The 57158-nt window shown below is 40.4% G+C and overlaps 1 protein-coding gene across 2 annotated transcripts; it reads right to left on the bottom strand.

Annotated features, from left to right (window-relative positions):
• Positions 1-4376: 4376 nt before the first annotated feature.
• On the bottom strand, positions 4377-52821 carry TGFBR1 (transforming growth factor beta receptor 1). Of its 2 annotated transcripts, none has more exons than XM_059657470.1 (9): positions 52637-52821; positions 27916-28161; positions 25002-25232; positions 19973-20203; positions 16103-16270; positions 15343-15499; positions 13598-13722; positions 11878-12008; positions 4377-8429 (listed from the first exon to the last, which is right to left on the bottom strand). In XM_059657470.1, the coding sequence occupies exons 1-9, from the start codon at positions 52725-52727 to the stop codon at positions 8271-8273; spliced, it is 1539 nt and encodes a 512-aa protein (XP_059513453.1). In that variant the 5' UTR covers positions 52728-52821; the 3' UTR covers positions 4377-8270. The 2 variants fall into 2 exon arrangements, with proteins under 2 accessions (XP_059513453.1, XP_059513455.1); XM_059657472.1 differs by having other exon boundaries at positions 8280-8837; positions 52637-52819.
• Between the last annotated feature and the right edge of the window lie 4337 nt (positions 52822-57158).

The raw sequence follows: 57158 nt of genomic DNA, 5'->3' as shown, positions 1-57158 counted from the left end.
ACAGGTCAGCTACAAAGGAGTGAGAATGTGACTGAAATGACTTCCCAGCAGAAATACTTTTAAACTATGTCTTTAAAATCCCAACCATCTATTCTGGAATAGAAATTTGAGCCTAAATTATATTCCCGGCCAAACCATCCATCAGTAAGTGTTGGGGGAGGGATATTTTCAGCTGTGCAGAGAAAGCAGTGCACTCAAATTCACACATGTACTTGAGCAAAGCAAAAGGAATCTAAGAATGAGATTTCAAGGAACATGAGGTTAAAACAAATGAAAAGTTGTGATTGCTGGGAAAGTGAGGAAAATAAAAATGAAATTAAAAGACAGCTTTGAACCTTGACAATTGTGGGGTAGGGGTTAAGCACATGGAATTAGCTTTCTTTCTCTACTAGAGGCCTGATGCACGAAATTCCTGCAAGGGGCTTGGCCCCTGCCGCGGCAGCGGCTGTCTCTGCCTCGGTCCCTGAGGCTTCGTTCAGAAGGACGTCCGGTCTAGTTAGCATATTATGCTTTTATTATTATAGATAGATCTGACCACGTTTTGTTCTACAGTGATTGGTATTTACACAACCACGATATGGGAAATGCTATTTTTATTAGGTTTAAGTATTCAGAAGTTCACCTAGATGACTTGATTATAGTTCTGGAGCAGCATGTAGACATTATAAATTGTGAAAGTTGTGAAGGATGGAGACCACAGCTGTTTATGTGGAGGAATGAGCATGATGGAAAGAGGCACAGAGAAGCTGCAGAATAAACTGAATTATATGACCCCGTTTATATGTTATATGTCTATTTTATATGCATAGTAAAACAGCTGGAAAACTTACAATCACGTTTACTTTCTACACTTCCACATATTTTAAATTTTTACAAGCATAACTTTGACAATTAAAAAACTTTAACTAGAATACTAAAGATATATTTATTTTATTAGCTTGCGAGGGCACTTAGGGTTTTTGGTAAGGCCCTGAGCAACAAAGACTGTGTAAAATGAACTGCATTTTGTGAAACGCACAATCTAAAGCTAAACAGAAGCCTGCAGTTCTAAACAAAACAACACCCCCACCACCATCACCACAAAAAAAAAAAAAAAAAAGCTCAACACTGCCATCTACTGAGGATTTCTTGGAGAATCTGAGTTAGGAAGGCTTTTTGTTTTGTTTTATAAGTAACACTAGAGGTCTGGTGCACAGATTCATGGGGTCCCTCGGCCTGGCCTGCAGGGATCGGGCTGAAACCGGCTCGCCAACATCCCCTGAGGGGTCCTGGATTGTGAGAGCGCACAGGGCAGGCTGAGGGAACCCACCAGTGCACAATTGGGACTGTGGAGGGACTGCAGGAGGGCTCCAGGGTGTGTCTGGCCCATCTCACCCAGGCCCAATAGGCCAGATCCCAGCCACAAGCAAACCTACCAGTTGGAGCATATGCCCCCTGGTGGTCAGTGCGTATCACAGCTACTGGTCGAATGGTCAAACGGTCACTTAGGCTTTTATATATATACTAGTAGCCCTGCACACGAATCCGTGCACCAGTAGCTCACTGCTGCCCTCCTGTAGCTCTCTGCCTGCTGCACTGCCCCATCCTGTAGCTCTCCACCACCCGCTTGTAGCTCACTGCCCCACCCTCCTGCTGATTCATGATCCGGTCATTACGCGGTCGGTCGTTACATAACGACCATTTGCATATTACATCTTTATTATATAGGATAGATTGCCTTTTGACACTTGCACAAACTTGAAATCTGGCTTGTCTTCTACCAGCAGCAGGGATTACTAGCGACATATGTACAAAATCAGGATGGTATGGAGAGATACTTGGGAAAGTCTGGGCAACAGTTTAAGACATGGAGTTTGTTCACCTCAGCAAAGAACTGACCCAAGGATATGGCCTCATTTCTGACACAGATGAAGGGTACGGGACCAGTGAAGAGTAGGGATAGGGTACCAGAAAGAACCTTTAATAAGTCTTGCTTTCCAAAAATAACTTGTCCAGTGAAACAGTGAATGCATCCCTGGTCTCTGGAAATGGGAGAACAGGGAGAGCCTGTCCTGGAGCTACAGAAAGAATGCTGGTGTTCCTGAGCTCGATGACATGGCCAAGGCATTCAGCGCATGTTTTGGAATGACTCGAATATACCAAGGAGCCGGAGTCTAAGAGGAACCAAGCTGCATCTGATTAGCCATCTTGCCACACCCAACCTGTTAGCAGGCACTGGATTTGCATATCTCACTTACCCACCCTTAGGACACGTTCCCTAAAAACTGAGGCCCTGAAATCTAATAAACCAAACTCTTGTTCCTTTTTAAAGTAAAGGTTGAAAATATCAACATACCAATAAGATCAAAGCAACCTTCAACCCAACTTATGGGTTTAAAAAAGGAACACAAAACAAAACAAACAAGTAAAAAACGCCACCGTATTAGAATTACAAATGTAGTGGAACTGAAAAGACTTCCAAAATCATCTGGTTCACTAAGCTCAGACACTGGGCTGCTGTAAATAAGAATTCTCAGTGTGGTTGTGTTTGTTTTTTGTTTGTTTGTTTTTGGAAGGCTAGTACAAAAACTAGGAAGAGGGGGATATGTACAGGATGTTATCTAGTCAATGCTCAATAAATATATATTGAGAATGTAAAAATGTTCTTTCACATTAATTTCAATCGAGCTCCAAACTTCCACTTTATTAAAAGTTGCTCTCTAAGGAGAGCCCATTGTTTTAAAGAAAACGACATAAAGTATGAGAAAAGTACAGACTAATAAGACAATAGAAGTAGAGCCCTTGCTGGTTTGGCTCTGTGGATACAGCATTGGCCAGTGGACTGAAGGGCCCCAGGTTCGATTCCGGTCAAGGGCACGTTCCTCAGTTGCAGGCCAGATCCCTGGCCCTGGTCGGGGCATGTATGGGAGGCAACCAATCGATGTGTCTCTCACATCGATGTTTCTCTCCGTCTCTCCCCTTCCCTTCTACTCTAACAACCAATGAAAAAATATCCTCGAGAGAGGATTGATTAACCAAAAAAAGAAAAAGAAAAAGAAAAAGAGGGAAGCCAGGCCCTGCACTTGGAGAGCCCCAGCGTGAAAGACTTGCTCCTTTAAAGTGAACATCCAGCTCCACAGCTGCGCTCAGATCGATTCATGCTCACTTGGGATTCCTTTAGCAGGATGACCGTTCGTTCAGACTCTCCTTGCTCTGATCCAAACCCTGGGCTAGGCAATAGGTTCCCAGAAATGAGTGACTCTTGGAGTCTTCATTTCCAGCTGCAGAGGCAGGCCTCAGAACCATTCAAGGACACAGAATTTGCATAAGGGCTTAACGGGAAGCATGTATACAGTATGACATGGCTTTACAGAGCTACACAGAGAAGATTCCACTAAGATGAGGCACTGTGCTCCTTGACAGGGCACCCCAGACATCCCTGGGTCCCTGGAAGACAAAGGCCCCAGCCTTTGTAACATCAAGTTTTCTACTCATTTCTCAGAATAGCCCCATTTTGTAAATCCTTGATTAGGAAGCTAAAAAAGTGCAGTTGCCAGATATGTCTAGCAGGCCATATATGTAAAAACACCTTTTCCAAATCAGGAAAGACCAGAGGCAGAAGAGGCCTATATAAAGCTAGTCAAGCTGTTTTTCTGAATCTATAATGTTTTAAAGAAAATGTCAGTTTTTCCAATGAAAGCTCTACAGAGGTGTCTTATTATGAAGAAAGAAAAAAACCCCTAAGTCCAGTCTTTGAGTTGAAGTGACTAGTCTCTGCTTTGAGGGCAATCTAACCTGCAACCCCTATGTCCCAGCCAGTCAGGGGTTTGAGCACATCTCCTCCAGCAGTTCTTTAAGAATCAAAATAATAATATGGCTCTAACACAAACTTAGCAACTTGCCAAGTCAGAAGCAAAGCAGTTCCCCTGCAGACAGGTCCCATCCTGACCACTGGCAGCTCAAAAGCCCCCAGCAGGTGGGAAGAAGCCAGCACAGAGATGCACCCTGGGCAGGTGAGCACTTCTCTAACATGTTTCGATATTGTAATTTGTTCTGAGTAGGAATCCAAAGATTCTAGTCTCTAACTTCAGCAACTACATTTCATAACAGCATGGCTCACTCGGACAGACACACTTTATTTTAAACTAGAGGCCCGGTGCATGAAATCCGTGCACGGGTAGGGTCGCTAGGCCTGGCAGGTGATCAAGGCTGATCGGGGCCTCCCTCCCCTGGCTGCTGGATGCTGGCCGGGGCCTTCCTTCATTCTGTGCCGCCCCTTGGTGGTCAGCGCACATCATAGCAAGCGATCAGTCTCCTGGTCAACCTCTAGTGGGCACAATTTGCATATTAGACTGTTATATATATATAGATAGATAGATACGGGACGCCACTGGTACTTGGGGGAAAAGTAATTTATTTGCATTGTTTCCATTGTTCTACTGTAGTGTTAGGACTTGACATTAAGTATCACTCTTCTACTTCCTATTTACAGTTCATTCAGAATATTACTACAAATACAATATACATACTTTAAAAACTTATGAGGAACTGCAGTTTTTGTTTTTCTCTCCTCTTTACAGGTTTCTCAAAATCATTCAACTTAAAGGAAAATTTATATGGACATTTTCTGTACACATCTGAAAGAGCAGAGATTACATGATAAAAGCCAAAAGGATTTTCACAAATACAATAAAATACAGAAAACAGAAAGTAAGAAGATGTTATTTGGGGTACAAATATAAACAATACAGTACCATTTGAGTAATGTAACAACATAATACTCACACTTTATAGAAATAAAACTGCAAACCTGGAGAATGCTTTGACAAATATTTAAACATATATACAATGAGGTAAATGTACCTTGGTCTCTTGAGAGGTAATTTAAGTTTAAAGCAATTGACATTTTGAAGCATCTCCTTGACATATAAAGAAATAGCAAACACCCCATTCCATTGGCACAATGTGAAAAAGGGATATCAAAACACAGTTCATCATATTCATTCACAAATCTAGTTAAAAAAATAAAAATAAATTCAATGAAGTTCTTTTTAAGCTTTAAGAAACAGGTTGAATGTTATTAACCACATTTTTAAAATTTACAATTAAAAATAAGATTGCATAATGGGATGGAAAACTTTGAATGTACTGACAATCCTCAACATCCTAGAAGTCCAGCATTCCTAGACAGAGGACCATGGCTAACCCAGTGTTCCGAAACAGACATAAGAAGCTTTACTACATGTCCAGAGCTATCCCTAAGATCTCAAAAATATGTGAATTGGCATTTTTCGCCAAGTTGTAACAGAATCATAATTTGGAATCTCTATTATCTAGAGCCAAAACACCGCCACAATCAAGAAACAAAAAACAGGTGACTTACAATTGCTCTTTCAGTGTGAGGATAAAAATTAACTCTTGATGTGACATGTCCAATGGGATACTGATTTTGTTATGCATTTTAATTAGCACTTTGCCATCATGTTTTACAGAATATTCTATGTGACAGTTCTCAGATGTAGAGAAAAGTAAAAGGTAACTCATGCATAAGCTGCAAAGTGGCCAAGTGACCAGTTACATTTTGTCGTAAGAACTGAAATTTGGAATTCTTGATGGCATGGCACTCTATACCAACTCAAGGCACTTCTTGAGCACTATTATTACAGCAGAATTATAGGCTCAGCTCTTTGGGCTTCACCCTGTCCTATAGGGAATACAACTGGCCACAGCTTCTGGCATATATCCCACTGCCATAGCTGCCACTCGTTGGCCAAGGCTGAAGTCAAAGTAGGGCAGCCAGCAGGACCATCATCTGCCCGATCTCCAAACTTGGAGACCCTTCTCAGTAACATCCAATACTCAAGGAAATGAAAAATGAAAGTATGTCCCACAACTTCCATCAACCATTTTAGATATCACGATAGATATCAAAGTCAGCTATTTAGTGGAAAGGCTGCTGGGGAAGGGGTAGGGGAAGGTTGGCAAGGTTATGGTCTCTGAGTCAGGGATCAGCAGGAAGGCAGGTTGAGAGAAACAGAGCTGAAGTTATAAAAGGAAGGACCATGCGTGTCTGTGCCCTCGTGGGCCATACCTCCCCATCCTCATTCCTCCAGGGTACTGACAAAATGGATGTGGACAGGTAATTTGCCTGAAGGTGTATATTAGCCAAGTTGAATCTTAGAAGGTGAGCATCTGAAGACAGGCAATATAAACAAAGGCTTAAGTTTCTAAACGACAAAATTAATACTCTAGTCAAACTTAACTGCAGATGATCTGTTTCATCTTTTAAATTACTTTCATTTTCAATATTAGCCAACTGAGGTTTATCAAACTGTCATTAGCCAAACAAGAAACTAGCTTCAATATGTAAATAAAATTTAGAACTAAATTTCAACTTTAAAAAAATTCCCTGACTCATCAAAAATACATTTTATCGACTTAAGAAAAGTATAATTGTAACTCAATCTTTGATTTCATAAACAATATAATCAACAAAAATCGATTACCTTGTATGAAAGTGAGCAATCATATGTCACAACTTTAAATCAGACAAGAACTTTTGGTAGGTTCTTAAAATTATATAAAAATAGTTTGTGATAAAATACATTGGTCCCCTGGATTTCATAAAGCAGATCTGGTAGGTTTAGAAATGGCAGGGGGGAAAAAAAGAGTGCCTAATCACAGAGCTAGAGATTATTAAACAGGAAATATAACACAATTATAAAAACAAACCTGTCAAACTCATATATCTGCTTTAATGAAATTACGGAAACTACAAAAATAACTCAAATTTGGAGTCAAAATATTAACTTCTAAGCACATTTCCCCATGACATTTTTAAACACATGAAATTTAAACACATGACCCTAAATTCCTGTGTAATGTCTTTTTTTCTAAAATTACTTTGGTTTTAAGACCAAATAGTCTTTCAAACTTAGTCTATGTATAAGAGATAAGACATTATCAGAATGCAGTTCAGTCAGCGTCAATGGCCACTCCCTCTTACTGACCTGAATACTATAAGGTTATTCTAACCCTTTCACTGGGAAATCGACAGCACTATGAAGTCAGTGTCTGCCTCGCAGCTAAATAGTTTGCCCTCAGAATAAGATCACAGTGATAAAGAAAACGTTGAAAACTGTAAAAGCTCTGCAAAGACTTTCAGCACTGGAAGTAAAACCAGTTGTTATAAGCTTGTTTCAACTTAATGTGAGAAGACCATGACCAGTTTATTTTAAACATTCAATTTGACCAAAAACGTTTGTAAATGGAGAACCTATACTCAGAATACGCTTTAGCTACCACTCTCCCAAATACCACGTCTGCTGAATTTATTACAGAGCCATGTAAATTAAGCAGTTAAAATATCTGCACACAGAAGGAAAGACTGAATTAAAAGCTGCCTTCCTCAAAATGTAGTGACACCTCAAAACCACACTAACTCTAACCTCAGTTACAGACAGAAAACCCACCAGTGACTCCTACGTAACAAATGTGACTCTCTCGCACACCTGTTATCTACTCAATTAACTACCTTTACCTTCCTAGAAAAAGGCCTATCATTTAACATTAACCATATTCTAACTTTAAACATAATTCATTTCTTAAAAAAATAACACTGTCTTTTATCACATAAAGAACAAAATGGCTTACAGAATGCCACACAACTTTCCACAAGCAGCTAGACAAATTTTCCTTTTTAGAAAAATTAGTCTGTATGCTACCAATTTTAAATTAAAGTACTATAAGCATCTAGAGTGCCACTTGATATTTTTTAAAGTATACTTAGACGACACAACTAAAATGCAAAACCCTGATGAGAGACTATCCAACATGACCATGATAACAATTTACCAATTAATGCCACTTCATTAGTGGTTTAAGCACATTCTGGTAGGAGAAAGGCATTTTCAAACTGGAATACTAAATGACATCACAAAAACTCTCCAAAAAAAAAGCAAAAGAGAAAATGTCTGGTTTACCCAGATAAACTATCTGAATTGAAACACTACAGGTTTTAACACGCACAGACTTTAAGCAATTCCACTCATTTCCATTACAAAGACATAGAAGTGGCACTTACTGGTATAGTACAATCCCATTTGAAGGCATGTAATATTCTGAATATGTGAAAGAACGATAATAGTATACAAAATAAAATTGCATAAATTATGTTCTTCACTACTATATGAGGTCATTTTTAGACTCAAGCTAAGAGTTTTTTAAGTGTTAGTTTTAAGATCCTGAAATTTACAGAACAGTACATTCAACGTCTGAATCAAAGAAACTTTTTAGTGGTTCAGAATCCTCTGAGAATGTACTAACCAGGAGTAAATTACTTGCTTTAAAAATAAGAAATGCTTCGGATAACTCAGCAGTCCAGCTCCTTTACCCTTAACGATGATCTTCAGCGCAGCAGAGTTACCTAACGTTAAGACCAGCAATTTTAGCTTTAAAAAACAAAAAGTTTTGTATTAATAAAAAATAAAGGTAGACTATACAACACTTTGTAACTGTCCTGGGAAAGAAGAGTTCATAGTGCACAGAAAGGACCCACATGGCTGATTCCTGGGCCCAAAGAAACCCTGGGAAGTTTTAAATTGACCTATTACACTGTTGCAAAAGGAGCAATATCCTTCTGTTCCCTCTCAGTGAGGTAGAACAAGTGACCTCCCAAATTAGAGCCCAGGAGCAGATCTGAAGAAAAGGAGAGTTCAGGCAAAGCCGCAGAGTTACATTTTGATGCCTTCCTGTTGACTGAGTTGTGACAAAGTTTTCTTAATCCGCAAAGCTGTAAGCCTCGCTGCTCCATTGGCATACCAACATTCTCTCATAATTTTAGCCATTACTCTCAAGGCCTACAAGAAAATACAAGAAAAAGAATTAATGCATGCACTCTATCAATCCATCTAGATAAGAGTATAATTTATCTGCGAGTTTTCCTTCTAAAAGACATTTCTTAATGTACAATTTTTTTGTTTGAGCATTTGTAATACCATGTGAACAGAAATAACCTAAATTCCCATCGACGAGGTACTGATGCTAGCAGCTGGAAAGGAGACACAGAGCGACTCATTCACCTGAAAAAGCTGAATCCTAAATCAGAGCTATGTAAGGCAAAGAAGGAACTTGACTCACACTAATTTAGAGTGAAATTCAGGCGAAAAATAGAAGCATTAGCTAAAAGAGCTGGAACCCCAGATACCTGCCCTTCCCCCTTCCCTACCCCAGTAATAGACTAGAGGTTTGTATCTGAGAGGGTAAAATAGAAATTTCTGACTTGGGGAACATAGATGAGAAAGTTCCATACTGATATCACACTAAATGCTAAGACCATAGGCTTTCTCCCCAAAACACAGGCAGCAACATGTACATGCTACTCCAGGCAAGAGCCTGGAAAAGTCTTCCCTGGAGCATGTGAGCAGCCCTTAGAGGAGAGACCTGAAGGGACTGAGATCAGTGGCCCCTGTCAGAACACTTAAAGATTACAGTCAAAAAGCTCCCTCCATTCCTGTGCACAGAGCTTCCTATAAGCATTCAGTGCCCTGTTTTTAAACAGAGCATGAGTTTCATCAAACATTTGAGAGAAGTCTATAAAATGTAGAAGCTGACACAAACAGAAAAAAGCAGCTTGGAGAAAACAGAAGCTGTACAAAGAGAAAAAAACAACAACAATCTATCATTAACATCCTCAAAGAGATCCAAAAAATATGGTATTGGGCATTTCATTGATAGGTTTTTGTTTCTGAGGTCTAACATTCATAATCAGAGTTGAAAAAAGAAAAGAGAGGGAAATGAAAGAGAAAATCAAAGAAATATTTCAGAAACATTTCCTAGAAGTGAACATTTGTTTCTAGATTAAAAAGGACCAAGTGCCCATCACAGACATATATTCATTCAACAAATATTTACTGAGTGCCTACCACATACCAGATTCTGTCCTAGGTACTGGGGATATGGCAGTGGACAAACACAAAATCCCTGCCTTCATAAACCTTACATTCTAGAGGTTTAAAGCATAACATTAACAAGTAAGCAAAACACATGGACTGTCTGCGGTAAGTGCTAAGGAGAAACATCATTTAGGGAAGAAGATAAAATATGCTAGATGAGGAGGATGCTTTGTTGTTGTTAATCCTCACCTGGGGATATTTTTCCCACTGATTTTTAGAGAGTAGAAGAGGGGAGGGGGAAGGGGGGAGAGGAAGAGAGAGAGAGAGAGAGAGAGAGAGAGAGAGAGAGAGAGAGAGAGAGAGAGAGAGAGAGAGAGAGAGAGAGAGAGAGGCATTGATGTGAAAGGGACAGATGGATTAGTTGCCTCCCACATGCGCCCAGACTGGGGCTGGGGATGAAACCTACAACCCAGGTACATGCCCTTGACCAGAAATCAAACCTGCGAGTGGGCAGACGCTGTAACCACTGAGCCACGCCAGCCAGGTCAAGAGGGATGCTATTTTAAACAGATGGAGAAGTAACATCTCATTGACAAGGTAACACTTAAGCAGAGACCTAAAGGAGGGGAGGAATGAGCAAACCAAGAAACAGGAAAACATGTGATCCAGGAAGGAGAATTCACGACAAAACAGGCAAAGAGAATCCCAGGACCAAAGGTGAGGGATATCCCAAGATGAAAGCTGTACAGCTGGGTTAGAGAGCAACCAGTCCAGACTGGAAAACATCAGAAGGTTCTGAAAGGCACTTCTTTAGTCAGTTTCATCTATTTTTTTGAATATGTTTCAACTATTGAGAGGAGATTTATAAAACCCTAGGAAAGTGAAAAACTGAATTAGTGATAAGTACATAAAAAACTAACTAAATGGAGAAAAAACAAGCTGAATGGCATTAATTCAGCATGATGTGGTAGTCCCTGCAAGTTCAGGAATGCTCTTAAACTTTTCTTCATGGTTAAAAAGCCACCTATCTGCTCAGGAAGAATCTGTTCGAATTATAGAGTAAATACAAAAATACTCAAATCTGTACTGCAGTATTAAGATCAAATTTTTCAGAGGCAAAATCTAGCCCAATTTCATTTGTTAAGCATGCCGATTCTTTGCACACATAAGATGTATCTGAGTCTAAGTACATGGTTTTGTTGGAGATAGCTAAGGAGAGCTCTTGATGTCAAAGGTTCTACTGAGTCCTACATTATTTTGAGATGTAAAATCAACTACTTAGTGGTCAGCTTTTAATTCCTCCTAAAGTACAAAGCTTCAAATCTGGAGGGAAATGTTCTGCCTCACCAGATTATGATTAGTAACAGGCAACAATTAAAGATGGATTCCATAAAATTTGTCTGAAAAGTTCTTTAAATTTACAACTACAAAGAGATTTCTAAAACTTTTTGTAAGAGCTAGGGTTGAGAAGCTCAGACACTGTGGGGGGAGCTTTTTCCCCAAATTCCTGGTGAGTGATCATACGGGCAATGAAGAGAATAAGATATAAAACCATCTGAACCACCTTCATAATCATCTTATCCAAGTTCTTCATTTTACAAAAAGTCATGCTAAGGTTAGAGAACTGAAGGCATTTGCCCAGCGTAGCTCTGGAATGGTACCCAGGCGTGACCTACAATACTGGTCTCCCGATTCCTGTCAGCACACTTCCCACTATTCTGGACTGCCCTGACTGAAGGGAAGTATTCATTCAAAATGCAGGGGCTTTGGTTATCGGCAGGTCCGAATAAACACTGTTCTCATGGCCAGTGCAACTACACCATGGCCCTTTCAATGTGCTTATAAACTAACATGAAAAACAAATTATTCTGTTTTACTCAGTTTAACTGCTATGAAAAAGAAAAAGAGAATCTGTGTCTGTTTTCTTTAAAGAAAAGTAGCAAATTTGCAGTTACTAAACAGAATTAGTTTAGAAAACTGCATAGTGTCTAAAAGAAATACTCACTTCACAGCTCTGCCATCTGTTTGGAATATTTGGCCTCAACTTCTGTTCACAAACAACTTTTCTCATTTCTTCAACTGATGGATCAGAAGGTACAAGATCATAATAAGGCAGCTGGTAATCTTCATGAATTCCTATATTGGTAAAAGAAAGAAAAAAATGGATTTTAAAGAGTTTACTCAGATAATGCCAGGCCATTCTTTGACCAGGCAGGAAAGGAAGTCCTGAGCATGCTATCACAGGGTCCCATTACTAAACTAGGTGAGTGAACAGGGTTCACAGCTTGCTCTGTCTCATCCACATCTCTACCAACAACCCACCTCCCAACCTGATTGGGCTCACACCTTGAAACTACATATTACTGTGGGATCATAAAGGCTATTTGAATGATGATGAATTATGAGCTGTGGGGACTAGATTGACAGTTTCCTCTAGAACTCTTAAGAGTTTTAATGAGTTTTTCTTCCATGAGTGCATGGCCTCTCACTTGGCATGGGGATAGACCCTCTATCACTGAGATGGGAATCCTACAAGACAAGCCTGAGGTGCAAATCCCTTCCTCTCCTTGCATCTGTCAATGACCTGTTCTCTCTGCTACAATGCAGAGACACACTCTGCCCCTCACTGCCTCAAAAACCTGAGACCTTAGTCCAGTGATATTGAACCTATGACACACGTGTCAGAGGTGACACGCGAACTCATTTTTTTGGTTGATTTTTCTTCGTTAAATGGCATTTAAGTATATAAAATAAATATCAAAAATATAAAACTTTGTTTTACTATGGTTGCAAATATCAAAAAATTTCTATATGTGACACGGCACCAGAGTTGAGTTAGGGTTTTTCAAAATGCTGACACGCCGAGCTCAAAAGGTTCGCCATCACCTAGTCTCAGCCAAGTGTGGGCTCCCAGATAAGAGCCTTTCTCAAGGAAACATCAAAAGTGCTCTATCTAAAACTAAATTTAAAAGTTAAAACAGATCTGGTCAGCATGGCTCAGTGGCTAGAGCATTAGCCCACACACCAAAGGGTCTTGGGTTCAATTCCTGGTCAAAGGGATGTACCTGGGTTGCAGCTTTGATCCCCGACCCCGGTCAGGGCGCATGTGGGAGGCAACCAATCAATGTTTCTCTCTCTCTTGATCTCTCTCTCTCTGTCTCTCTCTACCCTTCTGCCCCCTCTCTTAAACACACACACACACACACACACACACACACAAAGGAAAAAATATCCTCACTCCTTGAGGATAAAAAAAAAAAAGTTAAAGCAAACTTACGTCAAAAAGCAACGTAATGGCGGTGTAATTGTACTGTACTCTGTATACCTAATTTCCAAGTTGGGAAAAATAACCACCATCTCAGGGGGGAAAATCAGTTTGACTCAGGTACATGCTAGACAGTTTCCTGGGTGGCCACCAAAGCAGTCATCCATTCAACAAAACTCTATTTCAAGAAAATAAAGGGTTAGAGTCTGATGCCTTCCAAGATTCAAGAGGAAACAGAAAAGGAATACATTAGGATAAAGCTGTGCATTAGGTAAAGCATGTCACGTTGTGTTCCTCCCATTACAGGTTTTGGCTCCTTTATTTTCTTGGCACTCTCCTGATCACCTGGTGAGCATAATTTTGGACTGTTGATGTGTTTAATTTCATTCAATAAAAGAGAAAGCAATTCTTAAACAACTTCTGTTGAGACAAACTGTTGAGGAAAGGGGAAGAAATTTACCACCAATGGAACATCTTCGAGCTATTTCCCAGAATACTAAGCCCATTGCATAGATGTCAGCACGCTTGAAGGATTCAAAGTGTTTCATATTTATGGAATCATCTAGAACTTCAGGGGCCATGTACCTAAAAAAGAAATCAGTATTTTATTTTATTGAATGGTGGCCATATTATTTTTGAACTGTTTAATAAATTTTCTTTTACCCCTGAGAATTAAAAAAGAAAAAATATATATATTAAGACTTTCTCCCTCTTTCAGCATGGTACTGCTGGGTTTTTTAAATGACCCAGCCTTATAAATATTTTCCCAAAGTACATAAAGTACAAAGTAAAAAATCATTCCATTACTATCACACAGTGTTAACATTTGATGAATATGCTTTCAGACATCTCTCTATTCATACAAATACAGTATTACATAACTGAGATCATATTAGACTCAAGAAAAGTATTATATAACCATACTGGCTTCCAAATTAATGATGTCAATTAAACCCTAATTGCTACCTGCCTTATAATCTTAGTTTTCAATGAAAGCCACAGGAAACAACTGTGACTGTTAACAAATGTCCTGATGCACACCACCTACTTTGTCATGCACTTTGCAGGAACTATATATTTTAATCTAGAAGTCTCCTCATTAAAATCGGGTGGACAATAGGGCAGGGACATATCCCAGGGAAGAAAATAGTAGATTAAAACGAATGCTAATTTTCCTATTGATGCCACAGTGTGGAGGTTTCAAAAGCCCTATCAAGGCTTACAGATCAGGACCTACAAAGACCTGTGGCAACCACTGTATTGCAACCAGAGTTTAGAATTCTGAGAGTCCCTACTGAATCCAGAAGTCATAAATACAACTTAGATAGAATAAAGCTTGGCTCACTTCAAGGCCAAGGTGGTAGTTTGAAGATATGTTGTGATATAGAGCAAGCTTATGTTCACAGGTTCAAATCTCAGCTCTTCAGCTTACCATCCATTTAAGAGGTTGGCCACATTACATAACCTCTATGAGGTATATTCCTCATCTGTGACTTGAGAATGACACCTACCTAGTTAGATTATTTTGAGGACAAATATTTACTGAGTATCTACTATGTATGAGGCACTGTGATGGACACTGAGAATACAGATTGCTGCCAAGTGGCCTACAACCCAATGGAATATACAGACAAATAAATAATTACACCATAATGTGTTAATAAGTGCCTTAACGGTCCAATTTCAGCATGCTATGAGAGCTGTTGGCAAGAACACCTAACAGTCCAGAAAAGGCTTCCTATGAGAAAGAAAGGGTGAATACAAGTTAGGGAAACAGTAGGGGAAAGTGGACTCTAGGTACAACACATGCAAAAGTTTTAAGGAAGAAAGGCAGGCATATTTTCAGGAACTGAAAACAGTTGGGATAGTTACAGTACAGCATTTGAGGAGGGCATCAAACGAGATAATATATTTAAAAATTTCATTAAAATGATTGGCACACAGTAGGTACCCTATAAACATTAGCTCCTATTGCTATTATAATTAACATCACTAATGAAAATATTTTCTGGAGGGACCATCTTTCATCAGCAGGCTTCTTTTTAAGTCAGGCAACCTTGGTTTCAGAGCAGACAAAACCATAAGATCTTCTACCTGTGGCCAATCTAATAAAGGTTGAGTTTCAGAGAAAATATGTATATGCAGATGAGAAGGAAAAGAACTTGCTTTTAGAACATATTAAAGACTATTTATTCACAAGTATACCGTTTTGTTCCCACTCTGTGGTTTGGAGCAATATCAATTGTATCTGTGGCTGAATCATGCCTTACTGCCAGTCCCAAGTCTGCAATACAACAAGTTCCGTTCTTCTTTACCAAGATATTTTTTGATTTCAAATCTCTGTGAGCGATGGCTGGTTTTCCTAAAGAAAAAGAAATGAAAGATAATTGCTTAAAAGGTAGTACCAATCACAATTTTTACCTGGGTCATTACTTAACAACCTCAAGTGAAACAGGTAGCAAGTGGATAATCACTAGAGCATAGAGATTTGTTGGTGTCTGATAGCCTACATAGCACAAAAATCATAGCAAAAACATTTAATAACTAAAAACATAATATTTAATTTTTCAACTGTCAAAGGGTCTCATGCAGTCTTATCTCAAAGTCAAATATAATTTTGTTAGATGGACGATAACATTTATATAGCATGTTGACATTTATAAAGCATTTCCACTTTCACTTGATACTACACATAAAAAATACATCTCTTAGACTTGAATTCTGAAGTCAATATCCTCAAAAATCACAAGTAGGAAACTGAATGCTATTTTTTAGAACTCACAAAAGTATCAGTATTGTTATAATGACTACAGCATCTTTAAACAAATTCCTGGATTCCTGACTCCATGTGAGATTTTCAACAGAAATATAACATCTCCAATTACACTGACTTCCTACAAAAATGTTCTGAGCAGACACTAGATCCATGGGAATTGAAAGTAAAAACAGGATTGCTTCAAGTTACCTTGGGTACCAACAATCTCCATATGAAGATGGGCAAGTCCACTTGCTGTGGACAGAGCGAGTTTTATCATTCCTTCCACAGTAACTGTGTATCTGTTCAAATAATCGAAAAGGGATCCATGCTCATGATAATCTGACACCAACCAGAGCTGAGTCCATGTACCATTGTCTGCAAAGTATAATAACAATATTTCAGACAGCCTGTAGAACATTTACAATTTATTTGTTCAAAAGTTATCACTTTACTCTATCCCAAATCCCACTACAATATGATTGAAACTTAAATTTGTAAATATTTCCTTCATATTTTCCTGCATTTTCATTTTGTCTTATACTTTTACATATGCATCCTTTAGGTCCTCAGAGTAAGCCTCATTTCCTGAGATAAGGCTGGATGACTAATCCCATTTAAGAGACAAGGAATCAGTGAAGGGCTGAGGAGGGGGAGAAAGCGGGATGGGGGGGGCTAATGGGGGGGGGGGACAGGAGACAATCTCTAATGCTTTCAACAATAAAGATAAATTTAAAAAAAGAGAGAAAGACAAGAAATCACAGTTCAAAGATGTGCTCTTGAGTCTACAGAGACAGTGGTAAAGTGGGAACTCTTTAGTGCCTAGAAAAATGACCTGGTTCAGGTTAGGTGCTCAGTGATTGTTTCTGGGAGGAGGGAAACAATGAAGGGAAGCAGGAAAATGAGAAGTATCAGGACCCTAGTATGGCCACAGTGTGGAATGGAGCAGTATGGAACAAAACTCAAAGTGAGGTGAAATGAAGAAATGCAAGCTTTAATGAGAGGCTCTGAATATAGTTAACAAAGAAGCCACATGAGATGATTATGACTCTAAGACTTCATAAAAGTGTATCACTGACACACGGAAAAACTGAGCCAGAACTGAAATGTCAGGAGAAGACAAAGTTGGGACTGAACCCAGTTTTACACACACAAGGTGATTTTAAACCTCAAGAACTAGGAATGTATGTACCAAAAGTTCACTTGTAAGCTGATGCATGAATTTGCAATGTGTTTTCCCATGGGAATCAAGGTAAAGGTTTTGGATAGGCTGGTCCACAAAAGCCTATTTAACCTACAAGTAGCTAGAAATATATGAAAAACCACATTTCATGAAATTGTGAGAAAAAGTATTACAATAGTACGAAGCAGCACAATTCAGTAAACGATACACACCTGAGTCATTGTGACCTGAGTTCAAATCCAGGAGCTGTTATTGACTAAGTGACTTCAGACAAGTTTCCTAACCAGTGAGCAGAATACCTTATTTTGTAAGACCATTAAGAAGATTTGAAAAATAGAATAACAGATTTTTAAAATGCATTTAGTACATTAAAGCACTTAGTTCCATAGCATGGAACATGAGAATTTAAAATGTGCTGTTTCTTTCCTCATTAGTTATAAAACAAAAGACAAAATCCAAATTGACATAAAACAACTTCTATATTTTGAAGGCTGTTATCTGAAGGAAAGCAACTCTGATTAAAAGAGATCAAAAAAGATGTTTTCAGCCGAAACCGGTTTGGCTCAGTGGATAGAGCGTCAGCCTGTGGACTGAAGGGTCCCAGGTTCGATTCCGGTCGAGGGCATGTACCTGGGTTGCGGGCATATCCCCTGTAGGAGATGTGCAGGAGGCAGCTGATCGATGTTTCTCGCTCATCGATGTTTCTAACTCTCTATCTCTCTCCCTTCCTCTCTGTAAAAAATCAATAAAATATATTTTTTTTAAAAAAAAGATGTTTTCAGAAGATTCTGGAGGGGATTTTTCAGTACTTTCAAAAGGATTTGGAGATTCGTGATACTAGTTCTTTACAAACTTGTTCTTCATAAATTGATTGTGTTCAAACTGTACCTTGTCTCTTCCTTGACACAGATATATCACTACTTTATCTGCCTGCTTATTATCCATGACTGAATTATGAAATACAAGAAATAAATAGGAACACAGGCAGACGGAAGATAGATTTTTCTGAGGTAATTGACAAGAAAAGCAGAAGGAAAAAAAGATATGTAAGAGGCTATGCATATATAAGACGTTATCTGGGTAGATTTAACTAAACCAGGAGAATGAAGATAAGGGAGAAGGGAACTGGGGTAGAGGGGCAAGGGAAGAGCCAGCAAGGTCAGTTAGTTCCCATGGTGACCACCAGATGACAGCACCAGCTTGGTTACTGCTTGAGCAAATGCAAAGAGAAAGCTCAGCCCACAGCAGCAGGAGCATTTTGTGCCAGTTTTCGACTTGGAACATGCCTAACAGAAAATATTTTCAGGAAACCAATAAAATATAATCAGATTCAATCTCTAATTCTAACTACCAGTTTTCAAATAATACAAGGAGCAAGTTCAGAGACAGTATAGGAATTCAATTAGTAAAATCCAGACTGATAAGCCCTACAGGACAAACAATTTAGTTTCTTCAACAAATAAACTGCAAGAAGAAAAAACAAAAGATGGCGAAGGAACCTAGAGATTTTAAGGGGCTTAAGATTAAAACCAACCAAATGCAATGTGTGGACTTTGTATCCTAAAATGAATAACCAATTGTTTAAAAAAAAATAATAATAAGAGACAGCTGCAGAAATTTAAAACTGACTAGATATTTGATATTTTTTAAAGTGACAATAGTAGTGTGATTATGTTTCATTAAAAGTTCTTTATAATCTAAAGATACAAATGACAATGTTTATGGATGAAAAGATATGTTATCTGGAATTGGCTTCAAATAATTTAGTTAGGGGGCAGTGTAGGTGAAATCAGAGATCAAATATGATTGGCAGTGAACTAATAATTATTAAAGGTGAGTGATGGAAGTTCATTATACTATTCTTTTTTATATAATGGAAATTTTCTCGAAATAAAAGTTAAAAAAATAAACAAGTAATAAATGCTTGTTGTATATAAATTTGAAAATACAGAAGCAGAATCAAATCATCCATAATTACCAACTGAGTTTAAACACTGTTAACAGTTTGAAGCAATAAACGTTGTTGAAAAAAATGGGGAGAGAAGGAAAAAGATAACTATGGTTCTGGCCAATCTCAAAAAGATGATGATAGCATTTTTTAAAAAATAGGAAAGCTGGAAAGCATTTGATTAGGTTAGGAATAATGAGAGTTGAGTTGTAATATACGTCTCTGACAAAAGCTATAAGAGTAGAAATTGTAGACAAAAGATAGTAAGTGCAGCCCAAAAAGTAGTTCAAGTACAGTCTGAAGTCACTGCTCACAGTCACCACTCATTCTGACTCTCCCCTGAAAGGGCTTCCTTGCTTCCTCAGCATCTGATCTGACCCTGGACCTTAAGCACCTAAGCCACAAGCAAGGAAGTGTCAATGTGGTTTTGGAGAAAACATGTATCTACTTAATAATCTATTTAAGCCCCAGGGAACTTAAAACAGACTATACTGAGAACTTTTTTTTTACTCTCCTTATAAATAAAGTTATTAGTGTATATCAGAATGCTCTTAAGGTGAAGAGGTTAAATGGAAACAGATATCTGGGCTCTATCCTACCTCAAAATGTTGAGCAAGCCGAGTTTATAAGTTTTTCTGTATTATGACTTCACTCAATAACTAACTGTCCAGAAGCAAAATAACAAAGCACATGGCTTTTTAAAAAAATAGCTGTTATAAAACAATTAGAGATTTAGGAACAGGTTGTCAAGAGTCAAGGAAATCTTTAAGGAGTTCCTGGTTCTAAAGACTTCTAATATATTCCATTTGACCAAATGGGTCTAATCTATATGACACACATCTATTTTTCTCATTAAATTTGACAGTGCTCAGTAGCCATATCTGTAAAAAGGCTTTATTAAGTAGATTTTGTTACTACTACACTCATAGGAAAAGTAAATGTTACTGACCTTTATTGTCTGCTGCTATAAATCCCAAGATGTTTTCATGGCGTAACATTACAGTTTGATAAATCTCTGCCTCACGGAACCATGAACGTTCTTCTCTAGAAGAGAATATTTTCACAGCAACTTCTTCTCCTCTCCACTTTCCTCTCCAAACTTCTCCAAATCGACCTTTGCCAATACTTTCTTGTAACACAATAGTTCTTGCAATTGTTCTCTGAACAAGCAATGGCAAACCTGAAGATAAAAATAAATAGTATTCAATACAAACAATCAACAAAAGTATGGGTATCCAACACCACCATAGGGAAGGTGTAACTCTTTTAAGCTCTACTTTTAAGGAACTTACAATCTCAATGAAATAAAGACCACTTTTGCAGACACAGTAATTCATGATAAAAGGTAAATAATAAATACATTAAAAGAATCCAGAAACTCCTGGCTAGAGGGTCAAGGTAGGCTTTGTAAAGTTGAATTTAGACTGGCCTTTACAGAGGGATACCTAAGGAGAAGAAAAGGAGGTAAGGTATTCAGGTAAGAGGAATATGCAAGCATAGGTACAAGAAGGAAATGAATGATACATTTTTAGGGAACCAGCTTAGATAAACCGAAAGGAGGTGCATATAGTAAAGCAGTGAAGAGAAGGTAAACTGTCACCAAAATGTGACAAATACTAGAGATGCCAAGCTCAACATGACCAATGAGAGCTGTGGGTAAACGAAGAGCTATTAAAAATGTCTGAAAAGAGGCTATGTATAGGAAGAAATAATTTTTTAAAAAAACTGATTTTAGAAAGATGAATCTGGTAACAGTTTTAATTGTGGGAGGAGAAAAATGTGTGAATATAAGACACATAAAAATGAATTCTGGCCCAACTTTTAATAAATCAGTAAATTATCACAGAAACCATTTCAAGATAGGCAATTTACTTGCTAGGAACTGGCTGCCTATACAATACTAGCATCTTAAACAAGTGTCTAGCAATGCACTCTGGTAATGTTTTTTACCAACTGAACCTGCCTTACTCTAAAATGCATTTTTTGAAATATTGCCACACGTATTTCATTTATAGAAAAGGATTTACAACTACCTACAACATTTAAGTAACACTGTATTTGGGACTATTCCAGTTCACCTAAATAGCTGACAATTCAGGACCCATGTAAATGGGATGGTCAAGATAGGCTAATGGGACAAGGAAAGTTATTGTTATTCCCATCACCCTTGGATTCTAGATGCAGACCTAAAATTAAAAACCACATCTATATTCATTATATTATCTACTAGGGGCCCGGTGCACGAAATTCGTGCACTGGGGGTGTGTGGGGGGGAGTGTCCCTCAGCCCAGCCTGCTCCCTCTCACATACTGGGAGCCCTCAGGCGTTGACCCTCATCACCCTCCAATCGCAGGATCGGCCCCTTGCCCAGGCCTGACGCCTCTGGCTGAGGCATCCGGCCCGGGCAGCGGGGACCCGCAGCTGCAGCGGCCCCGCGATCGTGGGCTTCGCTTTAGGCCCAGGCAAGGGACCCCTAGCTCCTGGGACTGCCAGCTTCAACCATGCCCAGCTCCCATTGCTGGCTCCACCCCTACTTCCTGCTATCACTGGCCAGGGCGGCAAAGGCGCCTGATTCTCCGATCATGGCTCGGGGGCAGGGCAAAGGCGGCCCCAGGGCCGCCTTTGCCCTGCCCCCCAGCTCTTAGCTCCCCCCTGGGTTTCCGATCACTGTCAGTGGCAGGGGGCTTCTTCCTGCTTTCCCTTTCGCCTCCCTGCATTGTGCCTACATATGCGAATTAACCGCCATCTTGTTGGCAGTTAACTGCCAATCTTAGTTGGCAGTTAATTTGCATATAGCCCTGATTAGCCAATGAAAAGGGTATCGTCGTATGCCAATTACCATTTTTCTCTTTTATTAGTGTTGATATTTGGTTACTCTAACCCACATGAATACCTGAGCATTTTTAAAAAGTAATAATTTTCTTCTAAAGACAAAAATAAACAAGTCTAATTTAGATCTCTATGTTCTCTGCGTTATTCTTCTGTTCCTTGAGAAGAGTAAACTTCAATGGGGAAAATGCTTCACATTAGTGAATAGAAATAAGACCTAAATAACATGCATACATTATAACAGATCATAAGCATGAACAAGACATAAGGAACATGGGTATGAAACTCACTCTCTTTCAAACACTGCACACATATGCATGCTCACACACACTTGACGATCCAATGACAGCTTAAATATGGACACATGCACAACCTGAGACTCAAGTTAATACAACAGGGATTAGGTTAGCTCTTCACTGTCTTCTCTGCAGTTCCCAAGTTAAAAGTAGTCTCTGAGAGAGATAGGACCTTTCCTCAATTATGGCCCTGGTATTGAGTAATAAGCATGTTAAGTTCATAATATGAAATGTTTAGTTTTACCTTTTCCTCAATGAGTAAAAGAACTAAAAGGGGCATTATGTATACACATTTTATTTACTCACAAGCATGAGTCTCATGCATGAGGTAGCAGGCAATAAGGCTTTATAATGAATAGAAGGGAAAGAAATGGCATTTTCTGTTGTCATTCAACAGACAATAGCTTCTGTCTGGATTAATCTGCAGGCCATTTAGCACCCAATGAACTATGACAGGGAAAGGAGGCCTTAAACTAAGCTTTTTTGTACAATGCAGCAAATAGATCCTGTATGTCAGATTTTTCTTCCAAATATCTTTTCAATAAGAGTAACACCTGTCATTTGGATATACGTGACCATTTCCCACGTGTTTTCACACGAACATTTTTGTCTCATTTGAACCTCATAACAATCTAATTACTTTGACTTTAAAGATGAAATAACTCAGACATGAGACATCAGCTAACTACCCCAAACTACAGTTACTTGCAAAAAATGTAAACAAGTTTTTGCAGGGTAAGGCATAAAAGAAGTGAAGCTTTCACAGAGATCACAGAGCTATAATCCCGGATGGATCTATAACTATAGATAAAATGGAAAAAGTAACAATTCAAGTCTTTACTTCATATCTGTATCTTTAAGGTAAATAAATGTATTCTTATTGGAAAACCAACTGCCATCCAGACAGTAATTTCTTTTGCTCCTTTAGGGAGGCTTGTTCCCCTGGAGCCTATGCCAAGTGACATGAGCTACTTTGATTTCCCTGGGTGTAAGTTTGGCAACAAGAGAACAGGTCCAAGGGATTAATTCCAAATGATCTGTAGCCACCCTGATTTCCTGTGACTGTTGGTCCTTGCTTATCATATTTTGGTCCAGAATAACTTTTAGAATAAGCCAGATCTTCTTTGGGAACTCTTTGGTATAACTCAGAATCAATGGGAAATCCCAGGGAGGCCCTAAAACAATCTCCACTCCTCTACCACTCCTGCCCAAAGACTGTCGCATCTTCAGTACTAAGGCTGCTCCATCTCAATTCAACCTCTCATTGCTTCCTTCCTCACAAAGTTCTCAGGGGTCCCTAAAAGCTGTCCTAAGAGATGTGGGCTCTAGTGCAAACTACATGTCCTAGAAGTCATAACAGAACTCACTTACTAAATATATATATATAGCCTAATTCTACTGAAGAAGACTTCAGATCATGAAATCAGTTTCTAAATGAACAGATAGATATATGCATCTTTCCTGATGCATACACATCAATATGTTAATTTCCTTAAAATAAATAGGCATTTGACATTTATGTGAACTTTATTTATTAGCAGATGTGATTTTGTGCCTCAAAGTGATATTCTCCCCTAGTCACAACTTCTGCTTTAACGTTTCTTTAGTCACTTGGTGATAAAATCAGTGAAATTTTCATTATATATTTTCAAATCTTCATTTTACCCATAAATATAGCCCTTATTTGAAGTTGATTTATACCTCTCAAAGGCGATAGTATATCTCATTTAAAGTCCTAACGAACCACTTTAAGTAGTATTACCAAGTACCTGTTCCATATTTCTGATGAAGAAATAGAAGCCCAAAGAGGAAACATGGTTTGACCAAGGTCAGGGAGCCAAGCAGTGACAAAGTGTGCACTGGAGTCTAGCTCTCTTAATTCCTACCTGAGTGTCACATTACAATACTATAGAGGATAGAGGTCTTCCTCTCTTAGTATCCTTCCAAAGCAAGAAGTCAAAAATAAATCCCCTTTGGTTTATACACAAAGCAGTGCTTTGTCAAATTCCACTTCTGAGAATAATTCTGGCAATTTCTTTTTTTTTTTAATATATTTTTATTGATTTTGTACAGAGAGGAAGGGAGAAGGATAGAGAGTTAGAAACCTCGATGAGAGAGAAACACTGATCAGCTGCCTCTTGCACACCCCTTACTGGAGATGTGCCCGCAACCGGAGTACATGCCCTTGACCAGAATCGAACCTGGGGCCCTTCAGTCTGCAGGCCTACGCTCTATCCAATGAGCCAAACCGGTTAGGGCAATTTCTTAGTCTATTTCTACTCCCACAAAAAATGACCAGAACTGAGAAAAACAAACATCACAGGGGCCATGGATCCATCCAGTTACTATATTAAATAACAAGGTGGTTAGACTTTTTTTCTGAGGTGAGAAAATGACGAAAAATTCATAAAGTAAATAACCTTCACAATTTGAAACACATTTTCTGTCATGCCTGTTTCTGTTCAAAGACAAAAATAAAGCTGTTAAACAATCCTAATAGAATGGGTAGCTGCATATCATTTGAACATCTTTGAGCTCAGCCTGACCTATATGAGAATAATTCTTCTTATTCTTACTATCTCATGGAGTCCTGAGAAGGTGAGAATACTTTGAAATTTACACAAACGTGAAGCTGATATACTGACTTATTTCAGTAAAAGTTAGTTCTAATCTGTCTACACTAAAGTAGCCACAGTCAGATATAGACCAAGCTTAAAGACCTTTACTAGGCTCAAGCTGGACTAGTATTCACACTATCCCAAGTTTTAACAAACCAAATCAAGTGGCTCAGCCAATTAATTAAATAATGCAGTTAATTTTTAGAAGATTTCTTAGGAAAAACAATTACATTACCTGATCCAGACCCCGATGTTGTCATATCATAAATTAAATCTTTTAATGTAGTACCCTCTGAAATAAAAGGGCGATCTAATGAAGGATCCTCTTCATTTGGCACTCGATGGTGAATGACAGTGCGGTTATGGCAGATATAGACCATCAACATGAGTGAGATGCAGACGAAGCAGACTGGTCCAGCAATGACAGCTGCCAGTTCAACGGGACCAAGGCCAGGTGATGGCTTTCCTGAAAAAGGGCAAGTGAAATAAATATAAAAAATACGATAAGTGGCATCCACAATTTCCTAATTCTCCACATTTCCTATAGTTGGCCACTACCACCATTAGTCATAGAGCCTCATTACAGCAGCTCAGAGGGCTGGAAACCAGAACAAGTGAGTCATTCAGCCTTCTCCCATTGGTTCTCCTTTTATGATTACCAACTTAGTCAACATTCACTTGTTCTTCCTGCATTTTTCAGCCATCTAAATAAATAACAAAGCCAACTACCACCACTATTCTAGGACCTCCCTATTTATTACTCTCAGGGTCACTAATAAAAGAACTAGATGAGCAAAAGTTAAAAAAATAAATAAAAATAAATCTATATACAGCCTCACTACAGCAAAACAATTCAGTTTAGTGTAGGTATGTGTGTGTGTATATATGCATGTGTATATATATATATATATATATCTCCATCAATTTTGTTCAGGCAAAATATATTCTTTATTTTTTATAATAAAGTTTGCATGTGTATACTATCTACTCTATTTTAATCACTTGAGTTTTTAATTCAAGAGCACTTATTTTCTTATCTCTTTTAATAATTATTGCTTTACATTGTTTCAGAAACTTTTCTATAATAAAAGCATAATATGCTAATTAGACTGGACAGCCTAACGACCTTCCGGACGAAGACAAGGAGGGGGCTGAGGCAGAGGTGGTTAGGGGCGATGAGGCAGGCAGGCAAGTGGTTAGGGGCGATGAGGCAGGCAGGCAAGTGGTTAGGGGCAATCAAGTAGGCAGGCAGAGTGGTTATGGGTTATCAGGCAGGCAGGTGAGCAGTTAGGAGCTAGCGGTTCCGGATTGTGAGAGGGTGCAGGCCGGGCTGAGGGAACCCTTGCCCTGTGCAGAAATTTTGTGCCCCAGGTTTCTAGTTAATTATAATTATTTTGGCATTCATCCTGAGCCTTGTTGGTTCACTGCACACCACCATTTCTTTAATAGCACATCTTCTCCATTCTTGATATCCTTATTTGGATTTATTTCTTATAACATACAATTCTAATTCTAATAATTTCTTTCAGGAAGAGTACATGTGTGTCCTTATACGCTGAATACTTAATTATCTAAAGATGCCTTTGCCTTTATATATGAAAAATCTTGGCTTGTCTAAAGAATTTTAAGTAACATTCACTATATGATGTTCCACTGCCCTCTAGTATTTAAAAAAAGCACAAAATCTGAACTTTTTTCCCTTTTATAGTCAATCCGTGTTCACTTGTGCTGAATGCATATACATTTTTTCTTTATTCTTGAAATTGGTATGTCTTTTATTATATGCATTTAGATAAGTATTTTTTCATTAATTTTGCATAGAAAGTCTGCTCTTATGTCTTTTTCTGAAATATTTATACTAAGCATATTGGATCACCTAGATCTGTCCTCTGTATCTCTTAATTTGCTCACCAACTGTCTTTTTTTCTGAATTGTAACAGTTTCTCAAGCTCATCTTGCCTTAAGCTTGTCTCACACTTGACTATAAAATTATCATATCCAGTCTGCTGTTCATTTACAATACTGCATTTTAAAAAATAATTCATCAATCAAGCTTTTCATCTGAAAGCAATCTTTATTGCTTTCTTGTCAATCTTTATTGTCCTCATTTTACAGTGAACAACTGAAAAATAGACCTTGGTCTGTCTGAAAGTTCTTCCCTATCATGTGGTAAGTCTATTTCAAAGGGTGACATCTACTCTGATTTATCCAGTTTAGTTCACTCCTTTTAAACCACTGAAGCTTTTCATTTGGTAACTTTTTGGTCTTTGTGTATCAAGGACCTTGGAATAAGGAATTTGTGCATTTTTAGCATTAGAAATGAAGTGAGTCCTTCTCAAGGTTTTGGAAATGGAGAATTCTGGAATTACCATTTTGTCATATTAGAATTGCAGATGCTTACAAAAAGAGCCAAAAAGGTTAAGAGTCTGACAGAGCCTGGCCACAGGGAGCTTCCTGGTCATGCTGCAGACTTAGTTGCACTTTGCTGTTATCACATGTACCAGGTGGGGGACTGCTAACCTTCTCTAACAGGTACTGGTAAATTGTAAAGTTTCTCACAAGTGTAGGCATGTGGGCAGTATTCTTCCATTAATTCTGCTAGCATTAATATAGGTCCCCCTATTTTTATATTCCTTTTGATTACGACAGTAGAAATTTGAGGACAGAATTAAATGTGCTTAGATTGACATCTTAAACCAGAACCTTAAATTAATCTAATCCTAAGAGTTTATTCTTGAAATTCCTAGCTTTTCCAGGACATTTTTTCATAAGGCAAGGTGAAATTACAAAATGAGGGCATCTGGACTGTTTAGTGCTGCTTTCGATTCCCACCCATTATTGATTGCTTTAAAAGGACAGAGCACTAAACAAGGAAGAAGAAATTCACTCTGAAGACATTCTGAGCACATACTGCTGTGGTGAGCAGAAAGTATCATGGAATCAACCTCTCAAACAACACACACCCAGGAATCAGGATCTTGGCTACTCTTATAACCCTGCCACTATGGACAAGTTTGTTCTTGCCTCTAAACTGAACAAGCTGGGGTAGACAATCTCTAAGATCCCTTCCAGTTCTAAAATCATAGTCAGAGTCTAAGACTTTCCTTTGTAGTATCAAGAAAAAAAACCCATCTTATGCAATAACTTACCAACAGTTGGAAGTTCTATTTTATTGCAGTGGTCCTGATTGCAGCAGTATGTTGTAGTAACAGACCCAGTTTTTGAAGATGGTGCACATACAAATGGCCTGTCTCGAGGAATTAGGTCGATTTCAGCTATACACATACTATTGTGTATAATTTTGTCTGTGGTCTCTGTGACAGAGACAAAGCAGAGTCCATCTGTGACACAAGTAAAATTGTCTTTTGTGCAAAGGTGGCAGAAACACTGTAATGCTAGGAAAAGAGAACAAGATTTTATTAGAAAAAATTCTCAAGGTTAATATTTTGAAATTATCCCATATTCACTATATGACAGTCCTGATCTTATAGTAATTTCTTTGCACTTTTAAAAAACAAAACTCTTCATTCCTCTTAGGAGAGTTGAGAAGCACATATATGTAGGAGCCAAATATGATAAAATTTGGACCAAAGTTCCTGCCTAAAGCTTTTTTGCTTCCAAGTATAGAGAAATTGTTACATGCAATATCATCAAGGTAAGGCAAGCATTTGCCCTCCCGTTTGAAACAAAGTACATTTAAATTTTTACTGGTTATACTTATTCTTACTAGTCCAAAACTATGCATTCACATACTCCCCCTATCGAAAAGCAATGTATGAAAATACTACAATCTTCCAATGTTGGTTGGAAATGTCATTTGGGTGGGCTTATGGTAATGGAGTAATGGAAATAGATTTGTATTGCACCACTCTTTTCTCTTGTACAAACCCTGGGAAAGACATTTCTCTACTAGCCAGGATTATGGTGCTTTTTCAGTAAGCCAAGGCGACTGCAGAGGTTAACAATACATATGTGCTCTAACAAAACAGGCAACCTGGCTACAGAAATGACTAGAGAAACACCAGCTCCATGCTCACTTCTATCTATTTGATCTTTATGGCTCAACTCAAGGAGTGACCCCTTTATGGGAGTCTTCCCCTAATTATCACCAATACCTTTCTGTGCACACACAAATAGACCTTCCACCATATGCTCTCCAATGATTAACTGTTTCCTAAAGCACACACTGCTTACCAGAATTGCTACTTTTGTTTTTCTCTCCCCTATGAAACTCTAAGCTCCTTGAGGGCAGGGACCCATATTAGTCATTTCTGTAAATCCACATCTAGCACTGAGTCTGGTATGTAGCAGCATTCAATAAATACTCATTGACTGAACAACAGAATAGGCACGTACATTTCACTATGATCTCATGAAACTACAAAGCACATTTACTTCTTTAAGTCAAATCAAACTTTCCAATTACTTGTTGGCAAGAAAAAAGGAAGAGTCCATGTATGTAGAATGGCCACTTATGAAGAGGCCGAAGTCTATACTATCTAGAAAGAGTGGCTAGGCAGACAGGCAGGCCAGAACGAAGTCTCTGAACAGCTAACTTGCTGTGCAGGCCTGAGTTGCTCCAATACTTCACATTTTCAAGAAAGGCCTTCTTCATTCAGGACTAGCCCTTGGTCAGTTCCTAGGAAATGAACTCTGAATCCTTGAAATATTCTCCCTAATAAGAATGCTGCAAGCCTGTGTGACTGGGCCCCAATAAAAATCCTGGATACCAAGGTGCTGGAGAGCTTCCCTGGTTGACAAGTGCTGTCACATCATTGCTGAGCTATAGAGTGCACCTGTGCCACTGCACTGGGAGAGGACACCTGGAAGCTTGCACCTAGTTTCTCCTGGACTTCTCCTGTGTGCCTTTTACTTTTTATGATTTTAATCTGGGTATTTCCACTGTAATAAACCATAACCATTAGTATAACAGCTTTTCTTAGTCCCATGACTCCTTCTAGCAAGTCTTCAAGTTGGAAGTAGTCTTGGATACTCCCACCTGCTAAACCCAAATTCAGGAATGTCAGGATCTCCTCAAGCAGCTAATTCTTGGTTGCTGGCTTCATTAGCATACTTGTCCATTCTATTTCTAGATCAGGAAAGTTTTACCTTAATCATTATAAAAAATTTTGTTTTTCTTCATAGATAGTTCAGCTATTTCAATGATCTCTTCCTTTTTAGGAAGTATAAGAGACACTATCATAATCTGACATTTAAAGACTGTTAAGATACAGTAATTACTCATGGTGAGGTTTGGTGGTGGTTATAGGTTCCTTGAGTATAATTTCCTAAGGAGGGATTCTGAACCAGAAATCCATGGACTGGCTTTAGAGCGCATGAATCCCACAAAACTGTAGGCCAAATGCTGTATGTATTTATTTGCCTTTTCAAGAAGAAGTTTTATAGAATTACAAAGGGTCTGTCACCCATAAAAGATTAAAACCACCATCATAGGAGATTGTCATCATTCTCTCCTGAATCCTCTTTACCCATAAGTAGTCATTCAACCAAGGTTTTCTAAGTATTAGCTTTTTTATCAGTTACTCTACCAAAATCTTAGTACACAAAGATTAATAACTCATGGTCACAGCCCTTGAAGAGTTCCAAAGACTAGTGAAGGAGAATGTTACAATATGGTAATTGCTATATATAAAACTTCTGCCATGAATACTCGCCGAGTTCTAAGATCTTCACAGCTCCCTTAGAGTACATGAAGTAACAGTTCAACATTTGGTCTAACAATTAAAAATTACTTTTGGGTTCAAATTTACCATTCACATTAAAAATGCTATCTAGGGCCACACATGTCTCACCATTATGACAATTGTGTCTTTCATGACCATAGTCTTTACACATACTATCTCTCTGCTAGTTTAAACCCATCCTCTGAATCTTTAAGACCAGTGGTTCTCAACCTGTGGGTCGCGACCCCTTTGGCAGTCGAACGACCCTTTCACAGGGGTCGCCTAAGACCATCCTGCATATCAGATATTTACATTATGATTCATAACAGTAGCAACATTACAGTTATGAAGTAGCAATGAAAATAATTTTATGGTTGGGTAACAACATAAGGAACTGTATTTAAAGGGCCAGAAGGCTGAGAACCACTGCTTTAAGACCCTGTTCAAACAAGATTTTGAATCCCTCCTCTACCCTTAAGATAACTAACTGGGCAGCTCCTTTCAGTAAGTTCCCATAGCTCTCTTAGCATACTTTAGGATACCACAAATCCAACTATTTATAGTTTGTTGTTAAAGTATCTCTCATTACATTAAGAATAGCCAAGTTGCCCTGGCTGAGTGGCTTAATTAGTTGGAGCTTCATCCCGTGCACCAAAAGGTTGTGGGTTCAATTCCCAGTCAGGACACATACCTGGGCTGCAGGTTCAAACCCTAGTCGGGGTGCAAGTGGGAGGCAGCCGATCGATGTTTCTCTTTCTCTCTCTCTCTCTCTCTCAAAATAAATAAATAAATAAATAAATAAATAAATAAATAAATAAATAAATCAATAAACATGTCCCCAGGTGAGACTATAAAAAAAAAATGGCCAAGTTTTTTTTGGTTATGGTTTGTTTTCTTATCTTTAAATCCTAGATTCCTAGATAGTGATCAGAAAAATATTTTCTAAAGCAGCGTTTCCTAAACTGGAGGTCACAAATATGTCAAGAGAAAGAGGAGTCTAAGAATTGTGTACAATTTTTTTAATGTTTTATTTAAAAGATAATCTAAAATGAATGACATTCTGGGTCATGAGTAACTACCATCTAAACAAATATTGCCAGTAGGCTTTCCCTGGTGCTTCTTCAGTTGTGTTAAGATCTCCTTCATGCCAAATATCCTCACAGCACACTGTACGAGCAAAAGTTTCATAGTAATTGTAATTGAAAGAGTGAAAAATCAGAGCATATGGCAATACAGGCATTGATATATTCAAAAGCCAATAGCTAACAGCCAATATCATGTACAATTTGCAAAAGTTCATTCACAGTAAATGTGGTTGTATGAAACAACATTTTTCCATTCTCACGCCAGCATTAATTGGTTTAGAGAACCATTTAATAAAGATTTCAGTAATGTCACAACGTTAAACCTCATCTTCAAGACAGCAGACAGTTCATTAAAACTGGTATTTGCGGAATGCTTGCTGGCAAGTGTTTTGCTTAGGTATGTGGACTGATTATTCTAAACTTACAAAGTCTTAAAGTCATTGATACCACCTTACACAACATAACTTATGAGAACGGCACTTGTAGCTTTTAGTATCATTGAAATTAAAATACAGAAACAGATTTCAAATGGAATCACACCTAAGGCTATTTTTTTTCTACTGTGAAAACTAAACATTATCTGTCATATTGAATTGTATTAATTGGAAGGAAAAGAAGGTTTTTCTCACCAGAGATTAAATTCCAGTCTTTTTACCACTCTGACTTGGCTGGTGATGACCCTTCTTTCCCTTACCCTGCCTATTACAACAAACTTACATTTAACTATACAGTGAGAATATTTCCAAATATGCACCAACAGGCAGGTAAAGAGCCCAACATGCACAATGCCCTAGCTACAGTCTGTTAGCTACAGTTAAAAGCAGATCACACCACTATTGGCAAAGGTGAAGGCAAAAGTTAGAAATTATAACAAATCCTTTCAGGTACTAACATCAACATTTGTTAGTCTATTCCTCCACTCCAGTTCTGAGTAATCTGCCTCCTACTCTTCTCTCTGCTCCCAATACCATGCCCCAGCTCCAGGAGGCCTGTCCTCGCTTCTCTTCTCCCTCTGGGGACAGTATACCCTATAGGTCCTCTTCTTTTTAAAAAACATGCTGCATATTATCCAAAGAAACTGGAAACACTAATTCAAAAAACTATATGCCTCTATTTTCACTGCAGCGTTATTTACAATAGTCAAGATTTGGAAGCAGCCCAGGTGCCCATCAGTAGATGAGTAGATAAAACATTATGGTACATTTACACAAATGAAATATTACTTGGCTATAAAAAGGAAAAAAAATTACCCATTGCAACAATATGGATGGGCCTGGAGAACATTAGGCTAAGCCAGTCAGAAAAAGACAAGTACCATATGTTTTCACTCATATATGGAATTTAATGAACAAACTGAACTAACAAGCAAAATAAAGACAGACTCATTGATAGAGAGCAGGCAGGCAGTTTTGGTGGTGGTGGGTGTTGGGTGTTGGTGGGGATGAAGGGATGGAGCAAAAAAGAAAAAAAAGAGAAAGAATTCATGGACACACAGACAACAGTGTGGTGATTGCAGGGCGGGGGGGGGGGGGGCGTGGAGCTGTAAGAGGGGATAGGGGAGATAAATGGCGATGGGAAAAAAACTCTCTCCAGCCACTGCCCTGGGTTTTGTTCCTCAAAACTTGGGGTTCTTCTCAACTCCACCCCCTTGGGGTTACCCTGCAGTGGCAATGTCAAAGGAAGCTTGTCTAAATACCCTGCACCATACAACGTGAAAGTAAATTCTCCAGTAGTCTAGATAACATTTCACTCCCAAATTTAGGGCTTCAAACAAAAGTATGATTTATCCAGACATTACTCCAGAAAAATTTCATTTACGTCTGCTACCTTAAAATCACTTAAGAAGCATTATTTAATTCAACACACACTTCCATCTTGGAAGAACAGGGGACACTCCTAAATTCTCAATCACTTCTTTTTCCACAATACCTGCATTTTCTAGTCTCCTAAGCTCCATGAATTAGCTGATAGAATGTTGACTGTTTTCAGAGCAAAGCACACTAAGAATAGGCTGCCTAAATAGCAAGATGAGGTTTAATAGGGGCAATTAATACAAAGGCCTTCATTTAGGTTAAGTATCAAATAAACTGCACAAGTACAGGATAAAGATTTCCTTAGCAGATTTGGGGAATCTGTTTAACAACAGATTTTTTAAAAAGTCAGCAGTATTTACTGTTAATTGTAGCCATGGTGATGGGGGAAACAGAGGGAGAACTGGGCACAAAATCTCACAAATGTCCAATATAATAAGTAATCAGTAACTGTTGTTTGAATATCAATCTGCCATGTAAATATGAGTTAGAGATTCAAAGAATTAACTCAACCAAGGCTAATCTGAAAGGTCTCTTAGCAGTGGATACAATCACCTCATTTTATAGGTGTTGCAACTGAGTTAATTATCTTAACCTTATATATACTAAATCAGACCATGAGGTCAGGATGTGGTAAATTTTGTTTCATAAAAAATCATTTCCTAACTACAGCTCCTCCCTACAAAATGGAAATGGCTGCCTCAGAAGGTTATGACTTACCTGTCGTTAGAGATACAGAAGCTTAATGACCAATAAGTGAGAGTTCATGAAGTAAGGATGTCTTGCACTAAATGAAAGGTTGGTTTAAAACTCTATCCTTTAAATGGTAGGATTCTATTGTTTTACAAATTATATCAAATATTAAACCATCCATGTTTTCATGTTTTGACAAATTCAACTTAACATCTTCAAGGCACAACAATTACAGCAAAGCACCTCATTGTCTAATTGTTTATCTATTTCCTCCATTAAACTGAACTTCAGTAGGGGACTGGATTAATGCTCTATGCATTTCTGTATCCCTAGGCCTTGGCACGCCAGGAGATCCAGTATGTTTCTTTCTTTCTTTCTTTTTTAAATATATTTTCATTGATTTCAGAGAGGAAGGGAGAGTGAGAGAGAAACATCAATGATGAGAAAGTATCATTGATCAGCTGCTTCTTGCCCACCCCACACTGGGGATTGAGCCCACAACCCAGGCATAAGCCCCATTGGGAATCAAACCATGACCTCCTGGTTCATAGGTCGATGCTCAACCACTAAGCCATGCCAGCTGGGCCAGTATGTGTTTCTTGAATAAACATTCAAGAAATATCTCTTTAGTATGTTAGCTGTTGCTACCACCAGGGTCCTTTATAAAATGGCCAAGCAACCCTGGCTGGTGTGGGTCAGTGGTTGAGCATGGACCCAGGAACCAAGAGATCGTGGTATGATTCTGGTCAGGTGCATGCCCAGGTTGCAGTGTGATCCCCAGAAGGGGGTGTGCAGGAGGCAGCTGATTGATGTTTCTCTCTCACCAATGTTTCTTTCTGTCCCTCTCCTTTCCTCTCTCTCTCTAAAAATCAATAAAAAACATATTAAAATGGCCAACCAAGCACATTTTTTTTTACCCTTTACTACCTCCATTTTTTTAAGTCCTTTTTCCATCTCTCAGTGCTCACCTTTCAACTTTCCAAATTCATACTTAGGTGCATCCCTAAAGCCCATATGATGTAAAATATCCCATTGTCCAGAATAACCTAGCTCCGTGGTCGGCAAACCGCGGCTCGCGAGCCACATGCGGCTTTTTGGCCCCTTCAGTGTGGCTCTTCCACAAAATACCACGTGCGGGCGCGCATGTACAATGCGATGGAAACTTCGTGGCCCATGTGCAGAAGTCAGTATTTTGTGGAAGAGCCGGTATTTTGTGGAAGAGCCACGCTGAAGGGGTCAAAGAGCCGCATGTGGCTCGCGAGCCACGGTTTGCTGAGCCGCAGTTTGCCGACCACTGACCTAGCTCACTCCATATAAATGGAGGGTGAACTGGCACTTTCAAAATTACAAATGAACATAACCTCTGACCCAGAAGGAATGTAGCCTATAGGTATACTTGTACATGGATAAAGTGTTTTACACACATGGTTATTAATTTCCTAATGGTTTATATTAGATTGTTTCTAATCTTTCCTATGCATCTAATCTATCAATAGAACTGATAAAATAACATGATGTACCAATACAAAATGGAAGACCATACAGCTACTAAAAAAATGTTTTCTATGTACTAATGTAGACTTAGCCCCTTGAGATGTATTAAACCAAAGTACATAATGCAGCACAGTGTATTTGAAATAGTAACATTTGTGCTAAGGAAGGGAGGGAGGGAGGGAAAGAAGGGAAGAAAAGAGAAGGAGGGAGGAAAGGAAAATGAATACTCATTGGCTTGTACTTATTATAAAGTTATCGCCTGGGAGGATATGAAAGAAATAGGTAACACTAGCTTCCCAGGAAGAGAACCGGGTACAGAGGATAGGGATACTTATTCAACAAATATGTATCACCTACTATGTGCCAGTCCCTGTCCTAGCACTGGCCAGAGAATCAGAGCAAACCTTCATACAACTCTAGGATATAACTTAAACAGTGTGCACATGAAACTGTGAATGGTAGCTACTATTCCCTTTCTCCATTCATAGAGACCTGTGCAGAGTTTTTTGGCAATGACTTTTGGAACAGGGTTAGCCCAAAAACTTCACAGTAGTAGCATGAGAGCTACCTACAGGGAAGTAGATTTTCAGTTCCAAATTAACAAATTGTTGGAACACATCCAGTGTGTACATTTATATGCAATAATCCTAACTAATAAAGAATCATAACTCATTAACCATAAAATGTTCATGCTGGAAGGAACCTAATAATTACCAGATCCTAATCCCTTAGTTTATAGACAAGGAAACAGAAGTTTTCTAAGAGAAGTTCTCTATGAGTTACATCAACATAATCTAGACTTTTTCTAAAAGCACAAAAAGAAAAAAATGGATTATTAGATAATCTCTGGTGATTTCCCCCAAGTAAGACAAGACAAAAGGTCTCAACTCTTTCCCTTTGGGAAAGCAGAGTGGCTATAGATGTGACTTGGCTTCATAGATACTGAGGTCTACTAATAAACCTAAATGAAAGTGGCAGATCATTCTGGCAGGGGAATGAAACAGAAAATGTGGTAAGAGAAGGAAGTAGTAACCACCCACCAGCTGCCTTTGAATTAAGGGCAAGAGGAGAGTTACACCTAGGCCAGCAAACAGCAAAAGAACTATGGGAGCCACAGTTGAAGAAATTAGCTGACGGGGCTATGCAGTTAGTACTTTTAGAAGCAGAGAGCAAGGCCTGAACACCCTTTACCAGAAAAGAACAGTGTACGTACCCGGTGTAGAAAGGAAGAATATACCTTTAGGGGGACAGAGATGATCAGGAGGAGATTCCTACTATCAAGGAATTCACAATGTAGTGCAGAGAATAAACATGCCACTGATTAGGGGAAATGCAGACAAAATGCAGAGAAAGCACAGAAAAAGGAGACTTCTCTCAAAGATTAACCCTACAATGAGGCTTAAGAAAGCCTAAAGAAGAATGGGAGCTCATTCCAGGGAGATGATATTCAAAAATATTGTACACAGATTCAGGAATAAGAGAGTTAGGCAGTTTAGGAAACTATAAATAGATCGTATAATCATCTTGATGTAAGCAAAAAAACAAAAACAAAAACAAAAACCCCACAAAACTCAACACCTATTCATGATAAAAGAAAAAAAAGTCACCAGCTTTTCTTAAACCAGCAATTAGAAAACAAAAACTTCAAAAATATGTAATTTACAAAAGCATCAAAAAATCCAATACCTAGGAATAACTCTAACAAGACATGTAAGACCTTCACAGAGAAAGTTTCAAAAACATCCCTCAGCACTGCTATTTCCTGCTCCACAAAAGCATTTACACTTTCTACTCTTAATTGAGTATCTTGGTGTTTAGCTTTATGTCATTCCCATCCCTTTGTAGGACAAAGAAAAAAATTACTGAATTTAGTCAAAAGAAGGATGGTAGATATTGTCAGAAATCTCAGAGGCTCGGTGAACAACACATACAGTTAAATAAGCTTTAATTTTCTTGCCTTCCCTAGTCTGAAATGTTCATGTTCCTTGTCAAACAAGATGTCAAAGCAAGCAGTTCAATTCTGGTTGCAGTTACCTAGAGGAACATAGCTGAATTAAACTAAGCAAGGATATTAAAGCCCAGCCAAAACAAAGGGGCTTTAATAGCATTTTATAAAATTTCTAACCATTGAATCCATGGCCTCCCTTGGGGCATAAGCATGCAAGTATCTAGTGTTGTCTGAATTCCTTTCAAAGGAACATTTACCCTTTAAGACTAAACCAGAGCTTGGGATGCTCTGTAACCAATCTAATGAAGTTTTCAAACCTCAGAATCTAGATGTACAGAGATAGCATTAGGAATATGGGTTTCAAATTGCTTGTAGCACTGATGCTAGCGTTCTGGTTATGGAAGAAGGCCTCTAGTGGGGTGCGGTTATTAAAAGATAAGAGTCTGCCAGGGCTTGATGTTACTTATCCTTCAGAGAATTGAAAATACAGCACAGAATTATGCAGCATATGTATATGCAGCATGGAATTATGGCATCTACACACAAGTCAATAATTACTAGGTCCTAGCTACGGTTTAGAATGTTTCATATGTGATTATATCCATTTGCTCCATGAACTTTTTCCCCAGTTTCAGGATCTCTAAGCTAAATTAGATGCAAACAGCCAGTCACTCAGAGCAGCTATTTCCTCAGGGCACACCATCTGCTTGCAACACACAGCTAATTCCGAGTCTGGTGGTCCTTAAAGAGTATCCCCTAAGGTTTCTACTAGACTCCTAAAAGCCAATTTATTAAAACTCTTCCCTCCTTCCCCTTCTCCCACCATAAGGCAAGGGAAGGCTGGATTTGACAAAACTTAAATGACAAATGAGAAAGAGTGGAAAGGCCCTAGCTAAAAGAATACCTATATGACCTTAAAAATAAAAATAAAGAAAAGAAAAAAGAATTTGCCCTAGCCCAGTGGTCGGCAAACTGCGGCTTGGCAAACCGCGAGCCACATGCGGCTCTTTGGCCCCTTCAGTGTGGCTCTTCCACAAAATACCGACTTCTGCGCATGGGCCACGAAGTTTCAATCGCACTGTACGTGCGTGCCCGCACGATGTATTTGTGGAAGAGCCACACTGAAGGGGCCAAAGAGCCGCATGTGGCTCACGAGCCACGGTTTGCCAACCACGGCCCTAGCCAGTTTGGCTCTGTGCATAGAGAGTCGACCTGTGGACTGAAAGGTCCTGGGTTCAATTATGGTCAAGAGCACATGCCTGGATTGTAGGCTCTATCCCTAATGGGTGTCGTGCAGGAGGCAGCCGATCAATGATCCTTTCTCATCATTGATGTTTTTATCTCCTTCTCCCTTCCTCTCTGAAATCAATAAAAAAATAAAAAATAAAGAATTTGGTGGAAGAAACAATTGTGATCTTAGGGAGAAAGACTGTGAGAACAGAAAGATTCAAGCTTAGAAATGGATTAAAAATAAGAAGGAAGAGGGAAAGGGGGGGGCAGATGTAATACTTTCAACAATAAAGATTTTTTTAAAAATGTTTTATTGATTATTGATTTTTTACAGAGAGGAAGGGAGAGGGGTAGAGTCAGAAACATCGATGAGAGAGAAACATTGATCAGCTGCCTCCTGCACACCTCCCACTGGTGATGTGCCCGCAACCAAGGTACATGCCCTTGACCGGAATCGAACCCAGGACCCTTTAGTCTGCAGGCCGACGCTCTATCCACTGAGCCAAACCAGCTAGGGCAAAGATTTTTTTTTTTTAATTAAAAAAAAATAGGAAGAGAACAAAATTAAAATTTATCACAGGAAAATAGAAAGCAAAACAATAAAAATAAATTAGAGCATTTGTTCACGGGAACAGGATCTACAGTGCTAATTGGCTTGTTTGTTGGTGGGTTAGGGAATTTCAAATCTGCAACGCACAACTATCATTTGTAATTTACTTTTTTAAAGGCGAGAGAAAAAGAAAGAAAGGGACAAGAAAAAGTCAAGGTAGATCTGTGGTTCTTACTCCCTCAAGAATGTCAAGGAAAGGCCCTAAAACGTTCGCGCCCAAAGGCTCTGGCTCCAGGGTTGCTTTACTTCCTTTGGCTGTAGCAAGTACTGCTGGTTTGTCTGTGTTTAGATCAGTAAAATAAACACTCCGGGGTACGGAGATTTTTTTAAATTGCCCCCAACCCCAACATTTTATTATGAACATTTCAAACATTCAGAAAAAATCACAGAACTGTGAACACCTATATACCTATCACCTACATTCTATAATAGTTACTATTTTGCTACAACAGTGTCATTTATCCATCTATGCTTCCATCCGTTAGGTGGTCTGACTTGACAGTATTCTTCCATAAATTTAGGCAATTTTCAAAAAAATCATTTTCCCTAAAAGAAGTCTGAGTCAGAAAAGGGATGCTAAATTAAGTTCTAAAGTGAGGAGGAACCCAGAGAGATTCCTGTTCAGTCATTAGCTGAACTATTATCCTGAAATGCCACATGACTTCTGAGCCCCAATTTCCTCACCTGTAAAAAAAAAGTCAGATGTATTCTATGAAAAACTATCTCTTCATAACAACTGTCTTTTACTTCATGTTTTCTATGTGCCAGGTGTATGTCAGTTTTATGTGCACATCATATTTAATCTTTACAGGTCCCTTAACATTTTTGAGATACCATATTCATGAAAACTATCAACTGTTTTTAGGAGCATGTAGCCACTCTCCATGCTCCTTTCTATATTCTCAGTATTCTTCACTAGCATCAATTTTACACTGCTTTGGTGGAACTAGCAAGCAGAATTATCTTTTCTCATTGAGAAACATGAGCAAACTCTGGCCCCTGGTTTGTAATTTTTTCCAAATGGGAAATGAGATAAAAGAGCTAAAACTACGTTAACTTGTTTATTTTGGTAAAATAATTACATATAATTATTGTTTAAGGAAATCTACAATACACAATCTTGATGTTTTTATTTAAATCGGTTGCAGATTAAATAACAAAATTAAAAATGTCAGTTTTCAACTGGAGAAAGTACTCAAATCAACAGCCATGTGCTAAACAAAGAGACTCAATTAGAGCACATTATGGTTCAATTTGGAAATGAATACATCAAGCAAAAAAACAAAACAACCCTCCATACATATATTGTGTGTGTTTGTACAGATTGAAAAGCCAGTTACTGCTTTTCTATCTCTATATCCTCCTCAGGTTTAACTATCTCCTCCATGTTCAGTGCTCCCGAATATGTGTTTAAGACTTCACTTCCGGTAGAAAAAGCCATTTATTTGTTTTTGCTTTTTTCCATGGGAGCTATTTGTATTTCATTGCATATTTAAACATCTTATATTGTAGATGTAACAGGATGCCTGCACAAGGTGTCCTAGAACTATAAATATACACTATTATGTAATCACTGAGGTTCACACCTAGGAAATCTAGATGGAATGGTTCAGCCTGAAGCAAGTGAACAAAAATAAGGACGTTCAGCCCAGCCAGCGTGGCTCAGTGGTTGAGTGTCGACCCTCTTTCGTTTCCCGGTCAGGGCACAAGAGCACATGCCAAATGCGGGCTTGATCACCAGGAGGATACATGTTTCTCTCTCTCTCTCTCCTCTCTCTCTCTTTCTCTCCCTCTCTCCCCCTTCTTCCCTCCCTCCCCCCTCTTCTCTGAAATCAATTAAAAAACAATTTTTTTTTTAAATGAGGAGGTTCAGCCCTGTTGGTTAGAACAAGGATACACAGGAACAGGCCTAAAGTAGCTCAGTAACTGCAGAATAAGAATCCACACAAGTCATGGAGAGTGATAAACCAAATTCTTCACTTTATTTCCCAATGCCCCTTATACAAAGACTTCTACAATAGATTCTGCTTAAGAGCAAGGAGAAACCTGATTTTCCCAATGAAATCAGCCTATACCTACCAAAGAGTGTCCTTATTTAAATATTGGGGTTACTAAGGAAACTACATATGTAGGACCACTCTTTCTGAGTAAAGGAAGTCATCATTCCCAACATCCATTACCCACATAGGAGGCAGCTCTTCAAATAAGAAACCCAAGCAAAGACACCCTCTGGACCTTGCTGTACTGTGCCTGTTTGCTGAAAGGTATAGGTCTGGCTCTGTTCACCTTTGGTTGAAGTACCCAGATGATGTCTGCCAAATGGAGACAGGCCAAAAGATAAGGACATGAGGAAAATGTCTTTGTAAACCAGGTTGATCAGTTTCATGCAGTTTCATGTTGCTCTCTATTCATTATCCCCTCTAGCTTTTAGCAAAGCTTGATTTAAATGTTCCAGCCTTACATCAGCTGTTCTGTTGGCATTAGGTTAAGATTAGTGTGTTCATACTTGGATCAGAGCCTTAGAGTGGAGAAGAAAAATGACAGCAGCCATTGAACCCTCAAATACATGTTAAAGACGAAGCCTAAGAAAATAAGAATCAGGGCAGCCAGGTCCAGGAACCCTTACCACATGGAGATTCTTCCTGCATTGCAACCTTCCTGTTTGGAGTTCCATATTACTAATTAAAGAAGATGGCAGCCTCCTCATGAATTCTCAGTAACAGGCAATGAGATCTATGTAAACTATCAGGTTCCCTTACTACCCTTCGCTGCTAGAAAACTCAGAGCTAAGTATTGTGCTCAAGTTTTCTTCGGCTAAAGGGTATAGATAATTGTTCTTTCTTTTCCCCTTTTGCTTATTGGTTCTTATCTTTCTGAACATTAGTTTTGGTCTTATGTTTTATTTCAAGCTTCCTAAATCCGGTTTTGAAAAATGGTACAAGTACACAAGCCAATCTATGAATAAGTGTTGCCCAATACGAAGAGGCCAATCATATTACATTAAGAAAGTTACAAAATAGTGCTCATCTCTAAAGCCATAACTGCTAGGGGGTTTGAAAGCCCCATATACTGGCTAAAAACAATGAGCAAGAAAGCTTAGATTACACCTAAAAGTACAGAATTCTAGAGTAGAAACAGAACTTGGAGTTAATCAATTCCAACTTCCCACCTAGCACAAGAAATTCCTTCTACAACTTCTCACACAGAAGGCAATCAGCCTCTGCCTGAATGCTTGCAGTGATGAGAACAGAACCTTATAATGCTCCACTTTTGACAGTTCCCACTGATAGAAAGTCCTTCCTTATTTAAGTGAAATCTGCCTCTCAGTCTACCAGTTAATCATAGTTCTTCATTACATACACATGTATTTCCCCTTCCAAAAGACGGTCCTCCAGTTATTTAAATATATAAGTCCCCATTTATTAATTATTTACTGGTATCAGGCTATATGCTAGGTATTTTGTAAACACTGCACTATCTTTACAACTATCATTTAAGTTAGGTGTTATCCTCCTTTGAGAAGTGAGTCCCAGAGAGATACACTAATCAGAATCTAATTCCAGACAAATATATGGGGGTTCTTATATCTACTACTATAAACAAAGATTTTATTACATTTCTGGCAACCAAGTGACATGATTTGAATGCCTTCAAAACTGGAGGAATAACAGTGAAATCAATCCAAAGAGAAAAATAAAGATGGTCTAGAAATACAACTGCACCAATGTTTGGTCCATGGAGAAAACCAATAGTGTGAAGAGCATTTAACAGGGAGCTCCAGAAGATAGTCTGAGGTTAGACCTATGAAAAACAACCATGACCTAAAGCAGTGGTATAAATGCAGGCCAGGAACCAGAGCAGATTCCTAAGAGGTCAATCATATTACTGCAGAGAAAGCAGCACAAACTAAAGACTAATTTCAGTACAACCAGAAGATCACACATACTTCTGACTATATTCTTCTTTGGTGTTGGGGGTGGAGGGAGGGCAGTAGCAAGGGCACAGCATGGACATGAAATCCAGGAGGGAAGAATATCACAGTGAAATGAACAAGGCTCCAGATCTAAGCTAGGAGTTTGGGGTCAAAATAAATACTACTCCACTTAAGGTGGCAGAGAATGAGGTGGAAGGTGAAGGATGATAATCATTTCCTGACCTAAGATTCTCTCTCATTTCCAATTATGTTCCAGTCTTATATGTTTGCTGCCTATTGAACAATCCCATTTGGCTATACTATCACCTCAACCTTAACATGCTCAAACTAGAATTCATTCCCCCTTGATCTTTCTTTTGCCAAATTCCTTACTACTTAAAGGCATTATCCAGGAGTAAAAATCCTGGGGTCATTCTTTTTTTATTTCATGGAGTCCTTCTTAATTTTTATACTCCATTTTATAGCTAACTGGTACCACCATTCAGCTAAAAAGCATTCAGGCAAAAGAGCAGCCATGCAAAGGCACCACTACCTTCCAAGTTCATGTAAATGTCATAAAGCCACCCTTCCACTCCATTCCCAATGCCATCATACCAATCTCCAAATCTCCTACACAGCCATCTTGCTCCATGTTCTCTATGGTACATTTAGACTTCTTTTTCTACTTTAAAACCATCTTTCTGATTTTTAAGTCTCATAATTCTCTGAACTCACCTTTATGTGCTGAACTTCCTAAAATTTTTGAAACTAGCACATTCTTTCTTCACACACATCATCCACAATAAACTCTATCCATCCTGCAAGGCATGAAGAACAAGCCCTACCACCTCTAAAAAGTAGTCCCTGTGGTTGCTAGTATTGGATCTGTATTCATATTTCCACAGCATGTTATTTCTTGAAAACAAGCCGGCTTCTTTTTCTATACTTCCCATGTGTTGATCACTACTAAATATTTGCTGACTGAGATTAAATGAACCATTTCTTCTGAAGCTTTTTACCAACTTAAAAACACTTTTATTAGTTTTGATAACTACTGAAAGAGACAGAATGATTAAAGAATGGTCTTATTATACTAATAAAAAATGCATGGGGGGTGGAATAAGCCAAAATATTAATCACAGATAGTGACAGTTGTTTTCTTTTCTCTAATTCAAATGTTCAGATCTATATTACTTTGAGAAGCAAGGAGTTTGCTACAAATCTGCATAAAGCAATACTAATAGTGAGTCATCAACTATTACTAGACTCATCAGTCAGATTCAAATTACCTAAAAATATATTGTCAAATAAAAACTACAAGCATCTGAGTAACTTGCAGTTGCAAAGAGGCAAACTGTAATTAAGACAAGCTAAAGCAAATTCTCATGGTTTAAAAAAATAAAGAAAAAATAAAATCTTCCTGATTAAGAAGTAACCATAACAAGGCATCCTATACAAAAAAGAGCTAATATGCAAATGGTCATCACACCCTCACATCATCACACCCTCACACCTTCACAGATAATGGCTCAGACACTCAACACTGGGGAGAGAGGAATGGGGACCAGCCAGGCTGCGGCCCAGTAGAGGGACAAGCCACCCGCCCCGTGGTCCCAGGTGCCAGTGGCTACATCTGCACCTGTGGCCTGGGAGAGGGACAAGCCGCTTGCCCCATGGTCCTGGCGCCTGCGGCTGCAGCCCAGGTGAAGTCACCCACGGTCCCCGGCAGCTGCAGCCAGCCCGGGTGAAGCTGGCCCAGGTCCTGGGTGCCTGCAGCTGGCCAAAAGGAGGGATTAGGCCGGTAGGGGAGCAGTTAGGGGCAATCAGACAGGCAGACAGGCAGAGGTGGTTAGGGGCGACCAGGCAGACAGGCAGGCAAGTGGTTAGGAGCCAATGGTCCTGGATTGCGAGGCAGTCGGACATCCCCTGAGGGGTCCCGGATTGGAGAAGGGGCAGGCCAGACTGAGGGACAGCCCCCCCCTCCTGTGCACCAATTTCTTGCACCAGGCCTCTAGTCCTATATAATAAAGAGCTAATATGTTAATTAGACCAAACAACAGAACAACCAGACAACTTTCCGGACAAGGCCAGAGCTGCGAGGGCCAGCCGAGGCTGTGAGGACTGGCCAAGGCTGCGAGGGGCTGCAAGGACTGGCCAGGACTGCGAGGGCTGGCCGGGGCTGCAAGAGATGAGCCCCTTGCACAAATTTCGTGCATTGGGCCTCTAGTTTATTATATATGAAAGCAGCATGATGTACAAAAGAGTACACACTATGGAATACTCAAATGCAGGCTCCCCCATTCACTAACACTATGACCTCAATTTTCTGGTCTGTAAAATGGAAACAGAAGCTCTTCTATTTACAAACTTTTGGATACAAACAATGTTCCAATCTAAGCAGAATCCTGCCAACTCTGCTTACCCAGGTAGATGGGGTTAATGGTAATGCACAACCATTTGAGTCTCTCAGTGGTTAGTCTAGCCATCTGTTTGATCTGAAGCAGTGTCCTCCTTTTATAAATGTATTCATAATTAAAAGATGAAAGACAAAATTTAACATTTTTGGATAATGTAAGAGAAGTGAAAAGAATCCTAGGTTAGAATAAATGTCATAAAAATCTAGTTACCTCCTAAGCATTGGTCACCTGGACCTAGGAACAAATGGACTTATAAAGTCTTGGAAATTAACTGGTACATAAGTAAGAAGCATTTGTACAATTATACAGCCACCACCCAGGGTTGTTTATGAGCATTAAATGACACAAGGCAGGTAGAATGCCTGGCACATTCTTATAATATATTCCTTTCAGATTGATAAAGTGGTGCAAGGACCACTGAACCTTCAAGAAGTGTCAAAGCAAGTAAAAAACTTTTTTGAAGTTAGAAATCATTCTTTATAACGTATAATCCTCTCAAATTGTCAAAATGAGAAAGCAGCTTTACAAAAGGCCAGATCTGATATATAAAATTAGACCCATAAAACCAATCAAGCTTATTTCAATCACTAGTGTTTGAGAAAGTGTTTATCTAAAGAAAAAAAAATGCAAGTCAAACAGTTATAAGTTCATATCAAAAAGGGATAACCATACGAAACCTACCTGCATTATCTGAGCCAAAACCATACTGGATTTTAATTCAGAGCAGCAGCACATCTTAATGTTTATGGAGCTGCTTGGATTTTATATTGAGAAAATTCCGTTTTAAAAAGGCATTAAATGTTATCCTGAGTATTAGAGTTAGACTGGGTCAAGATAGACCATACATTTTGAGGAGATTCCAAAAGTTTTCTTGAGCCAGTCCTATGGATCAAAGCATGAAAATCTCTGAGAAGTATGCCAGCATCTGCCCTCAATTCCAGAAGCAGGAAACAAAGATGTGACCCAATCACATGATATCAAACCACAGTCCATCTGTTCTGAAAACTTGTATTATGTAAGACACCGCCAAGAAAGAACAGCAAAAGCCATGCAGTTTGTCAACATGTGCAGAGAGCTCTGTGGTTTGAAGAGACACATTCTTTCTCACATCAAAAAGGCCATCCACAGGACAATGACATTTTCAAAACCCACTTCATTAGACATAAGTATATCTGATACGACGTAACAGTTCAAGAATGGTGTCAAGTTCAGGTAACTATTTTAACTAGGCCTATAAGAATCTTTCAAAAAAGGCCCTTCCCACAGGAACAAGATTTGTCTTCCTCTTGATTATTTTGATTATGTCAATTCCCCATTTAATTTCAGTAACAAAGTAAATCATCTAAAATTCTAAGCCTGACCGTGTACTACAAGGCCTTTCAATTACATCCCATTTCAATTAAACTCAAAACTGTTTTACCATCTTCCAACGAACAATAAGCCTGGTTTCTCAACCAATAAACGCTGTACCTGGTCCTTTTATCAGCAATATAAGAGATTGACCTTCTCTTGCAGACTTTATATCTTGTAATCATCCCCCCTCCCTCCCACCTACAGAAGCCACTTTTCTTAAGTTCTCTGAAATTCAAGATAACTTCACTTAGGTAAATGACCCTGTGGTAGGCAGTTAAACAGACATGAGCAGAGCAAGGACAACAGGCCAGGTAAAGACCGTCACCAGGGCTGAAAACCCTAGCAGCAGACAAAACTGAGAAAACAAGGATCTACCCACAGGGTAACCTTTCCTCCCCTAGCATATCGCTGGTCATTTGGTTTAGACCCCCTGATCTTTCATATCACTAGCTATGCGGTTTGGACACTCCCGCACACTCAACACCTTTCCTCCCCTGGCATGTCACTAGTTATATGGGCCAGACCAGCCGTGGGCAAACTACAGCCCGCGGGCTGGATCCAGCACGTTTGAAATGAATAAAACTAAAAAAAAAAAAAAAAAAAAAAAAAGACCGTACCCTTTTATGTAATGATGTTTACTTTGAATTTATATTAGTTCACACAAACACTCCATCCCTGTTTTTGTTCCGCCCTCCGGTCCAGTTTAAGAACCCATTGTGGCCCTCGAGTCAAAAAGTTTGCCCACCCCTGGGCCAGATCCTTAGATGGGATGAACAAGGGCCTGGAGAATAGTCCTTAAGCATTAAGCCCCCCAGGACAGTCAGGTTCTGACCACCATCAAATACACCTAAGCCTCACTTGTGCTTCAGCTCCAGGCCCAGAAAAGCCAGACAAGAAAAGCCATGGCTGACATCAGCACCAGATGCATTGACTAATAACCCCTGCCCTGGCGCCCACCAATCAGTGGAGGCTACGACCCTGAAAGGATACACCTGGAAAGCTGATGGATTTTCTATTGAGATCCTCTTCTGGGACCTCCCCTAAAATCTCCATCCTTACAAGTCCTTAGGGACAGAAGACCCAGCAAGCTCTCCCTCTCCCCTTTCCTTGTCCCCTCCCCCCTTCCCCCACCCCCTGCACAATGTCTTTACCCTTCTCTCTCCTAAGCTCCAAGGGCCGCCCCCCCCCCCTTTTTTTGCCTCATTAGCTTGTTGTTTGAGCCCGTTTCTTCTATGGCTCACTTCTTCTATTTCTGTGACTTTCTTTCTTTTCTTATTTTTTACTTCTGTGACTTTCTAAATAAACTTTCTCTTATAGTTTGAGTCTTGACTCTGAATTCTTTCTTAGCCAAAACTCAAGTACCAAGGTTGCTGAACGGGTCTGACACCACTGGCCTAACACCTGTTGCCATTTTCACTGCCAACAACTCCGTTAACCCTGTTTTTCCCCACCACCATTCCGTGCCCCAAGTCATTCATATTTTAAAGTGCCATATTGAGCACAAGATTTGGAATCAGAAAATCAAAGTTCCTATCTTGGTTCTGCCCAACCTTGAGATATTCACCTTACCTCTCTGAGTCATGTTTTCCACCCATAAATGGAAGTAACTTAATGACTTTCACCATTAGAATGCCTACTCCTTATGGGCATCCCATAATATTCTCCCTCACTAATCCCACTTTGCAATATCTTTCTGATTTGTTTCCAATCACATATTATAGAGGTTTTAGAATTGCAAAAAATATATAATAATAATAATAATAATAATAATAATAATAGTGGTTAATACATCCAAATCACAGTAAAGAATAAGAAACTTAACTCGAAAGAGTAACTTGCCAGCCAGTCAATAAAAGCTTTGGTTTCTGCACTGGGGTAGGCTCTGGCACAGTTGAGGGGCACAGTTGAGGGACACCGTTTGCAAAGAGAGCTTAACACTCATCAAATCTCTCTTTCTGCCCACCTGCATTCTAGCCACTCTTCAGTCAGTTTAAGTCCTAAAGTGTCCAGGAAACCCCCAATCACTTCAGCTTACATTAATCATTTCCCTCTTTGAATTCTGATGCCTCTCTACTGGGAGTTATATTAAAAATATTTATCAACTGGCACCACAATGGTACTAACCAATCAGAAAAGATATCTGACCAATCAAAACACACATGGTCAATGGGAATTGCTGGCTGAACATCAATCCAATTTATTACTACCAATACCAAACAGCAATCTCAAACTCTAACACAACTTTCTCTTGATCTTCATGATCCCATGAATTAGGAAAAGTAGGTATCATACCCATTTTCTGTTTAACTAGAGGTAAAGTTGGGACTAATAACCAAACCTAAGAACAAACTGCTTATTTCACAACATCATATGACTCACTCTGAATATATATAGAATTATCAACTAATCCTATATAATAAAAGCCTAATATGCTAAGTGTCTGGTTGTCCAGTCGTCCGTTCAACCAATCAAAGCATACTATGCTAATGATAGGCTAAGGCCACTCAACCACTCGCTATGACATGCACTGACCACCAGGGGGCAGACAGTCGACCGGTAGGTTAGCTTGCTGCTGGAGTCCGGCAGATCAGGACTGAGCGAGATGGACTGGACATGCCCTGGAGCCCTCCCATGGTCTCTCCCCGGCATGGTCAACCTCCCGCGCCCCTCCACGGCCCCGATTGCACACCAGTGGGGACCCTCGGCCTGGCCTGCACCCTCTCGCAATCTGGGATCCCTCAGGGGATGTTGGAGAGCCGGTTTCAGCCCGATCCTGCAGGCCAGGCCGAGGGACCCCACTGGTGCATGAATTCATGCACCGGGCCGCTTGTATTGCATAACTATTAATATAACAGTATATTACATGAATGCTCAGTCAAATGGAATGCATTTAATCAACAAGCATTTAAGTGGAACAGAATATAAAACACAGTGCTAGGTTCAGAGAGCATAAAGAAAATAAAAGGCATAACCCTGGCCCTCTGATTACCTATAACATGTTCAAGAGTATAGTTAAAAAGTTAGTACAGGATGGTAGAAACAGGCAACAAAATCTGAAGTGCTATATGCAGTTCAGGGGAATAGAGTACAGGAAGGAAGTCAGCACTGAGAACTTCTCTGCTCACACTCCCCAAAGGGGCAAAATCATGTAATTTTGAAAAGGCTGAAAAGCCAGGAGTCAATAGGAAAACAGAAATCGCTGGAATTGAGGGTTTGCAATAGTGAGAAGTGTTGGATAATCAGAGATGGCCCTAATCATAAGCCTCAAGTGTTGGTCTAAGTGCTGAATACAAATGGGAAATCTTGTAAAACCTTTGTAGGGATGACTGAGGAAGATGAGCTCAGCAGTAGCCTATAGAAAAGCCTAGAAGAGAGAAACACTGGAAAGCAACTCGATTTTGAGGGATGACACAGGCAGGAGGACTAAACTGATAGATGCATACGAAGAAAGGAAGAGACATCCAAGAGATACTAATATAAAGAAGAGTTGGTTTGGGGGTGTGTTTGTAAAGAAAAAAGTTATGAATCGGCAGAAAGGAAACAAGCAGCACTCTCACATGATATACATGTAGACATACAGTGGTACTAAACTGTGTACTAGGGACAGGGAACCAATTTCCCTAGAGACATCTATGTTGGAGATAGCAGAAGCTGAGAAATACAAAACTGATACCCAGACAATAAGGAACTGTGAGTTCTTAAAAAGGAAGCCAAATTATAAACTTAGAAAAAGCACTGAGCTTCTTCAGAATGTATGAAAGGATGGGCTGAAACATCAACATACCCAACAAGGGCAGGCAGAACAATTGAGCTAGTCTATACTTAAGTGCATTAGCACCTGAATCAGCTTTGTATTCTAATGTATGCCACCATCTGTAAACTCCTCCAGAGCCTGGACTAGGCAATGTTCTGTACATCGATCACTCCAGTATTATTACTTGAGTCATGAAAACTTTGTGTGCTAAGTTAGGTGAAAAAGAATGAACTGTTATTTGAGTTAACAGTGGTGTGGAAATGTAATTTATGCTTGAGGAATAACTATATTGATTCTCCCATCTGTCCACCCATTTATCTTGCCCTCCTCCTTAGACTAATGTCAAAAATTGATGGTTTCCCTTAATGTAGGCCCAGTGAGAGGAGACTCCGGGAATGTATTAGGAGTCAGAAAGCCAATCTGATTTTCAAATTGTGAGGGCAAAATCTAAAAGTGAAGAATAAAGCTTATGCTCACTAGAAGACTGATAAAGACAAAAGGGCCAATTAGGTGTATGTATTAAAGTGTATAGGCTTAGGAAACACTCAACCCTGGGTGCAAATCCTAACTCCAGCTCTTAGTAAGTGAGTAAAAACAAACAAAAAAACCACCTCTCCACACCGCAGTTGTCCGGGGCAAATGCTATTTACTAGCCCCGAGGATTCAGTTAGGAGGATCAAGATAATGTACTCCGGTGCACTTTTTATGCATCCACATCACAGTAAGCTCTTGGTAAACAGTAGCTCTTGCTAATAATTGGCACCCTCCGTCCTGAGTTTCTGTTTCTGAAAACATCTGGTATTCAGTTTCAGAAACAGAAACGTGCTTTTCCACTGTATTTTAGTTGCTAACACTAAGGCTCTTCAATTCAGTTTTTAGTATTTTAGCTTGGATGCTAACAAAGTTCTTCACCCTCCTCGGTGGTAGGCAATGACCGGATACCCAGGTCCGATTTAATATTTTGGAAAACGGAGCGGGACATTCTCCCCCTTGAAAACCAGCTACACAGACGACTGATTCAAACGAACTGTCACTCCAGAAAAGGAACCTCACCGGCGATGTTCCTTCGAGGAAACAGAAGCGTCTGACCGCTTCACGGAGCCATCCCCATTCAAACATTCCCAACCCCGCAGAGTGAACAAAAAGTTCAAGTTTCGACGACGAAAACCATCTGCCGCCTCCCGAGGACGGGGTTCACTTCCACAATCCCCAGACGCACGCGAGAAGCCCTCCGCTCATCCTCGGGGCCCCGCTCCTCACACAAAGCTTCGCAGCTCCTGTCCAGAGCCACGGCCGGCTGCAGAGGCGGCCCCTCGCGGCGGGGTGGCCCCGCTGACCCCGGGGTCGCCGCCACACGCCGCCCGCTCCGCCGCGCGGGGAAGCCGTGCAGGTTCAGGGCTCACTCCCCGCGCGGGCAGCCTGGCGACTCGGACCCCGATCCTGCCCCGGGAGCCTCGCGGGCCAACCCGCTCTGGGCGGGGTGCCTGGGACAGCGCCACACGGCGCCCGGACGGAGGCCGGCCTCACACCCCTCTGCCCGCGCCCACTCGCTCCCCAGAGGGCAGTCCCCCATCTCAGACGGGCCTGAGACGACACCTCCCCCGCGGGGCCGAGAGCGGGGTCGGCCGGCCGCCGGCCGCCAGGCACGTCCACCCGCGCTCGGACACACGCCCCCGCCCCGCCTTCCCTCTCCGCCCGCGGCTCGCGTGGCGGCGGCCCGGCCAGTAAAGCCCGGCCCCTGCCCGGGCGCCGCCACCTGCGCCCCCGGCCCCGCGCCATGTTTGAGAAAGAGCAGGAGCGAGCCAGAGGCCGGGCCCGGCCCGCGCGCCCCGCCGCCGCCCGCCCGCCCCGCCGCCGCCCGCCAGCCCCGCCGCTCACCCGTCGCCCCCGGGACCAGTGTCATTGCCGCCGCCGCCGCCAGCACGAGGAGGAACAGCCAGGGACGCGGAGCAGCAACCGCTGCTTCCATGGTCCCGCCGCCACCGCCTGTGGCCCGGCCCGGCCACTGCCTCGCCTTAGCAAGCCCGCCTCGCCCCACCTCCCCCGCCGCGGCGGCGGCCTCGCTCCGGCCCTTTGTAACTGCTCGGGGGCCGCGCGCCCATTGGCTGCTGGCTCCCGCCGGCCCCGCCTCCGGCCGTCTGCTAGCCGCTGAGCGGGACCCAGCCCGGAGCCCCGCCCGCGGGTCCTCGGGACAGCCAATCCGGAGCCGCGGGTGCCCGGCCGCTGGCCACACCCCCAGGCTCCCCGGAGCAGCGCTTCCAGAGACCCCTGCCCAAGCCGGAGCCGCTCCACGCTCGCCGGAGACCTAGTGGGGGCAGGGTCCACACTAGCCCGCGTCCTGCCGACCCCACAGTCCAGGAGGGCCCAGGCTGAACGATGGGTGTGTCTGGGTGTGAGTCACTTTCGGAAAAAGAGAAAGGCTGTGGTCACTGGACGCTCTTTTCTTCTAGCCTCCTCTAGGAACCTAAGATCTGGTCCTGACCCCCCAAACCTCGCCGACCCCATTCACAGTCCTACTCTACCAGTCGCCAACGCATTCACCCAGATCCGCAGTATCGGGCAGGCTTCAACTTCCCTCCGCAGATCCAAGCCTCAGCTTTCAACACTCCTCCTAAGATCCTCCCTCAGTGCCCTTCATATATGACTCAGTCCCCTGACTCCCGCTGTCATCTTCTACCCCCAACCTAGGCACCCCCTTCCCCCAAATTTCAGGTCCAGCAAGTCCCCGAATCTTGGCCTCATATCCCAGCCTCAGAGTTCAGATCCTGAGCTAAGACATATCCCTATAGCCTCCCGCCTCCCCCCCGGAACTCAGAGCAGACCCAGAACAGGACTCCAAACCACACACCTTCCCTCTCACCCCTTTCTGATTCAGGTGGGAAAGGGAAGGTGTCCACCTTCACCCCCCAAATAGGAGGATTCCCCTTCTTAGCATGCAGCACCCCTGGGGCGGAAGGGAAGCATTCATTGCTTTGAGCTGTCTCTGACAAGCCTGCACAATAATTCTGAGGTGTCACTAGAAACCCAAATAAACTTGACTACGTTTTCATTCTGAATTTCTAATTGACTGTGAGACTGAGAGGCGCTCCACCCACCTTCCCTCGGGGATGCCAAAATGAGCTCCAGATTTGTAATTCTTCCTGTAAGACTAGTCCTCTGTTCAGACACAAACAACAGCCTAGGAGGCTGTAACATAGAACAGAGGACATTTTTCCACAGAACCTTTTAAGGAGAAAACTATTTTCTGTGTGATTTGAACATGGAATGAAATAAACCTTGGTAGCAGGAATCAAAACCAGCCTCCAGTATTGGCTTGTAAATTCCTTTTACCTACCTATGAAGACTTTCTCCTGAGCTGTAGAGGGGCAGGGTGGGGTGCTGGAGCTGGGATCCGAGGCCTGCCCTATTCCTTTCCTGGCTAGGACACTTACTTGAGCAAGTCAGTTAACCTTTCTGAAACTCCATTTCTTCATTTATAAAAAGGAAATAATATCTACCTCCAGAGGTTAGTGAGAGAATAAGATATGAGGGTTCTGCCCTTTCAAGTTCTTGTTCTAGGCTCTCCCTCCAGACCCCTGATCTGCTCCTCTCTTCTCGACAGGTAAGGGCCAGGTGTACACTGAGCAACCTACCAAGGGATGCAGCTACTGCTAAAACCAAGGACCTCCTGCTCTCTGGGGCTTGCTGAGCTCCCAGCAGCAAGCTCTCCTCTTGCTTCCTGCAGCAGGCAAACCAAACTTGGAGAGACTGCTTCTGGCAGGCTCTTGTCCCAGTCTGCTTTTTCACTGACAGTTTTTTCAATGGAGACTTGGTGGATAAGTCAGGGCCTTGCGAGGTCTCTAGGCTGCTTTTTCGCTGCTCTATTCTCAGTACCTTACATAAGAGATGTTGATTGAATGAATGAATGAATGACTCAGCTCAGACAAGCGACTGCTTTTCTCTCATCATTAGGTTCTTGATCTCTAAAATGGAAATGTAATACTACCAATCCCATTTATAAATAAAAAGGATTGGACCACTTAAGTGACATAAGGTGTCTGGAACAGTATCTGGAACATAGCAATATTTAGTTAATGTCATTTCCTTTGCCCATTGCCTTCCAGCTCTGTATGATTCTTTTTTTTTTTTTCTGTATGATTCTAATCGGCGTTCATGTTCATGGTAATCTGTGCCTTTGCCTTACAGAGCCTCAATTAATCAGTGTTAGGATATCTCCTATGACACACTTTCAGCTCCTTAACATTTTCCATGGAATTTAGTGTATTCCGTAGGAAACCAAGGAACAGGAAAAAGAAACAAACTATTTTTAAATTTTATTTTCCTAATATTAGGAGGAAATTTCCATGAGCCACAGCTCCATAAGTAAACTATATTAAAATGCAACAAAAATAATTCAGTTTTAAATCATGGTTCTCAAACTTTAAAATTTCTTCCCATTACCTGGGAAGCTTTCAAAAATGCAGATTGCTGGGTGTCAGCCCTAGAGAGTTGGCTTCAGCTCATCTGAAGCAGGTCCAGGAGTCTGCATTTGTAATAAATACCCCAGGTGATTCTGCTGCAGACGTTACCGGGCCACACTTTGAAAGGCACAGTTTAGAACATGTGACCTTAAGCTTCAATAAATAAAAACGCATGTGCTTACTTCACCTGTTGAGAAAGGGTGGGCACTGGAAGAAGCCTTTGACTTTGGAGGCCTGCAGACCCCAGTTGAAATTCTGCCATTTACTAGATCTAGGATATGTGCACACTACTTGATCTTTCTGAAATTTCACATCCCCTTGTGGAAAGTGGGATAATGGCTCATATATTTGTTATAAGAACTAAATGAGCTATTGCACATGAAGAATCTATAATAATAAAAGTGAATATGCTAATTAGACCGGACAACCTTCCAGAGGAAGCTAGGGTTTCGAGGAAAGCCCAGGTCCCAGGTGCTGGAGGGAAGCCGGTGCCGGCAGCCGGGGGTGGGGGGGGGGGGGTTGGGGAGTGGGGGGGGGAGGGAAGGAAGGCCTACTCTTGCACAGATTTTGTGCATTGGGCCTCTAGTCTATCATAAATGTTAATTCCCTTCACAGTCTCTACAGGCGCTCCAAAATGCTTACAGGTGTTTACTCCTACGTCTTGATTTAAAGGAGAAAAGAAGTGACAACCAGTCCCCAGCTTATCAGCTGCAGAGCCAGGATTAGGAGGCTCTCATGCCAGTGCCTTGCTCCCTGCACCATACTACTTCTCAGTCTTTGTACCGAGGACATTGATTCCTTTTCCTTTTGGATTATTCCTTGAGTAAGAAGGTTTTATTTTCCAAATAGAGAGCAGAGAATGACTGCTAGTTGCCTAACTTATATCCATTCCTCCATTCACCTAGGTATGGCCATGTGACAGAGTTCTGGTTAGTGAAATATAAATATGAATCTATCAGAGCTTGTGGGAAAGATATCGTTTCCCCATAAAGAAGAGAGACTCATCACCTTCTCACCTTTTTCTTCCTGCCTGGAACACAGTTGCAATGCCTGGAGATGCAGCAGCTAACTTGTGGCCTTAAGGATAATGATGACCATAACTGGAAACAGCAGAAATAAAAATGGAGAGAGTCTGGGTCCTTGATAAATACTGTGAACAACTATACCAGCTCTCAAGTGCTTACTTCTGGAGTTCTTAATATATGAGAAAAATAAATGTTGTGTTTTTGGTTTTTCTTTTTACTTTAGACACTTCAATTCTAGTCATATGCTAACTATTGTAAATTTTATTTCTATCTTATTTTTTAACCCACAATATATCATTGATTTATACCATTATTATCTATTGCTAACTCTTGGTGCTCCTAGCTGAATGCCAAATCAACTCAGAATTTAGTGGCTTACAATAACGACCATGTATTATTGCTCATGAGACTGTGGTGGGCTGGGCAGTTTTTTCTGGTCTAGGGCAATTTAAGTTTATCTCAGCGGAGTTCACATATGAGTCTGCAGTCAGGTGGCAGATCAACTGGGAGCTGAACAGATCTCTAATGGCCTAGAGCACTTCCTCTGTGTAGTTTTTCATTCTCAGCACGCTAACCTGGGCTTGTTAAAGTGATAGTTTGGGAGGGCCAAGGTAATGAATGGGAGTTTACAACTGGCCCAACATCACTTCTGCTACATCCCATTTGTTTGGGCATGAATTGGGTCAAGGCCAAATTCAAAGAGTGTGGAAATAGCCCTAGCCGGTTTTGCTCAGTGGATAGAGCATCGGCCTGCGGACTGAATGATCTCAGGTTCAATTCCGGTAAAGGGCACATGCCTGGGTTGCGGTCCCTATCCCCAGCAGGGAGTGTGCAGGAGGCAGCGGATCAATGATTCTCTTTCATCATTGGTGTTTCTATCTCTCTCTCCCTCTCCCTTCCTCTCTGAAATCAATA

The sequence above is a fragment of the Myotis daubentonii genome, chromosome 11 (genome assembly GCF_963259705.1).
Source record: "Myotis daubentonii chromosome 11, mMyoDau2.1, whole genome shotgun sequence".
NCBI classification, from domain to species: Eukaryota; Metazoa; Chordata; class Mammalia; order Chiroptera; family Vespertilionidae; genus Myotis; species Myotis daubentonii.
Note: the sequence above shows the minus strand (reverse complement) of the source record. Positions and strands in the feature narration are given on the sequence as shown.

Coding starts and splice junctions, on each gene's coding strand:
- TGFBR1 (XM_059657470.1), bottom strand. CDS start 52,727: ATGGAAGCAGCGGTTGCTGCTCCGCGTCCCTGGCTGTTCCTCCTCGTG. Junction 20,204..25,001: donor AACATCGGGGTCTGGATCAG/GTAATGTAATTG, acceptor TTTTATCTTCAG/GTTTGCCATTGCTTGTTCAG. Junction 8,430..11,877: donor ACAGATGGCAGAGCTGTGAA/GTGAGTATTTCT, acceptor TGTTTTTTAAAG/CTAAAATTGCTGGTCTTAAC.